Source organism: Homo sapiens, chromosome 1 (assembly GCF_000001405.40).
Source record: "Homo sapiens chromosome 1, GRCh38.p14 Primary Assembly".
Classification (NCBI taxonomy): domain Eukaryota; kingdom Metazoa; phylum Chordata; class Mammalia; order Primates; family Hominidae; genus Homo; species Homo sapiens.
This window is the reverse complement of record NC_000001.11, coordinates 241,979,504-242,048,539: the sequence shown is the minus strand read 5'-3', so window position 1 is coordinate 242,048,539 and position 69,036 is coordinate 241,979,504. Positions and strand designations below refer to the sequence as shown.

The 69,036-nt window shown below is 45.1% G+C and overlaps 1 protein-coding gene and 2 pseudogenes across 2 annotated transcripts, besides 3 other annotated features; 2 read left to right on the top strand and 1 right to left on the bottom strand.

Moving 5' to 3' along the window:
• RNU6-1139P (RNA, U6 small nuclear 1139, pseudogene) lies at positions 24,486-24,581 on the top strand (annotated as a pseudogene).
• Positions 39,026-39,527: an enhancer, noted in NCBI's record as "NANOG hESC enhancer chr1:242172315-242172816 (GRCh37/hg19 assembly coordinates)". NCBI's record gives its function as "activates a minimal SCP1, AML or CMV promoter by ChIP-STARR-seq in primed H9 embryonic stem cells {active_cell/tissue: H9 hESC(primed)}" and the evidence as "EXISTENCE:reporter gene assay evidence [ECO:0000049][PMID:30033119]".
• MAP1LC3C (microtubule associated protein 1 light chain 3 gamma) lies at positions 47,147-53,050 on the top strand. Of its 2 annotated transcripts, XM_005273139.4 has the most exons (5): positions 47,147-47,231; positions 49,514-49,589; positions 49,709-49,764; positions 49,920-50,026; positions 52,155-53,050. In XM_005273139.4, exons 2-5 carry the CDS (start codon positions 49,532-49,534, stop codon positions 52,375-52,377), a joined length of 444 nt encoding a protein of 147 aa, XP_005273196.1. In that variant the 5' UTR covers positions 47,147-47,231; positions 49,514-49,531; the 3' UTR covers positions 52,378-53,050. The 2 variants fall into 2 exon arrangements, with proteins under 2 accessions (XP_005273196.1, NP_001004343.1); NM_001004343.3 differs by lacking the exon at positions 47,147-47,231 and having other exon boundaries at positions 49,442-49,589.
• Positions 48,932-49,457: an enhancer, noted in NCBI's record as "H3K4me1 hESC enhancer chr1:242162385-242162910 (GRCh37/hg19 assembly coordinates)". NCBI's record gives its function as "activates a minimal SCP1, AML or CMV promoter by ChIP-STARR-seq in naive H9 embryonic stem cells {active_cell/tissue: H9 hESC(naive)}" and the evidence as "EXISTENCE:reporter gene assay evidence [ECO:0000049][PMID:30033119]".
• A 1,606-nt stretch (positions 53,051-54,656) lies between the features above and the next one.
• Positions 54,657-55,334, bottom strand: CFL1P4 (cofilin 1 pseudogene 4; annotated as a pseudogene).
• Positions 57,600-58,099: an enhancer, noted in NCBI's record as "H3K4me1 hESC enhancer chr1:242153743-242154242 (GRCh37/hg19 assembly coordinates)". NCBI's record gives its function as "activates a minimal SCP1, AML or CMV promoter by ChIP-STARR-seq in naive H9 embryonic stem cells {active_cell/tissue: H9 hESC(naive)}" and the evidence as "EXISTENCE:reporter gene assay evidence [ECO:0000049][PMID:30033119]".

Sequence of the window (69,036 nt, the reverse complement as noted above, 5' to 3'; positions counted from 1 at the left end):
CCCTTCAAAAAATTAATGAATCCAGGAGCTGGTTTTTTGAAAGGATCAACAAAATTGATAGACCGCTAGCAAGACTAATAAAGAAAAAAAGAGAGAAGAATCAAATAGACACAATAAAAAATGATAAAGGGGATATCACCACCGATCCCACAGAAATACAAACTACCATCAGAGAATACTACAAACACCTCTACGCAAATAAACTAGAAAATCTAGAAGAAATGGATACATTCCTCGACACATACACTCTCCCAAGACTAAACCAGGAAGAAGTTGAATCTCTGAATAGACCAATAACAGGAGCTGAAACTGTGGCAATAATCAATAGTTTACCAACCAAAAAGAGTCCAGGACCAGATGGATTCACAGCCGAATTCTACCAGAGGTACAAGGAGGAACTGGTACCATTCCTTCTGAAACTATTCCAATCAATAGAAAAAGAGGGAATCCTCCCTAACTCATTTTATGAGGCCAGCATCATTCTGATACCAAAGCTGGGCAGAGACACAACCAAAAAAGAGAATTTTAGACCAATATCCTTGATGAACATTGATGCAAAAATCCTCAATAAAATACTGGCAAACCAAATCCAGCAACACATCAAAAAGCTTGTCCACCATGATCAAGTGGGCTTCATCCCTGGGATGCAAGGCTGGTTCAATATACGCAAATCAATAAATGTAATCCAGCACATAAACAGAGCCAAAGACAAAAACCACGTGATTATCTCAATAGATGCAGAAAAAGCCTTTGACAAAATTCAACAACCCTTCATGCTAAAAACTCTCAATAAATTAGGTATTGATGGGACGTATTTCAAAATAATAAGAGCTATCTATGACAAACCCACAGCCAATATCATACTGAATGGGCAAAAACTGGAAGCATTCCCTTTGAAAACTGGCACAAGACAGGGATGCCCTCTCTCACCGCTCCTATTCAACATAGTGTTGGAAGTTCTGGCCAGGGCAATTAGGCAGGAAAATGAAATAAAGGGTATTCAGTTAGGAAAAGAGGAAGTCAAATTGTCCCTGTTTGCAGACGACATGATTGTATATCTAGAAAACCCCATTGTCTCAGCCCAAAATCTCCTTAAGCTGATAAGCAACTTCAGCAAAGTCTCAGGATACAAAATCAATGTACAAAAATCACAAGCATTCTTATACACCAACAACAGACAGAGAGCCAAATCATGAGTGAACTCCCATTCACAATTGCTTCAAAGAGAATAAAATACCTAGGAATCCAACTTACAAGGGATGTGAAGGACCTCTTCAAGGAGAACTACAAACCACTGCTCAAGGAAATAAAAGAGGATACAAACAAATGGAAGAACATTCCATGCTCATGGGTAGGAAGAATCAATATCATGAAAATGGCCATACTGCCCAAGGTAATTTACAGATTCAATGCCATCCCCGTCAAGCTACCAATGACTTTCTTCACAGAATTGGAAAAAACTACTTTAAAGTTCATATGGAACCAAAAAAGAGCCCGCATCGCGAAGTCAATCCTAAGCCAAAAGAACAAAGCTGGAGGCATCACACTACCTGACTTCAAACTATACTACAAGGCTACAGTAACCAAAACAGCATGGTACTGGTACCAAAACAGAGATATAGATCAATGGAACAGAACAGAGCCCTCAGAAATAACGTCGCATACCTACAACTATCTGATATTTGACAAACCTGAGAAAAACAAGCAATGGGGAAAGGATTCCCTATTTAATAAATGGTGCTGGGAAAACTGGCTAGCCATATGTAGAAAGCTGAAACTGGATCCCTTCCTTACACCTTATACAAAAATCAATTCAAGATGGATTAAAGATTTAAACGTTAGACCTAAAACCATAAAAACCCTAGAAGAAAACCTAGGCATTACCATTCAGGACATAGGCATGGGCAAGGACTTCATGTCCAAAACACCAAAAGCAATGGCAACAAAAGCCAAAATTGACAAATGGGATCTAATTAAACTCAAGAGCTTCTGCACAGCAAAAGAAACTACCATCAGAGTGAACAGGCAACCTACAAAATGGGAGAAAATTTTCGCAACCTACTCATCTGACAAAGGGCTAATATCCAGAATCTACAATGAACTCAAACAAATTTACAAGAAAAAAACAAACAACCCCATCAAAAAGTGGGCAAAGGACATGAACAGACACTTCTCAAAAGAAGATATTTATGCAGCCAAAAAACACATGAAAAAATGCTCATCAGCACTGGCCATCAGAGAAATGCAAATCAAAACCACTATGAGATACCATCTCACACCAGTTAGAATGGCAATCATTAAAAAGTCAGGAAACAACAGGTGCTGGAGAGGATGTGGAGAAATAGGAACACTTTTACACTGTTGGTGGGACTGTAAACTAGTTCAACCATTGTGGAAGTCAGTGTGGCGATTCCTCAGGGATCTAGAACTAGAAATACCATTTGACCCAGCCATCCCATTACTGGGTATATACCCAAATGACTATAAATCATGCTGCTATAAAGACACATGCACACGTATGTTTATTGCAGCATTATTCACAATAGCAAAGACTTGGAACCAACCCAAATGTCCAACAATGATAGACTGGATTAAGAAAATGTGGCACATATACACCATGGAATACTATGCAGCCATAAAAAATGATGAGTTCATCTCCTTTATAGGGACATGGATGAAATTGGAAATCATCATTCTCAGTAAACTATCGCAAGAACAAAAAACCAAACACCACATATTCTCACTCATAGGTGGGAATTGAACAATGAGATCACATGGACACAGGAAGGGGAATATCACACTCTGGGGACTGTTGTGGGGTGGGGGGAGGGGGAGGGATAGCATTGGGAGATATACCTAATGCTAGATGACGAGTTAGTGGGTGCAGCGCACCAGCATGGCACATGTATACATATGTAACTAACCTGCACAATGTGCACATGTACCCTAAAACTTAAAGTATAATAAAAAAAACAAAACAAACAAACAAACAAAAAATACAATCATGACTTCCTAATAATCCCCAAAGTCTTAACTCATTTCAGCCTTAACTCAAAAGTTGAAAGTCTCATCTAAGACAAAGCTAGTTTCTTCCTCCTATAAGCCTGTAAAACGAAAAACAAGTTAGGTACTTCCAAGATACAAAGGGAGTATAGGCATTGGATAAATACCCCTATTCTAAAAGGAAGCAATCAGCCAAAAGAAAGAGGCCACAGGACCCATGCAAGTCTGAAACCCAGAAGGGCAGTTATTGAATCGTAAGGCTCCAAAATAATTATTTTTTTCTCTATGTCCCATTTCCAGGATACACTAATGCCTTGGAAAGGTCCAACCTTGTGGATCTGCATGGTTCAGCCCCCACAGCTGTTCTCATGGGCTGGTATTGTGTGCCTCTGGTTTTTCTAGGTGCAGGGTGCAAGCTGTAGCTAGATCTACCATTCTGGGGTCTGGAGGACCGTGATTCTCTCCTCACAGATCTACTAGGCCATGCCCCAGTGGGAAGCCTGTGTGGGGACTCTAACCCCACATTTCTTCTCTGCATTGTTTTAGTAGAGGTTCTCCATGAGAGCTCCACCACTGCAGCATGCTTCTGCCTGGACACCCAGGCTTTTGCCTACATCCTTTGAATAAAGGTGGAGGCTCCCAAGTCTCAACTCTTGCATTTTGTACACCCAAAGGCCTAACACCACATGGAAGCTATCAAGGCTTATGGCTTGTACCCTCTGAAGCAGTGACTGGAGCTGTAACTTGGCCAATTTGACCTATACCTGGAGCTGGAGCAGTGGCCAGGATGCAGGGAGCCATGTCCCAAGGCTACCCAAGGCAGCAGGGTCCTGGGCCTGATCCCAGAAACTATTCTCTTCTTTTAGGCCTCAGGGCCTGTGATGGGGGGCTGCCTCTAGATTTCTAAAATGCCTTCAAGTCCTCTTTCCCATTGTCTTGGCTATCAACACTTGCTTTTGTTTAATTACACAAATATCTCTAACAAGTGGTTGTTCCACAGCCTGCTTAAGTTCCTCTCTTATAAAAGCTTTTTATTTTTCTGCCACATGGCTAGGCTGAAAAGTGTTCAAGCTTTTACACTATGGTTCCCTTGTAAATATAAGTTACAGCTTATTTTTTTGCTCTAAGATGTGAGCATAGTTGTTAGAAGCAGTCAGGCCACATCTCGAATGCTTTGCTGCTTAGACATTTCTTCCAACAGAAACCCTATATCACTCTCAAATTCAAACTTTTATGTATCCCTAGGGCATGAAAGCAATTCATCCAACCACTTTGCTAAGACATAACAGGCATGACCTTTGCTTCAGTCCCAATAAGTTTCTAATTTTCATCTGAGACCTCCTCAGCCCAGCCTTCACTATCCAGATCACTATCAGCATTTTGGTCACAGCTATTCAACCAGTCTCTAAGAAAATCTCAACTTTACCTCATTTTTCTATCTTCTTCTGAGCCCTAAAACTCTTTCAATCTCTGCCTGTTTACCCAATTACAAAGCTGATTCCACATTTTCATGTATTCTTATAACAATTTTCTACTCCTTGGTGACAATTTTCTGTATTAAGCCATTTTTGCATCACTATAAATACCTGAGGCTGGGCAATTTATTTTTATTTATTTATTTATTTATTTATTTTTGAGACAGAGTCTCGCTCTGTTGCCCAGGCTGGAGTACAGTGGCGCGATCTCGGCTCACTGCAAGCTCCGACTCCGGGGTTCACGCCATTCTCCTGCCTCAGCCTCCCAAGTAGCTGGGACTACAGGCGCCCGCCACCACACCCAGCTAATTTTTTGTATTTTTAATAGAGACGGGGTTTCACTGTGTTAGCCAGGATGGTCTCGATCTCCTGACCTCGTGATCCGCCCACCTCAGCCTCCCAAAGTGCTGGGATTACAGGTGTGAGCCACCACACCCCGCCGGTAATTTATTTTTAAAAAGGAGGTTTAACTGGCTCATGATTCTACAGGCTGTACAGAAGACACAGCACTGGCATATGCTTCTGGGGAGGCCTCTGGAAGTTTATAATCATGGCAAACGTTGAAGCAGAATCCTGCACATCACAGGGCAAAAAGCAGGAACACAAAACAGAGGGTCGAGTTGTTACACACTTTTAAATGGCCGGATCTTACAGGAACTCACTCATAAATGATTACAGCCATTTATGAGTAATCTACCCTGATGGTTACATCACCTTTCACCAGGCCCAACTCCAACATTGAGAATTACATTTCAATATGAGATTTGGAAGGGGACACACATTCAGACCCCATCAGAGGAGTCTTTATGTTTTTCCAAATATAGGATTATATCATCAGCAAGAAAAAAAGATAATTTGACTCATTTTCCAATTGGGATGCCCTTTATTACTTTCTCTTGTCTGATTGCTCCAGCTAGGACTTTCAGAATTATGTTAGATAACAGTGGTAAAAGTGGATATTCTTGTCATTTTCCAGATTTTCGAGGAAAGTCTTTTAGTTTTTCCCCACTCAGTATGATACTAGCTGTGGGTCTGTCATATATGACTTTTATTATGTTGAGGTATGTTTATTCCATACCCAGTTTTCAAAGGGTTTTTATTATAAAAGAATATTAAATTTTATCAAATTATTTTTAGTATAATTGAAATGATCATATGGATTTTGTCATTCATTCTGTTTATATAATGTATCACATTGATTGATTTGCATGTTGAACCATCCTTGCTTCCCTGGGATAAATCCCACTTGGTCATTATGAATTACCTATTTATGTATTGTTTAATTCAGTTTCCTAGGTTTTTTTGCAAATTTTTGCATCAATAGTCTCAGATATGGGCCTGTAGTTTGCCTTTTTAATGTGTCTTTGTCTGGTTTTGATATCAGGGTAATACTGGCCTCAAAGAATGAGTTTGGAAATGTTCCCTCCTCTATTTTTCAGTCTGGTCCTACAGACTTTTTTTATTAAGGCTTTAATTTTGTTACTTGTTATTGGTCTGTTCAGGTTTTAGATTTTTTCCTAGTTCAATCTTGGTAAGTTGTGTGTATCTAAGAATTCTTTTCCTCTAGGTTTTCTAATTTGTCGGCATACAATTGCTGATAGTAACCACTAATAATCCTTTGATTTTCTGAAGCATTACTTGTAATGTCTCCTTTTTCACCTCTGATTTTATGTATTTGTATCTTCTCTGTTTTTTAGTTAGCCTGTCTAAATATTTGTTAGTTGTTTTACTTTTCAAAACATCCACTTTTTGTTTCATTGATCTTTTGTATTTTTTTATTTCAACTTTATTTCTGCGCTAATCTTTATTATTTCTTTTCTTCTAATTTTGGGTTTGTTTTGGCCTTTTTATTCTAGTTAATTAAGATGTACTGTTAGGTTATTTGAAGTTTTTCTGTTTTTTTATGTAGGCAATTACAATTATACATTTTCATTTTATAATAGTACCTCTTTTACTATATTCTATAGGTTTTGCTATGCTTTGTTTCCATTATCATTTGTTTCAAGATATATTTCTATTTTCTTCTCAACTTTTTTATTGTACATCATATCCTCTACCCAGAGTCAGCCAAACTGTAAGGTTAAGGGCACAGTCCCTGAATTTCAAGTCCACCCAAGACTTCTGACCCAAACCGTAAGGAGTTAGAGTCTGCTAATTGTGCCTCTACCCTCCAGATTTATACATTGAAGCCCAAACACTTTCATGTGATTATATTAGAGATAGGGCATTTAAGGAGATAAGAAAGATTAAATGAGGTCATAAGGGTAAATTCTAGTCAGCTAATTGTTTGTTACCTGCCTGCAATGAGATTTGTAAAGAAATTGAGAGCAATCATTCAGAAACGTTCATAGAAATTTAATATTCTGGCTGGGCACGGAGGCTCACACCTGTAATCACAGCACTTTGGGAGGCTGAGATGGGAGGATCACGAGGTCAGGAGTTTGAGGCCAACCTGGCTAACATGTGAAACCTGTCTCTACTAAAAATACAAAAAATTAGCTGGGCGTGGTGGCAGATGCCTGTAATCCCAGCTACTTGGGAGGTTGAGACATGAGAATTGCTTGAACCCAGGAGGTGGAGGTTGCAGTGAGCCAATATGGCACCACGGCACTCCAGCTTGGGAGACAGAGCAAGACTTTGTCTCAAAAATAATAATAATAATAATAATAATAATAATAAATAAAGCCCCTTTTTCCTAAATTAAAAAAAGGGCACAGTAATCAAGACAGTGTGGTATTTGTGAAGAAACAGACAAAAACATCAATGAAACAGAATAGAGAGCTCAGAAATAGATCCACATAAATAAAGTTAACTAATCTTTAACAAAGGAGCAAAGGCAGTACAGTGGAGAACAGATTGTCTTTTCAACAAATGAAGCTGGAACAATGAACACCCACATGCAAAAGAAAAAAAAAAGAAAACAAAAGAATCTAGACACAGACCTACATTCTTTATAAAACTTAACTCAAAATGAATAATAGGCCTAATTGTAAAATGTAAAACCACAAAAATCCTAGAAGATAATATAGGAGAAAATCTAGATGGCCTTGGTGTTTGGTAACGACTTTTTTTTTTTTTTTTTTTTTTTGAGATGGAGTCTTGCTCTGTCGCCCAGGCTGGAGTGCAGTGATGTGATCTCCGCTCACTGCAACCTCCGCCTCCCGGGTTCAAGTGATTCTCCTGCCTCAGCTTCCCAAGTAGCTGGGATTACAGGCACGTGCCATCATGCCCTGCTAATTTTTCTATTTTTAGTAGAGACGAGGTTTCACCATGTTGGTCAGGCTGGTCTCGAACTCCTGACCTTGTGCTCTGTCTGCCTCGGCCTTCCAAAGTCCTGGGATTACAGGCATGAGCCACCATCCCTGGCCCTTGGTAACGACTTTTTAGACACAATACCAAAATCACAATTCATGAAAGAACTGATAAGCTATACTTTATTATTAAATCAAAATTTTTGCTTTGTGACAGACACTGTCAAGAGAATGAAAAGACAAGTCATAGACTAGAGAAAATATTTGCAAAAGACACATCTGGTAAAAGAATGTCATTCAAAGTATACAAAAAACCCTTAAAACTCAACAATAAGAAATCAGACAGGCGGGGCATGATGGCTTATGTCTGTAATCCCACCACGTTGGGAGGCTGAGGCAGGCGGATCACTTGAAGTCCACTCAAATTGGTGAAACCCCGTCTCTACTAAAAATATAAAAATTAGCCAGAGGTGGTGGCAGGCGCCTGAAATCCCAGCTACTTAGGAGGCTGAGGCATGAGAATTACTTGAACCCGGGAGGTGGAGGTTGCAGTGAGCCTAGATCACACCACTGCACTCCAGCCTGAGCAACAGAGTGAGACTGTCTCTGTCTCAAAAAAGAAGTCAGACAACCCAACTGAAAATCGTGTTGTTACTTTTCAGAAAAAAGAAACGTGCAGAAGACCTTAATAAACACCTCACCAAAGAAGATATACAGGTAGCAAAAAGCATCTGAAAAGATACTCCATATCATATGTCATCAGGGAAATGCAATTGAAAACAGCAATGAACTACCGCTACACACATCTGTTAAACTGACCAAAATCTGGAACAGTGGCAACACCAAATCCTGCGCAGAATGCGGGACAGCAGGAGCTCTCTCATTCATTGTTAGTGGGAATGCAAAATGGTTCAGCTACTTTGGAAGACAGTTTGGCTGTTTCTTAGAAAACTAAATATATTCTTACCATAGGATCCATCAATTGCACTCTTTGGCGTTTACGCAAAGGGTTTGAAAACTTATGTCCACACAACAACCAGCACACGGATGTTTAGAGCAGCTTTGTTCATAATTGCCAAAACTTGGAAACAATCAAGATGTTTTTCAGTAGGTGAATGAAAAAATAAACAGTGGTACACTCACTACTAAAAATAAATGAGTTATACATCCGTGAAAGACATGGAGAAATCCCCCTTTTTTTTTGAGACACAGTTTCACTCTTTTCGCCCGTGGAGAAATCTCTTTTTTTTTTTTTTTTTTTTGAGGTGGGGTCTCTCTGTGTCACCCAGGCTGGAGTGCCGTGGTGCCATCTCAGCTCACTGCAACCTCTGCCTCCTGGATTGAAGTGATTCCCGCACCTCAGCCTCCAGAGTAGCTGGGATTACAGGCATCCACCACCACACCCAGCTAATTTTTTTTTTTTTTTTGTATTTTAATAGAGACGGGGTTTCACCATGTTGGTCAGGCTGGTCTTGAACTCCTGACTTCAAGAGATCCGCCCCCCTCAACCTGCCAAAGTGCTGAGATTACAAATGTGAGCCACCGCACCCGGCCTCCATGGAGAAATCTTAAACTTACATTACAAAGTGAAATAAACAGTCTGAAAACGCTGTATACTGTATGATCCAACTACAAGACGTTCTGCGAAGAGCAAAACTATAGAAACAGTAAAAAAAAATCAGTAGTTGCCATGGATTGGGGGCAGAGAAGGATGAACAGGCCAAGCACAGAGGATTTTTAGGGCATTGAAGCTACTCTGTATAATACCATCATGGTGGGTACATGTCATTCTACATTTGTTAAAACCCATGGAACGTATACCACCAAGAATGAACCGTAATGTAAACTACGGACTTCAGATGACGATGATGTGTCCACGTAGGTTCATGGGTTATAACAAATGTACTACTCTGGTGGGGCACTTTGATAGTGGGGGAGATAATGCACGTGTGGGCGGGAGATACATGGGGAATCTCTGTATCTTCTGCTCAATATCGCCGTGATTCTAAATTTGTCTAAAAAATAAAGTATATTTTACAAAGTAAAAGGCACTGTGCTAAGAGATCTTCAGATATGGGCTGGACACAAATGTGGCAGGGAACTGACAGAGACAACATCATAAGGAGATCCTTGTTACTCAATGTGTGGAGTGTAGACCTGGGGACTTGTTAGAAATAAAGAAACTCAGGCTTCACCCCAGGCTACTAAATCAGAAATCCATGTTTAGGCTGGTCGTGGTGGCTGACGCCTGTAATCCCAGCACTTACACGGTAAGTGCTCAACTTTAGGAGGCCCAGGTAAGCAGACCACCTGAGGTCAGGAGTTCAAGACCAGCCTGGCCAACATGTCAAAATCCCGTCTCTACTAAAAATACAAAAATTAGCTGGGCATCTTGGCGGGAACCTGTAGTCCCAGCTACTCAGGAGGCTGAGGCAGGATAATCGCTTGAACCCGGGAGGCAGAGGTTGCAATGAGCCGAGATCTCACCACTGCACTCCAGCCTGGGCGACAGAGTGAGACGATGTCTCTCAAAAAAAAAAAAAGAAAAGAAAAGAAAAAGAAATCTCTGTTTAAACATCCCCAGGTGTAACAAATGTTACAGTTGGAGAAATAGCACCATGAAAGAATGCTCTTTGAAATTCCCAAACCTAGGATTTTGTGCGTGGATGGAAAAGACACTAGAAAAGGAGATTTGGATTAAATCAGAAGAAACGGTAGGGAATCATCAACTCATTTTTCCTGCCATTCCATGATAAGATTCTAAATTATTTTTCATTTGCATGTATCAGTGGGACTCTGCCATTAGCATAAAAATGCATTTTAATAAACAGTTTCCAAGAATTTATTTATCTCCCAGATAACCTGCTTATGATTCTCTGGAAAGCCTGATAGCAGGAGGTTCTATCTCTCAAGGATACAGATATTGATTGGACTTTCAAAGTCGTTCCACTAACAGGTTTCACTATCATTCATGGCTGAAAAACACATTCATACCTGAAAGAGCCCACATCAAACTGTCAACGTTGTGTACCTCTGAAAGCTGGGAATACAAAAGACAGAGAAGGGAAGAACATTTATTTTCCTTACGCACCTTTGTATTATTTGGCTTATTATAAGAAGTACATATGAGACCGGTCCCTACCACTTCCATACTCCTTAAAAAAACAAAAGCCCCACACCTGTAAGATGCTGGTTAAAGAGAAGAAAGTGCCCACTCTGCTCCTGTGACTTTTCGCATGACATTCTCCATCAGCAGCAACCCAAATTATTATTAGCTATTCTCATGGAAGATTTTTATCTCCACTGCTTAATGCTGTTCAACAGCTGTATACTTACAGTGACTAGAAGACAAATGAGAAAAGAAAGTCTGGTTGTCAGATATGACAAATTCCCACAAGGAATGCCTTTTCCTGTCCATCACCTCTACTCGTTTGGGGTTTGCTACACAGCATGCATGTAGGAAAGGGCATATCTGCTTTGCTATAGGTGCTACAGAAGGTTGAGTCTCCTAAGCATATTAATATTCAAGACTAGGGAAAAGAAGCCTAAAAATACCACTGCAACACATTATATGTCTTGCAAAGTATTTTCACATAGTTTATCTCAGTTGTTCTCATAGCAATCTACAGTGTGTATTTACAGGCAGATATTACTATTAGCATTAGCCTTACTGTTTTCCATATTAAGACCAAGTTAATTAAGAGGAAGAATGTGGGAATTTTTTTTTTTTTTTTGAGACAGAGTCTCGCTCTGTCACCCAGGCTGGAGTGCAGTGGTGCGATCCTGGCTCACTGCAACCTCCGCCTCCCTGGTTCAAGTGGTTCTCCTGCCTCAGCCTCCCAAGTAGCTGGGACTACAGGCGCATGCCACCATACCTGGCTAACTCTTTGTATTTTTAGTAGAGACGGGGTTTCACCATCTTAGCCAGGATGGTCTCAAACTCCTAACCTAGTGATCCACCTGCCTCAGCCTCCCAAAGTGCTGGGATTACAGGCAGAATGTGGGAATTTTATAACACTATTTACTCTTGAGTAAATCATATTCAAAAATATTCAGGTGTGAAATAATAAAAAAATATATATAATTTATCTCACTACAAAACAATCCCATGGTATAAAGTATAGAATAATTGCTTGGCTGGACATGGTGGCTCATGCCTATAAAGGCCATGGTGGGTGGATCACTTGAGGTCAGGAGTTTGAGACCAGCCTGAGCAACATAGCGAGATCCCAACTTAATAAACAACAACAACAACAAATTGCTCCTCTCAACTAAGCACATGCATATGTCAGACACTGCATATGTATTACTGCTAATCTTTACCAGCCAGGCAAACATTATTATCCCCATTTTAGAGATAAAGCAAGTGAGGTTCAGAGTGGTTCAACGCAGTGCCCATGGTTACAATTTGCAATGCTGGATTCAAATCCAGCTTTAACTTCCAAGCCCAAGCTTTGTCCTCTAAAACACGGCTTCCTACCATGACTCCTCTCACTACTAGAAGGATCTGGCACTGCAGGAGGATCCTCTACTAGAAGGATCTGGCACTGCAGGAGGAAACGTCTGTCCCAAATGCTGCTGCATCTCCATCCAGGCTTCAGTGAGATTGAACTATTTCCACCCTCCATTGTCAGAAATTTCATCCTTTGAACAGAACTATCAGATCTCTTTATCTTGTCAAGTTGCAAACAGCTGATACTGAATTCATTTCTTTCCAAACCACAAAACAGGTTCCCAAGGTGGAATTCACATTGAATCTTGAGGTTATACTACATTGATTGTTTTTCACTGCTAATAACTATCCATCCCCTACTCACTGAACTCTTGGCTGCATCAATATTCATTATATTATTTAAAGAAAAAATATTAGAGCAGAAACAATGTATGATGTCTTGCCTGATCACTAACAAAGATGGATGACACAAAGGTCAATACATTAGGGCTGGCAGACAAATGTTGAAATGCACTTGCTTCTGTACTTGGAGTCTTCCCTCTGTAGGGAAGACTAGGATCTGTATGCTACATCCAGGGAGTGGGTCAGCAAAGGAAACCTGTGCTTGGTGAAATACAGATTCTGAACTCTGCTGGTATTGATCAGTGCTGTTCCTGAAAATCCATTATTTAAGAAATGGGAAGTGAGTGAAAGAACTTCCTACCAGGCTGCCCCGACTTCACCCCACCCCCAAAAAATACCTGAAAGTAGAACCTGCAGGATTGATGAGCATTTATGAATTTTCTTTATTTGTGTATTTGTTTGTTTATGATGGTTTGGTTTTGGCGTGTTATTTTGTTTTTGTTTTGTTTTTAAAGAGGGTATCAGACAGGCACAGTGGTTCACACCTGGAATCCCAGCATTTTGAGAGGCTGAGGCTGGTGGATCACTTAAGGCCAGGAGTTTGAGACAAGCCTGGCCAACATAGTGAAACCCCATCTCTACTAAAAGTACAAAATTTAACCAGATGCGGTGGCAGGCGCCTGTACTGCCAGCTACTCAGGAGAGGCATGAAAATTGCTTGAACCTGGGAGGCTGAGGTTGCAGTGAGCTGAGACGGTGTCACTGCACTCCAGCCTGGGCAACAGAGCGAGACTCTGTCAAAAAAAATAAATAAATAAATAAAAATAAAGACAAGGTCTCGCTATGTTCCCTAAGCTGAAGAGCAGTGGCTATTTCACAGTGTTTGTGAATTTTAGACGGGAAATCTAGAAAACCCAAAATGTCAACCCAAATAATTTATGAGAAGAAGCATTACCCCACTGCAGGTAAGGAGTCAAGCATCACAGTGTGGTTATATAGGGAAGGATCCCATGAAATCATCAAAATGAAGCAACAGTACTGAAAATACTTGGGTTTGTGAAACAAAACTCTGACACAAAACAGGCATTCTGTCACAGTGGCAAGAGGATTGACCGTGGATCACCATTCTCCTTGGAAGCTCCCCTGGCTGGTTTTCAGCTGGGTGCCAAATGGTAAGTCAATTCTCTTTGAGCCCCAGTTACTTCATTGTACGGAGGAAACAAAGCATGGGTTACCTGGCATTGAGATCTTGTGAAAATCAAATGAGATGATGCATTTGAAAATTCTAAACAAATGTTATTTATCATAAACTTTAAAAAGGCACAGGGCCAGGAGGGTAGAAAAGTCGCATTCTTTATACAGATGGTGGATGTGAATTTTGCTCTTGATCATGACTTCAGGTGAATGGGGCTAAGGAATGCATTGATGCTGAGTCAGCAGCGGAGAGAGTCCAGAGTATTTAGCCTTTCTCAAAATTGTGCACGTACATGACAAATGTATTATTATTTTTATTATTATTATTTTGAGACGGAATTTCACTCTTGTCACCCAGGCTGGAGTGCAATGGTGCAATCTCGGCTCACAGCAACCTCCACCTCCCAGGTTCAAGTGATTCTCCTGCCTCAGCCTCGTGAGTAGTTGGGATTACAGGTGCATGCCACCATGCACAGCTCATTTTTTTGTATTTTTAGTAGAGACACGTTTTCACCACTTTCGTCAGGCTGGTCTTGAACTCCTGACCACGGGTAATCTGCCTGCATTGGCCTCCCAAAGTGCTGGGATTACAGGCATGAGCCACTGCACCCGGCTGAAGACAAATGTATTATATCAGTAGTTGGAGCCGAAATTTCCCTTGCAGGGCAGTGAACCACTTTTGTTTAGAAAAATACCTTTTTTTCCCTTTTTAAAAAAATTATTTATTTGTTTGTTTTTGTAGAGATGGGGGGGGGGGTCTCACTATGTTGCCCAGGCTGGTCTTGAACTCCTGGCCTCAAGGGATCCTCTGGCCTCAGCCTCCCAAATAATTGGGATCACAGGTGTGAGCCATGGTTCCCAGCCAGGAAAATACCTTAATAAGTAGCACAGAGGTGGGTGGAACCCTGATGACATGGTTCAGCAGAAGTGGAGGCAACAAAAGAGTGCGATAAACTTCTACACGTGGGAAATAAGCAGGAATTTGTGAGTGAGAAGGAGATCTGAGAGACGAGGGCTGAGGCGCACAGAAATTGGCAAGGGCCATGGTTTCAGAAATGGCTGAAGGATTTCCAAAGAGAAATAGCTAACAGTGCGTTTTCAGTTGTTTTTGTTGCTGTAATATAAATCTCTGCAGCCTTCAGTTTTCAGTAAATCACCTACACTCATAAAAGAATGTGCTGAGACAATCCAATTCTGTGAAGCTAGAGCCTAAAGCCAGAGGTGACCTTGAGAGCATAAGCCCTTGGGGAATCGAAGGGAGTCTTGGAGAGCACTTTGAAAGAGGTTGCATCAATTGGGCAAGATAAGGTGACCCCAGCTGACCCCTGAGTTATCACATGCTCCTCTCTCCAGCTCAAGTCAAAACCCTCTGTCATCACAGAGAGACTTTGAAATGCACTGAACAAAATGAAGAAAATGTAATCAAAGTGTTTTATGGACTGCATGCTCATGTACCCCCAAATTCCTATGTTGAAACCCTAACCCCGATGGGATGGTATTAGGAAGTGGGGGCTTTGGAAGATGATTAGGGTTAGATGAGGTTATGAGAGTAGAGCCCCCTTGGTTTGGAGAGATTAGAGCGCATGCCTTCTCTGTGTGCATGCACCAAGGAAGGCCACGTGGGGACATAACCAGAATGAGGACTCTCTCTGGAACCCAACCAGTCTGGCACCCTGACCTTGGTCTTCCAGCCTCTAATTTTTTTTTTTAATTGAAAGTTTGGGGGAGGAGGAGGAGGAATGAGGAGTTAAGGAAGATGTGCACATTTCTTTTTTCTTTGTTCGAGATGGAGTTTTGCTCTGTCACCCAGGCTGGAGTACAGTGGTGTGATCTTGGCTCACTGCAACCTCTGTCTCCTGGGTTCAAGCAATTCTCTTGCCTCGGCCTCACGAATAACTGGGATTACAGGCACCCAACACCATGTCTGGCTAATTTTTGTATTTTAGTAGAGACAAGATTTCACCATGTTGGCCAGGCTGGTCTTGAACTCCCAACCTCAGGTTGATCTGCCTGCCTCAGCCTCCCAAAGTGCTGGGATTATAGGCATGAGCCACTGCGCCCGGCCCGAGCCTCTAGAACTGTGAGAAATTCAATGTCTGTTGTGTAAACCACCCAGTTTAAGATCTTTGTTATAGCAGCCCAGACTGACTAAGACACAGAGCCAGAAAAAAAGTGAACCCCAAACAAGAGTTTAGGACAAAGTCGCTACATACTTCACAAGGTTGGATTAGGAGCAGTGCTGCAACCTCAATGATCCTGGGTGGTTAGACTGCACCTGTTCTCCACAGTACCATTTCAAACCTTTTCTGCTCTCCTAAAATTCTAAGCCCACCTCTTCATCTCACTCATGCCGAGGCCAATGCCCATCAGGGTACTGGACTCTGTCCATCGTCCTCGTGTGCCTTAAATGTTTGCCTCATCTCTCCTCTGTCTTCATCCTCTTCCTCTCCACTGACTCCGCCTTTGGCATTTAAACATACACAGATTCATTTCACTTCTCAACTCCATCTTCTGTCTATTGATTACCCTAGCGCATCTCTTCATTTTCCAGCCAAATTTGTAAAGACACCCTTCCTCACCATCCCCTAGCTTCTCAAGCCACTATAATGTGGCTTTCCAATCTTGGCCACTCCACTGAGACTGCTGGCACTGGTTTCACAAAACACCTCCCTTTTTAAGGCTTTATCTTACTTAAATTATTGTTGGCATCGACAAAATCCACTACTCTCTCCTTTGAAACACTCTGTTCTCTTGGTTTATCTTGCTTCCGATCCGCTACACAGGTGCCTGGATTTCTTCCTGGCGCTGTGGTTAATTCGTCTCAGGCTCCCTGCAAGCTGAACTTCCTTTCTCCTAAAGAGGTTGATGTTTCTCAGCGTTCTCCTCGGTGCTCTCCTCCCCTCACCACTCCCCTCCCACTTTGCCCACTCTCTCTAGGCAATATTATATACTGTACTCCCCTGGGTTCAACAATATTTCCAGACCTTCATATTCCACTTCCTTTTGAACATTTTCACTTGGATGTTCCATATTCACCTCAAACCTCCAAAAGTGAATTTCCCTCCCCATCCCTCATAACCTGCTCCTTCTCCTTGGCTCCCTTCCCCATCCCTGCTTAATTGTTGACTTGGAAATGTGCGTAGCAGCCGGGTGCGGTGGCTCACGCCTGTAATCCCGGCACTTTGAAAGGCAGAGGCGGATGGATCGCCTGAGGTCAGGAGCTCGAGACCAGCCTGGCCAACATGGTGAAACCCCATCTCTACTAAAGATACAAAAATCAGCCAGGCGTGGTGGCGCATGCCTGTAATCCCAGCTGTTTAGGAGGCTGAGGCAGGAGAATCGCTTGAGCCCTGGAGGCAGAGGTTGCAGTGAGCCAAGATCTCACCATTGCACTCCAGCCTGAGTGACAGAGCGAAACTCTGTCTAGGAAAAAAAAAAGAGAGAGAGAGAGAGAGAGAGAATAAATATGCATATCTGCCTCCACCCCTCATTCCTCCTCCTCCCCCAAACTTTTTTTTTTTTTTTGAGACGGAGTCTCGCTCTGTCGCCCAGGCTGGACTGCAGTGGCGCGATCTTGGCTCACTGCAAGCTCCGCCTCCCGGGTTCACGCCATTCTCCTGCCTCAGCCTCTTGAGTAGCTGAGACTACAGGCGCCCGCCACCACGCCCGGCTAATTTTTTGTATTTTTAGTAGAGACGGGGTTTCACCGTGTTAGCCAGGATGGTCTCGTCTCCTGACCTCATGATCCGCCCGCCTCGGCCTCCCAAAGTGCTGGGAGTACAGGCGTGAGCCACCGCGCCCGGCCCAAACTTCCAATCAGTCATTAAGTTCTATTGATCCTCCTATCTCAAATTACCTCAATCTCCTCACTTCTCTTCTTAACTACGTCTACAACCATAGTGTAATTCCACCATCATCCATCACCCAGATTATTCCAATACTTTCTTAACTGGCCCCATGCCCCTGGCCTTACCTTCAAATTAATTCTCCAGGGCCGGGCGCGGTGGCTCACGTCTGTAATCCCAGCACTTTGGGAGGCCGAGGCAGGCGGATCATGAGGTCAGGAGATCGACACCATCCTGGCTAACAGGGTGAAACCCCGTCTCTACTAAAAAATACAAAAAATTAGCCGGGCGAGGTGGCGGGCGCCTGTAGTCCCAGCTACTCGGGAGGCTGAGGCAGGAGAATGGTGCGAACCCAGGAGGCGGAGGCTGCAGTGAGCCGAGATTGCGCTACTGCACTCCAGCCTGGGCGACAGAGCGAGACTCTGTATCAAAAAAAAAAAAAAAAAATTAATTCTCCATACCACAGCCATTATGAACTTTTCTAAACAACTCCCTTGCTTAAAGCCTTCAGTGGTCCCTTAAGCTGCCCAGGAATAAATATTAGACCCTAACATGTCTTCCAAGTCCATTCCAGATCTGGCCTCTGCAGCCTCTCCTGTCTCTTCCTACTCCACTTCATTCTTTACCCATCAAATGTGTCTTATTCCTTCTTGGATCTCCATTACCAGGTTCATAGTCAGCCTATGACTAACACTACCAGGTCTGATCATGAGACACCCTTGATTCAATCCCTTCCTGCTCAGTCAGGCAAATGGACTTTAAGTGTATTGGTGTCCTGTGGCTGCTGTAACCAAGTACCACAAATTGAGTGGCTTAATCAACAAAAATGGATTCTCTCACAATTATGGAAGCCAGAAGTTCAAAATCAAGGTATTGGCAGGGTAAGTTCCTGCCAGAGCCGCAAAGGGTGATTCAGTTCCATGTCCCTCTCCTAGTTTTGGGGCATCACCAATGCTTGGTCTTCCTTGGCTTGTGGACACATAACCTCCATCTCTGCTTCTGTCTTCAGACAGGCTTTCCCCTACCTCTCTGTGCCTCCTTTCTCTTACAAGGACACCCTTCACTGGATTTATGGCCCTTCTAATCCAGGATGACCTCAGCTCAGGATCCTTACTTAATCGTATCTGTGACGATGTTTATTCCTGGGCAAGTTACTGAACCTAGGAAAATATAAAAAATAAAAAACATTTTAAAAATAAGGTCAGGTGTGGTAAATCATGCCTATAATCCCAGCACTTTGGGAGGCCAAGGTGGGTGGATGGGTTGAGCCCCGACTTCAAGACCAGCCTGGACAACGTGGAAAAACCCCATCTCTACAGAAAATAGAAAAATTAGCTGGGCATGGTGGCACACGCCTGTAGTCTCAGCTACTCGGGAGGCTGACGGAGGCTGAGGTGGGAGGATCACCTGAGCCTGGGGAGGTCGAGGCTGCAGTGAGCCATGATTGTGCCACTGCACTCCACCATGAGCAAGAGAGTGAGACTCTGTCTCAAAAACAAAAAATTTAAAAAAGAAATAAAATAAAAAAATAAAAGACGCTTATTGTAAATAAGATCACATTCTGAAGTTCTGGAGGGACATATCTTCTAGGGGTTACACCATCCAACCCACATTACAGGATGGTTTGGGGAAAATGTTTTATGCCCACATACCTCCTGAATGCCTTTACTCAGTATTTCTTGATGTCTAAAATTCTTAAAAATCTTTGTTAGTTTGGCGAAAATAGTCTTAATTTTAAAACTTGCATTTGTTTTATTGTTAATGAAGTTGCATATATTTTATTGCCTACTAACCATTTTATTCCATCTGTAAATTATCTTTTCATATGCTCGGCATTTTTAGAGAGTCTTAATATCTTTCTTATAAGTAAGTGCAGGATCTTTATATAGTAAAGCTATTAGTATTTGTGGCAATTTTCCATAGTTTGTAGTTTATCTCCCCTTTCTATTTTGTTTCTTCTACGAAAGATCTTAGAAATTATTCATGTTGGCTGGGGACAGTGGTTCACGCCTGTAATCCCAGCACTTTGGGAGCACTTTGGAAGGCTGAGGCAGGAGCATCACTTAAGCCCAGGAATTCAAGACTAGCCTGAGCAACAAAGTGAGACCCCATCTCTATTTATTAAATTAAAAAAAGAAATTATTCAGCCGGGCCCAGTGGCTCAAGCCTGTAATCTCAGCACTTTGGGAGGCCGAGGTGGGTGGATCACCTGAGATCAGGAGTTTGAGACCAGCCTGGCCAACATGGTGAAACCCTGTCTCTAATAAAAATACAAAAAATTAGCTGGACATGGTGGTGGGCACCTGTAATCCCAGCTACTCGGGAGGCTAAGGCAGGAGAATCACTTGAACCTGGGGGGAGGAGGTTACAGTGAGCCAAGATCGCGCCACTGTACTCCTGGGCGACAAGAGCAAAACTTGCCTCAAACAAACAAACAAACAAACCAAAACAAAAAAACCAGAAAATATAGAGGGATCATGTTAATACTGGACAGTGAGCTCAGAGGTCTCCTGATAGGCAGTAATCCATAAGCTAACTGCTCCAAAAGCTTTATATTTTTCTGTAATATGTTTTTGTGTTAGTATATTTTAGAAAACTTGGCCAAGTGTAAGTAAACAGCCAGTCCGGGCATGGTGGCTCATGCCTGTAATCCTACCATATTGGGAGGCTGAGATGGGAAGGTCACTTGCGGCCAGGAGTTTGAGACTGGCCTGGTCAATGTAGCAAGACCCCATCTCTATTTTATATTTTAAAAATATAAATAAATAAATGGCCATAAGACCCATTTCTGAAGCTGACAGTGAGATGATACTCTCAAGCTTGGGAGAATTAAAAATAAAATCTTACTCTAAAAATGCAATTTATTTATTTATTTATTATTTGAGACAGTCTTGGTCTGTCACGCAGGCTAGAATGCAGTGGTTCCATTTTGGCTCACTGCAACTTCTGCCTTCCGGTTTCAAGTGATTCTCCTCCTTCAGTCTCCTGAGTAGCTAGGATTATAGGTGTGCACCACCACGCCCAGTCAAGAAATGCAATTTATGGCAATCTTGCAGATCTTCCTATTTGTAAAAAATGTTTTACCAATCCTACCTATTGAGACCCTCAGACAGGCCACTGGGTCTTTTTTATAGATCTGAAAGGACCTGTTGTACTGTTGCTGCAATAGCCTAAAATACAGAGAACCATTGTGGTTAATAGCATGATATTGAGTGGCCCTTCAGGTGAACAAAATTCAATACTGGCTTTCACACTATTGAGACATGCAGACTTGGGCATGCCCCTTATTTTCTATGAGCTTTGGTTTATTTGTTTATAAGACAGAAGTCGTAACTTTCCTCCCGGTGGTGATGTGAAGATTAAATGAGATGATGGGCTAGGCAAAGTGGCTCACGTCTGTAATCTCAGCACTTTGGGAAGCCAAGGCGGGATGATCACTTGAACCTAGGAGTTCAAGACCAGCATGGGCAACATGGTGAGAGCCCGTTTCGACAAAAACAACAACAATGAAAACATGTATCTATAAAGGTAAATGAGATGATGTTTATGACAGCGCCTACATAGGTCATCAAGTTCAATAAATGTTAGTTCCTGTCCCCTTCCCCTCACTGGGGCCAGATGTACACACCAACATGAAGGGTTTATGATAGACGATCCCTTCCAACTCAGAAACTTTTAACATACAACTAAAATCAGTATTGGTAAGGCTGCAGGAGAAACATCGCAGAAGTTTATGTTGGGGCAACCTTTCTGGGCAGCTGCTGTATCAATGGGTTTAACATGCAAGTTCCTTTTGACCTAATGATTCAGTTCCACGAATTTAGCTGATGGAAATTATTTGGATTGCTAGTAAAAATTTATCAAAATGTTGATCACAGTGTTGTTTTTAATCAAGAGACTAAAAAAGCCACTCTGATCATAGAGTGATGATTAAATAAACTGTGGAATCTCTAGGCCACCTGTATAATAGATACTGTTTTAAAAAATATTATCAACATAGAAAAATCAGTCAGGCGTGGTGGCTCACGCCTGTAATCCCAACACTTTGGGAGGCTGAGGGGGGAGGATTGCTTGAGCCCAGGAGTTTGAAACGTTGTCTCTAGAAAAATTAGCTAGGCAGGGTGGCATGGGCCAAGTAGTCCCAACTACTTAGAGAGGCTGAGGTAAGAGGATTGCCTGAGCCCAGGAGGCCAAGGCTGCCGTGATCTCTGCTCCTGCCTCTGCACTCCAGCCAGGGTGACAGAGCAAGACTTTGTCTCAAAAAAATAAAAATTAAAAATAAATAGAATTTAAAAAAAGAAAAATATTCATAGCATACTGTTTATCAGAAACTAAAAGGAAATTAAATGTAATATATGCCTTGTGATCTTAGTTTTGTTACATTAAAATAAACATCTTTGTGCAGAGGCAAAAGATTACACACAAAAAACTCTAATGCTGGTTGTTTCTAGATAGTAGTTTGGATATTATTTCTTTTCTTTTTTTTTTTTTTGAGACAGAGTCTCGCTCTGTCACCCAGGCTGGAGTGCAGTGGGGCAATCTCAGCTCAGTGCAACCTCCACCGCCCGGGTTCAAGCGATTGTCCTGCCTCAACTTCCCAAGTAGCTGGGACTACAGGCGCCTGCCGCCACACCTGGCTAATTTTTGTATTTTTAGTAGAGATGGGTTTCACCATGTTGGTCAGGCTGGTCTTCAACTCCTGACCTCATGATCTGCCCGTCTCGGCCCCCACAAAGTGCTGGGATTACAGGCATGAGCCACCGCACCCACCTGGACATTATTTCTAAAAGGTTTTTTATGATAGACGTATATTGCTTTTGTGAAGAAGAAAGTCACAGGATCTATTTTTAAGTCTTTGCAAAAATGAAATGAAAAATTATTTCATAGTCATTAAGTGATACGTGACGTTAGTCTAGTCTTCTCCATTAAAGTAATCAGCGGTGTTCCGCAGGAACCCAAACCACTTAGGCAGAAGGTCTGATGCAACACTGGCGAGTTCCCGCGCTTCACAGCGGAAGAAGGAATTGTGTGGGCTTTGATCTATTAGTTCACTGTAGAAAATGCTGTGTTCCCTAGGGGATGTCTGGGCCGGAGAGAAAGGGACTGTGCTCTGGGGCAAAAGCCACCACAGTAGTGACCCTGCCTGGCCCCCACAATGGAAAAGTGCTTTCTGTAGTCTGAAATGAAAGGCGCCCCGTGCATCTCCCCTTAATGGGCTCTGAAAGCCCAGGCTTCGGGAGTTGACAGCATCCACAGCACTAACCTTAATAAACGGACACAGTCAGAGAAACTTAAGCTATCAATAGAGATTATGTGGGTGTTTTGGAGGCAACACAGGTGATGCCCACTCATCCAAGGGCAGCCAACCCCTCACAGTGCCTTGTGACATGCTGTTACCCATTTATTTGGGGTCCCAGAGCCTTATGCATGGAGCTGGTGTTAACTTCCTTCTCATTTTCACAGTTAACTCTCAAATTCCTGGATACTCCCAACGCTAATCTTGGAGACTTCTTTAATCCAATCAGCCCTTCAAGAGCCTATTCACAAGTTATTGTTCTAGAGCCTGAGAATAAAAAGATGAATAATAGGCTGGGCGCGGTAATCCTAGCACTTTGGGAGGCCAAGGCAGGCAGATCACCTGAGGTCGGGAGTTTGAGACCAGCCTGGCCAACATGGAGAAACCCCATCTCTGCTAAAAGAAATACAAAATTAGCCGGGCGTGGTGGCACATGCCTGTAATCATAGCTACTTGGGAGGCTGAGGCAGGAGAATCACTTGAACCCGGGAGGCGGAGGTTGTGGTGAGCTGAGATCGAGCCATTGCCCTCCAGCCTGGGCAACAAGAGCGAAACTTCATCTAAAAAAATAAATAAATAAAATATACTGTCCAGGGAAAGGACATTACACTGATTAATGCACATGAATCTTTGTTACCTGCCTGGTCTGATGTTGTGCAATTTACACATTGGTAATAGCTCATTTGGTCCTCATAACAATCTCAAGTTATTATTTTTCCCACACTGTGGATGAAAAAATGGAGACTGACCAGCCGGGTGCAGTGGCTCACGCCTGTAATCCCAACACTTTGGGAGGCCGAGGCAGGTGGATCACAAGATCAGGAGATCAAGACCATCCTGGCTAACACGGTGAAACCCCATCTCTACTAAAAAATACAAAAAGTTAGCCGGGTGTGGTGGCACATGCCTGTGGTCCCAACTACTTGGGAGGCTGAGGCAGGAGAATCACTTGAACCCAGGAGGCAGAGGTTGCAGTCAGCTGAGATCGTGCCACTGCACTCCATCCTGGGTGACAGAGTCAGACTCCATCTCAAAAAAAAATAAAGAAAAAGAAAATGGGCACTGACAAAGGTGAAGTTACTGCTCAAGATTATGCAGATAAGAGGTGGAGGAGGCAGTGTTGATAGTCAGGCTTATCTGACTTCTGCGTGTGACACTGGAGGAGGCAGCAAGGCAGCCTGCCAGAGAACTGCAAAGGCAGGGCTCCCCAAGACTTTAAGGAGCTTTGGGAAGTCCACTCAACTGAGAAATGAGGGAGAAGGGAGTTAAAGGAAATAAACTACATTTATTTACTATTTTATTTTTTATTATAGTCAGGTGCAGTGGCTTACACCTGTAATCCAACACTTTAGGAGGCCAAGGTGAGAGGATCGCTTGGGGCCAGGAGTTCAAGACCAGCTAGTCAACATAGCGAGACCCTGTCTCTACAAAAAGAAAAATTTTTTTAAAAATTAGCTGAGCATGGTGGTGAGTGTCTATAGTCCCTGCTACTCACGAACCTGAGGCAGAAGATTGCTTGAGCCCAAAAGTTTAAGGTTGCAGTGAGCTCTGATTGCACCACTGCACTCCAGCCTGGGCAGTAGAGCAAGACCCTGTCTCAAAAAAAGGAAAAGAAAATGCTATCACGTGCTCTCTTTGGCAGCACATATACTAAAATTGGAACGATACAGAGAAGATTAGTATGGCCCCACACAAGGATGACATGCAAATTCATGAAGCGTTATTCCTCAGAGAGCTAAAAGCAGAACTACCATCGACCCAGCAATCCCATTACTGGGTATATACCCAGAAGAATATAAGTCATTGTACCATAAAGACACGTGCATGCAAATGTTCACTGCAGCACTGTTCACAGCAGCAAAGACATGGAATCAACGTAAATGTCCATTAATGGCAGATGGATAAAGAAAATGTGGTGGCTGGGTACGGTGGCTCACGCCTGTAATTCCAGCACTTTAGGAGGCCGAGGCGGGCAGATCACCTGAGGTCAAGAGTTCGAGACCAGCCTGACCAACATGGAGAAACCCTGTCTCTACTAAAAAATACAAAATTAGCCAGGCCTGGTGGAACATACCTGTAATCCCAGCTACTCGGGAGGCTGAGGCAGAAGAATCGCTTGAACCCGGGAAGTGGAGATTGCTGTGAGCCAAGATCATGCCATTGCACTCCAGCCTGGGCACCAAGGGTGAAACTCCATCTCAAAAAAAAAAAAGAAAAGAAAAATGTGGTACAGATACACCATGGAATACTAGGCAGCCATTGAAAAGAATGAGATCATGTCTTTTGTGGAAATGTGGATGGAGCTGGTGGCTATTATCCTCAGCAAACTAGCGAAGAAACAGAAAACCAAATACTGCATGTTCTAGCTTATAAGTGGAGACTAAATGATAAGAACTTGTGAACAAACACAAAGAAGGAAACAATAGACATGGGGGTCTACTTGAGGGTGGAGAGTGGGAGGAGAGAGAGGAGCAGAAAAGATGACTATTGGGTACTGGGCTTAATCCCTGGATGATGAAAGAGTCTGTAGAACAACCTCCATGACACTCGTTTACCTATGCAACAAACCTTCACATGCACCCCCAAACCTAAAAATTAAAAAGAAATGTGGCTGAGCGCAGTGGCTCATGCCTGCAATCCTAGCACTTTGGGAGGCCGAGGCAGATGGATCACCTGAGGTCAGGAGTTCGAGACCAGCCTGGCCAACATGGAGAAACCCCGTCTCTACTAAAAATACAAAAATTAGCCAGGCGTGGTGGTGCACGCCTGTAATCCCAGCTGCTTGGGAGGCTGAGGCAGGAGAATCGCTTGAACCTGGAGGGGCGGAGGTTGTAGTGAGCCAAGATCACACCATTGCACTCCAGCCTGGGCAACAAGAGGGAAACTCCGTCTCAAAAAAACAAAAAAACAAAAAGAATGTAAAAACAGACGATATACCAAAAATAAAATGGCAAAAAAAAGAAATCGCTATCACAATCACCATGTATCTCCCACTGGCTAACCCTGTATTTGACATTTATTTGAGCAAAGTGCTGGAGAATGGAGATACAGTGAAGAGCAAGAAATGAAATTAACTGTAACAAGTGGTTATAAGAACTTAAAATCTTTTGTGTTTAACTTAGGTAGCTATGGTAGGCAGAATAATGGCCCCCAAAGATGTTCACATCCTAATCCCCAAAACTTGTCAATATGTTACATTATGTAGCAAGGGGGAGCTGGGGTCCTAGATGGAATTAGGAATGCTAATCTGGCCAGGCCTGGTAGCTCATGCTTGTAATTCCAGAATTTGGAAGGCTGAGGCAGGAGGATCACTGGAGCCCAGAGTTCGAGACCAGCCTGGGCAACATAGTGAGACCCCATCTCTAAAAATTAAAATAGGCTGGGTGCGGTGGCTCATGCCTGTAATCCCAGCACTTTGGGAGGCTGAGGCAGGTGGATCATAAGGTCAGGAGTTCCAGACCAGCCAGGTCAATAAGGTAAAACCCCGTCTCTACTAAAAGTACAAAAATTAGCCAGGCATGGTGGCAGGTGCCTGTAGTCCCAGCTACTTGGGAGGCTGAGGCAGGAGAATCGCTTGAACCTGGGAGGCGGAGGTTGCAGTGGGCCAAGATCACGCCACTGCACTCCAGCCTGGGTGACAGAGTGAGCCTCTGTCTCAATAAATAAAAAAATCAATGAGTGAATAAATAAAACAAAATAGAGGAATGCTAATCTGCTGACCTTAAAATAGGGAAATGATCCTGGATTATCTGGCTGTGCCTAATGTAATCACAAGGATTCTTAAATGACGAAGAATCATGAGAGTCAGCGAAGGGAATGAGGCCACAGAAGCAGAAGTCAGAGGCTGGAGTGATATGATTGCTGGTCTTGAAGATGAAAAGAGGCCACAAGCCAAGGAATGCAGACAGCCTCTGGAAACTGGAGATGACAAGAAAACAGACTTTCCAGCTGGGCGTGGTGGCTCACGCCTGTAATCCCAGCACTTTGGGAGGCCAAGGTGGGCAGATCACGAGGTCAGGAGTTCGAGACCAGCCTGACCAAAATGGTGAAACCCCGTCTCTACTAAAAATACAAAAACTAGCTGTGTGTGGTGGTACGCACCTGTAATCCCAGCTACTTAGGAGGCTGAGGCAGGAGAATCACTTGAACCTAGGACGCAGAGGTTGCAGTGAGCCAAGATCGTGCCACTGCCCTCCAGCCTGGGCGACAGAGTGAGACTCTGTCTCAAAAAAAAAGAAAAGAAAACAGACTTTCCCCTAGAGCCTCCCGAAGGGGCATAGCCCCACTGACACCTTGATTTTAGCCTGGTGGGGCTCATTGAGACTTCTGATCTCCGGAACTGTAAGAGAATGTGTGTTGTCTCAAGCTGCTAATTTGGGGTGATTTGTTACAGCAGCCATAGGACAATAGCACAGTGGGAGGTCGTGGAAATCTGCCATCAGGCAGTGACTCTTGAACTGAAATCTGATGGAATAGGAGGGAAGGGTCTGACACATTTCGCAGGTAAGGTTGGCACAGCTTGGCCGGGCACGGTGGCTCACACCTGTAATCCCAGCACTTTGGGAGGCCAAGGTGGGCAGATCACGAGATCAGGAGATGGAGACCATCCTGGCTAACACGGTGAAACCCCGTCTCTACTAAAAATACAAAAAATTAGCCGGGCACCGCCGTGGCTGGCACCTGTAGTCCCAGCTACTCGGGAGGCTGAGGCAGGAGAATGGCGTGAACCCGGGAGGCAGAGCTTGCAGTGAGCCGGGATTGCGCCACTGCACTCCAGCCTGGGCAACAGCGAGACTCCGTCTCAAAAAAAAAAAAAAAAAAAAAAAAAAGGTTGGCACAGCTGGAGGAGGCATGTCCTAGGAGAGAGGTGGGTGAGCTCTGTAGGTTTCCAAGCAGGCAGGGCCAGGTAGGCCACATTCAGTATATTGGTCCTCCTTTTTTTTTTTTTTCTAGAGACGGAGTCTTGTTGTGTTGCCCAGGCTGGTCTTGAAATCCTGGCCTCAAGTGATCCTCCTGCCTCAGCCTCCCACAGTGCCGTGATTACAGGAATGAGCTAGCACACCTGGACAATGCTTCTAAAAGCAACAGAGGCTGGGCATGGTGACACACACCTGTAATCCCAGCTACTCAGGAGAGTGAGGCAGGAGAGCCCAGGAATTCGAGATCAGTCTGGGCAACATAGCAAGACCTTATCTCAAAAAAAATTATTTTAATTTAAAAACAAAAGCAATGGGAATCCACTGAAGGACTTAATTTCGAGGATGGCATCAGCAAAATTTTGCTTAATAAAATCGTTAATTTCAGATTAATCCCTACCTCACTACACCTAATTTATCTCACACAGTTCTCAGAATGCAAATTAATATTAACCATAGACAATTAAAAAGGCAAACAGACTGGGAAAATGTCACATGATAAATTCCTAAGTCAACTACAAATTATTTGCACGTTATCCCCAGACATTGTCTCCTCCCATAAAAATGAGTAATTAAAAGTTGACACTAACACCAAGAAAAGTCTGGTTGATACTTTGTTTCAAATGGTTGAGATTAATGAATACAGTAACACAAGATTTGCTTTCATATTAAAATCGAGGTGAAATTTGGAACAACATAGGCCAGGAATTTTCTGTTGACCATCAAGTGTGGTGTGACATCTAGTGGCCAAATTACCAACTTTATTTCTTCCTTCCTGGCTTGATTTAAACATACTAGATACAATGTACCTTGAGGCCAATAAACATTGAGAAACCACTATGTGTTAAAAGTTAAATTGACTGTAGGGAGAGTCAAGTGAAAAATGTGTTGCCTCTGATTCTCTTGGAGCTTGCAGACTCAGTAGAAGGTGGAAAGACAAATATTTAGATATTCTTTTTTTTTTTTTTTTTTTTTAAGAGTCTCGCTCTGTCGCCCAGACTGGAGTGCAGTGTCACGATCTCGGCTCACTGCAACCTCCGCCTCCCAGGTTCACACCATTCTCCTGCCTGTACTAGCTGGGACTACAGGCTCCCACCACCATGCCCGACTAATTTTTTGTATTTTTAGTAGAGACGGGGTTTCACCGTGTTAGCCAGGATGATCTGATCTCTTGACCTTGGATCCACCCGCCTCAGCCTCCCAAAGTGCTGGGTTTTACAGGCGTGAGCCACTGCGCCCGGCCTCGTATTTAGATATTCTAATAGTGGGCAGATGATTGCAGTACTTGCTACGACTCTTTTTCCACCTTCTAGCAGGTGTTAGGCAACCAAATGGAAATGAGGGAGCCCTGGGCTGAAGATACAGATTTGAGATCCGTTAGTGAGCAGGTTACTGTTGAGACTTGAGTGTGGAGGATACACAGGAACGCTTAGCACTGTGACTGATACAGAACAGTTTCTCAACAAATATTCGCTACCATGAAAAAGCATCCAATCAAAAGTGTCAAATGCTGTGATTGCAAGAGGAGGACCCATGGGAGAGTTCCAAGTACTACTTGTATGGAAACGCCTGGGCTTGATAAAACAATAGTGTTAAACCGCAGATGCTAGCCAATACACATTGCATTACAGCTGAATTATGTAAACTTTTGGTGTTTCTAATATTCTAAATTGGGTGCCTTTGTGGAAATTGCTCATCTTCTCGGAGGTACCTGCCTAACTGGTTGAAAGACAAGAACACCACCACCTCTCAGAAATGCCGTGCAGATCAACTGAGACAATGTGTCAAGAACATTTGTAAGAGACCGGGCACAGTGGCTCATGCCTGTAATCCCAACAATTTGGGAGGCTGAAGGGGGCAGATCACTTGAAGTCAGGAGTTCAAGACCAGCCTAACCAACAGTGGCGAAACCTCGTCTCCACTGAAAACACAAAACAATTAGCCAGGTGTGGTGGCGCACGCCTGTAATCCCAGCTAATCAGGAGGCTGAGGTGGGAGGATCACTTGAACCCTGGAAGTGGAGGTTGCAGTGAGCCAAGATTATACCACTGCACTCAAAAAAAAAGGAGAAAGATTTTTAAGCCATAAACTACTATACTCACATGAAGTGTCTGTATTAAGTGAGCAGCCATGAGACTTATTGCACATAAAGGAAATGCTTAAATACATCAAATCATAACCCAAAATGAGGCTACACAGGAAAATCATCTCATTCAAATGTATCAACTTATCAAAAATGGCTTTTTAAACTCTTGTCAATTTTGAGTATTTCTTGCTGAATTTTTAATATATTTTGTAAGTTCAGGCCGGGTGCAGTGGCTCATGCCTATAATCCCAGCACTTTGGGAGGCCTAGTCAGGCAGATCACCTGCGGTCAGGAGTTCGAGACCAGGCTGGCCAACATGGTGAAACCTTGTTTCTACTAAAAATACAAAAAAAAAAAAATTAGCCAGGCATGGTGGCACATGCCTGTAATCTCAGCTACTCGGGAGGCTGACACAGAACAATCACTTGAACCCAGGAGGCAGAGGTTGCAGTGAGCTGAGACTACGCCACTGCACTCCAGCATGGGCGACAAAAAAAAAAAAAAAAAAAAAAAAGTTTGTGTTCTGGAAAAAATAGAAATAATATTTCAAATATTTTAAAAGAAATAAGAACTATCTAGAATTAATTCTATCACATGGAATACCAAATTTTAGGCTGGGAAATGTAATGGAAGTGTTTTATTTCATAACAGAATTTTTGCTTCGAATTTTTACCAATTTGGGGAGAAATTTTTTAAAGCATTAACTTTAACGTTTAGAATTTCATCTTCAGTAACTGAGAATGGAACATTCATGTCAATGCTGTTAAAACCACAGTCAGGAAATTTGTTCAATGTGATCATTTGTCACTTGGTCAATTTGCAGAGTTGGCTCTATTTGCAGTAACTCGATGTAGCCAACATGAGGAACAGCAGAGGGCAACAAAGAGTCAGTAGCCGGGTGGAGGGCGGGGGCACATTTTACCCATTGTGCGTATGTCCAAGCAGCAGTTTGGTCTTCGTGTACCTCAGTAGTAGTTTATTTTATTTATTTTATTTTATTTTATTTTATTTTATTTTATTTTATTTTATTTTATTATTTTATTTTATTTTTGGTAAGCGCATGGCCCCATCACATTTGAAGATAATTCAAATTTTTATTTTTTAAGTGTTTTTGTTTGTTTGTTTTATGACACAAAGTCTCACTCTGTCACCCAGGCTGGAGTGCAGTGCTGCGATCTCGGCTCACTGCAACCTCCGCCTCCTGGGTTCAAGCGATTCTCCTGCCTCAGCCTCCCAAGTAGCTGGGACTACAGGCGCCCGCCACCACGCCCGGCTAATTTTTTGTGTTTTTAGTAGAGATGGGGTTTCACCGTGTTAGCCAGGATGGTCTCGATCTCCTGACCTTATTATCTGCCCACCTTGGCCTCCCAAAGAGCTGGGATTACAGGCGTGAACCACCGTGCCTGGCCTATAATTCAAATTTTTAGTCTAATATATCAGTCCAGGCTGGGCACGGTGGCTCATGCCTATAATCCCAGCACTTTGGGAGGCCCAAATGGGTAGATCACCTGAGGTCAGGAGTTTGAGACCAGCCTGGCCAATATGGTGAAACCCTGTCTCTACTAAAAATACAAAAATTAGCCAGGCATGGTGGCACGTGCCTGTAGTCCCAGCTACTTGGGAGGCTGAGACAGGAGAATTGCTTGAACCAGGGAAGTGGAAATTGCAGTAAATCAAGATCGCACCACTGCACTCCAGCCTGGCAGGCAGAGCACTCTGTCTAAATATATATCCAAAGTAGATTGTGTTAGTAATTTTATTCACCAAAACACCAAAAATCCATATACCAAAGCCAAGACTTTAAAGAGAGAGATTTAAAGGTGGTCTGGCCACCCTTGGATGGTTTTAAGTACATGCTATTCCATGATTTGAATCATTCTGTAATACTCTCCACCCAGGAGAGGAACATTCCCAGCTGTGTAGCTGTGTTCTTGGCTTAAACAGAGCTTCTGAAGCTTGGAAACAAATAACCCAGTTGATGCACAATTGAGAACATAAACAGAGAAGAAATGATCCACTCATACCTTCCCAATGAGGGAAGAGGCTGTATCAAGCACATCTTTGCATATTGCACAATTCTCACTAATTGTTGGTTGAGAGTAAGCCAAATCCATTCATATTTACTGAGCCCATGAGCACATTCAAAGTTAAATATAAATGCACCTGGCAATGCCATAACTACAGAAGATATTTTAGGGTAAAAGATATTGCCTGGAATAAGATCCATGCAAGATTGAAAGGAAACACCAAGAGCATCTAAGATGCAAGGATAAAACTTCAAGGTTTGGAGGAGGAAATTGGAATGGGTGCTGATGGGGCAAGGAGGAGCTGGGATGGAGGGTTTGTTGTGCAGGATGAGACACAGTGTTGGAGGGATTGAGATCAGACCGTGAAGAGTCCTGCCTGGGATTTGCAGTTGACCCTAGGTGTGAGGAGTCATATTTAGGAGTTTTGTTTTTTCCTTAGATTTCTCTGTCCCTCAATTTCCTGTTTCGGGGGCAACAGCTATGTGTGATGAGCAGGGAGATTTATATAGGGATGGCCCAGACTGAGTAGATAGGACATATATCTCTGAATCTCTCCTCTTTACATCTAATCCTTTCCTTGTCGTAGAGAGAATCTTGGAGGCTCCCAGCAAACCGGACAAGGCCAAACAGGACACGCTGATGATGTCAATGACTGAAGAAAAACCCTTTTCTACCCAGGTGCGGTGACTCACACCTGTAATCCCAGCACTATGGGAGGCCAAGTCAAGAGAATCGCTTGAGCCTAGGAGTTCAAGGCCAGCCTGGGCAACATAGCAAGATGCTGTCTCTACAAAAATAAACGTAAAAAAAAAATAAACATTTTCCACAACCTCTCCTGCCTTCCCCTTTTTCTCCATTCCTAAGTTATCTTTCATTCCCCATATCATAGTCTGCAGGTTGAGAAACTCCTTGTTATTTTAGAAAGGGTACACAGGAACAGAAGAGAGTTAGACAGAGGCCAGGTTATGGGGGTCTTTGTCAACTGGAATAACAATATGATATCTAAAGTAACCAGCAGTGCTTTTATTTAAAAATAGTATTTATTTGGCCGGGTGCGGTGGCTCATGCCTGTAATCCCAGCACTCTGGGAGGCCGAGGCGGGCAGATCACGAGGTCAGGAGATGGAGACCATCCTGGCTAACACGGTGAAACCCCGTCTCTACTAAAAATACAAAAAATTAGCCGGGCATGGTGGTGGGTGCCTGTAGTTCCAGCTACTCCGGAGGCTGAGGCAGGAGAATGGCGTGAACCCGGGAGGCGGAGCTTCAGTGAGCCGAGATGGCGCCACCGCACTCCAGCCTGGGTGACAGAGCAAGACTCCGTCTCAAAAAAAAAAAAAAAAAAAAAAAAGCATTTATTTTACCACTAATGGTGAATGATATTGGGGTGGGGTCCATCAGAGATAAAAAGTTTCCTTTCAAAATAAATGTGCCATGTTAAAAAAAAAAATTAAGTAATTTAAGGCAAAACTTTTTTTTTTTTTTTCAGACGGAGTCTTGCTCTGTCACCCAGGCTGGAGTGCAGTGGCGCCATCTCGGCTCACTGTAAGCTCCGCCTCCCGGGTTCACACCATTCTCCTGCCTCAGCCTCCCAAGTAGCTGGGACTGCAGGCACCCACCACCACACCCGGCTAATTTTTTTATATATATATATTTAGTAGAGACGGGGTTTCGCCGTGTTAGCCAGGGTGGTCTCGATCTCCTGACCTCGTGATCCACCCGCCTCGGCCTCCCAAAGTGCTGGGATTACAGGCGTGAGCCACTGCGCCCAGCCAGGAAAAACTATTAATTAATAGTATTACAAGGCTACTGCAGATGCCCTTAGCATAATATAGAAATGATTGAAAGCCATGCCGTATTCCATTCAATCTGCAAATATCACCCAACCACATTCACTCCTTCTCAGGAATTAAATGACCTGCATGTGTTAAAAAAGGGCGGCCAGGCATAGTGGCTTACAGCTGTAACCCTAACACTTTGGGAGGCCGAGGTGGGTGGATCGCTTGCGCTCAGGGATTCGAGACCAGCCTGGGAAACATGGTAAAACCCTGTCTCTACCAAAAACACAAAAGTTGGCCGGGCGTGCTGGTGTGCAACTTTGGTCCCAATTACGTGGGAGGCTGAGTCGGGAGGATCACTGGAGCCTGGGAAGTTGAGGTTGCAGTGAGCTGTGATCATGCCACTGCAGTCCAGCCTGAGCAACAGAGCAAGACCCTGTCTGGGGAGAAAAAAAAAAAAAGCATTTTCCCTCTTTTTCAGTCCTCAGCAAGATTTGAGTGACAGTCCCTCCTTTGAGGCATACACCTTGCTTCCATCACACAGTCTCTGGTTTCACCCCATCTCATTAATTCACTTGTGTCTCATTGGCAGGCTCAGCCTCTTCTCTACCGTCTTTGATGATTAGAATTGCTCTAGGCTCCGACCTAGCTCCCCTCTTTTCTTACTAGATATTTTCTCCCCAGGCATCTCAGCAACACCCATGTCTTCAGCTCTCTTCAACATGAACTCCAGTTGCTTAAGCCATAAACTAAGAGTTATTTCATTCTATGCCGTTGATCTTCTTAAGCCAAACTTCCAACTTTTCTCCACTAAACAATGACAATAGCCCCACCTCCAGTCTATTCTCTGCAGTCCTACCCGAACACGTTTTTCAAACTGCAAATTGAATCCATTCTTCTCTGTTTAGGTGGTTTCAGTGGTTTGCATTGACTTTACAATAAAAATCACACTGTAGGGCCCCTGAGACTTCAGCCCCATTCCACATGGCTTTCCTCCTGGAGGTCCCAGCCACAGTGGCCTCCAGTACTTTCTTCTCTTCACTCTCTCTCTCTCTCTTTTTTTTTTTCCGCTTTAAGAGATGGGGCCTACATTGTCTAGGCTGGCTTTAAACTCCTGGGTTCAGGCAATCATCCCACCTTGGCCTCCTGAGTAGTTGAGACTACAGGCACATGCCAGCACATTGGCTTCTAGCACTTTCTTAAACAAACCATATCCCCTCTTTCCAAAGCTATTACCATTGCCTCAAATACTGCCCTACCCCCTCTTCCCACCTCATGCCATTGCCTTGCTTTGCCTGGTTAACACCATATGACCTCAAATATCATTTTAGGAAAACTTCCTTGACCTTCCTCTACATCAACTAAGTCAGGTTCCCTAAGAAATTCTCTCCCAGCACCACGGGCCCCTCTTCATCACATGTAGCACAGTTGAGTTCCTTTGGTCATTATCTGCTGCCCCACTCAGCTGTAGGCTCCCTGCTTGATGTAAGAGATGCTGTTGGGTTTTTTTTTTTTTTAAGACGGAGTTTCGCTCTTGTCACCCAGGCTGGAGTGCAATGTGCGATCTCGGCTCACTGCAACCTCTGCCCCCCAGGTTCAAGCAATTCTCCTGCCTCTGCCTCCCGAGTAGTCAGGATTACAGGTGCCTGCCACCATGCCCGGCTAATTTTTATATTTTTTTAGTAGAGATGGGGGTTTCACCATGTTGGCCAGGCTGGCCTCGAACTCCCAAACTCAGTGATCCACCCGCCTTGGCCTCCTAAAGTGCTGGTATTACAGGCATGAGCCACTGGGTCCGGCCTAGTTTTTACTTTTCTGTTGTATCCCTATAACATACTAGTACACCTATCACAAGTTAGATACGATAAATATTGGGGAATTAAGAATGAATGAATATTGTTGCCGGGAGCCGTGTCTCGCGTCTGTAATCCTTGGGAGGCCGAGGCAGGTGGATCACCTGAGGTCAGGAGTTTGAGACCAGCCTGGCCAACATGGCAAAACCCCATCTCTACTAAAAATACAAAAATTAGCTGGACGTGGTGGCACACACCTGTAATCCCAGCTACTTGGGGGGCTGCAGCAGGAGAATCGCTTGAACCCGGGCAGTGGAGGTTGCAGTGAGCCGAGATTGTGCCATTGCAATCCAGCCTGGATGACAGAGCAAGACTCTGTCTCAAAAAAAAAAAAAAAAAAGAATTAATATTGTTGTGAAGCCAAAATAATTGTCTCCATTTTTTTAAGAGATGAGACCTTGCTATGCTGCCCAGGCTGGACAATAACTTGTCTTCATTTTTACAGATAGAAAGCAGAAGTTCACTAGCAAGAAAGAAACTCCCAGAATCAGGGAGCTGAGACATGTCTGACTCAGCTTGCATTAAGGCTGTAGCCAAAGCTGATACATTCCCAGGGCTTCAGAGCAGCAGACTCTTGTGAGAGGTCACTGTTGCATCCTTCTCCAACCTCTAAAGGTGCTAGAAGTGGGTTTCCTAGTAGAGAACAGGACTAATGCCCAGTTTCCTCCAGGTCCAGGCAGATCCTGAGCACCACAGATGCTGAAAACAAGAAATGCCTCTGGCTCTTGAAAAAAGCAATTTGACAGCTGGCTACTTCTAGGAAAGCCTGCAGTCCTTCCCCAGCCAGCTTCCAGACTCCTTCACCCAACACATTAGATATTTTCCCCCCTTTTTCTACTTTCCTGTGTCTAAGGGATTACTAAGCCCTTAATGCCTCCTGATGTGAGTGCATCATTCCTCATCCTGGGTTGTGCTGTGGGAGTGGGACGCAAACACCTGCAAGGCTGAGTCACAGAGCGGGAGAAGCTGGGCTTTCTGGCAGTGGATGGCGGGAGCTGGGAAAAAGGCCGCAGCTCATTCCTTCTGGCAGGCAAGGACCTGGAAACAGCCTGTCCGGCCACAGTCTGGGCCACTTGGCCTTCATTTCCAGTGGTGTACCTGTGAGAAAAGTGGTTGGGAGCTGGGTTGTTTGTACTTTGGGGGAATCTTAGGCACATATTCTGTTTTAATAAGAAGTTGGGGGTCCATTCAGCATAAAGAATAGAGGTTTTGTGCATGTAGAGCACTAACCCTGGAGCTGCTAGGGGAATGTTTCAGGAACTATTTTCCTTATGATGGTGATGGTTCTATTTTAAGCCAACTTTAAAAATTCTAGAACAGAGGCCAGGTACGGTGGCTCATGCCTGTAATCCCAGCACTTTGGGAGGCCGAGGAGGGCGGATCACCTGAGGTCAGTAGTTCGGGACCAGCCTGGCCAACATGGTGAAACCCTGTCTCTACTAAAAATACAAAAATTAGCCGGGTGTGGTGGCAGGCACCTATAACCCCAGCTACTTGGGAGGCTGAGGCAGGAGAATTGCTTGAACCCAGGAGGCGGAGGTTGCAGTGAGCCGAGATCATGCCACTGCACTCCAGCCTGGGTGACAGAGCAAGACTACATCTCAAGAAATAATAATAATAAATAAAATAAATAAATAATAGAAATAAAAATAAATTCTAGAATGGAAAGCATTATGTCATAACGGGGTTCAGTGGCATAAAGTCATAGACTCAAATCTCACCAACTGAGTGATCTTGAGCAAATTATTTCAACTCTCTGAGTTTCAGGTGTCTTTTTCTTTTCCAGAAAGATTAAATAAGAAAGTGGAATAATCATATCTCAATACTTAACATGTGTATGTGCTCCATAAAGATTAGTTTCCACCCTTAGCCCAATGATTGTACATGATAAAATTCAACAAATGAAGATAATGACAATGATGGTGAAGACTGTGGGGGATACAGAGTTAGGATGCCCGGATGCCTTGCCCAGAACTGAAACACTGATCGCCCAGCTGTGGATGTGTCGGTGAACTAGGTGGTAAATGGTGGAAGGAAGTCACTGGCGGCTTGAGAATTAAAGAAAAAGTAATTATAAGGACTACAGAGTCACATAGCTATTACCGGGAGTTATTGATGCTTTCCAGAAAGTAAATGAAAGGCTGAAAATAATTAATTGTCAATTCTTTTTTTTTTTTTTTTTTTGAGACAGAGTCTCACTCAGTCACCCAGGCTGGAGTGCAGTGACATGGTATCACCTCACTGCAACCTCCTCCTCCTGGGCTCAAGTGATCCTCCTGCCTCAGCCTCCCAAGTAGGTGAGATTACAGACATGCACCACCACACCCATCTAATTTTTGTATTTTTAGTAGAGACGAGGTTTCACCATGTTGGCCAGGCTGGTCTCAAACTCCTGGCCTCATGTGATCCACCTGCCTCAGCTTCCCAAAGTGCTGGGATTACAGGCATGAGCCACCGCACCCAGCCCTGATCATCAATTCTTTAATTGATGACATCATATTGATCTAATCAATGACATTATGTTGATTTGATCAGATGAGCAAGGAGTAAGACGTCTTTTGGAAGCCTTGGTAAGACACATACACCCTAGAGGTAGGACGTGAAATCCTGAGGGCCTCCTTGGCTGAGACTCATATCCATTATCTATAGGGCAGAAAAAGCTAAGGATTAGGGCCAAAGCACAGTTACAGGAGTGATAGAACACCAAAGAAGGTTGAACTGTCAGTCTAGGCGTGTCTGCTATGCCAAGGTCAGGGCGCTGGTTGGGAAGTATTGGAACCTAAAATTTGGGATGGATAAATCTGGGTCAATGCACTTGAAAATCTGGAACCCCTTGAAAGACCTGGCCTGTTTTTGCTGGGGAAAGATTAGTACTTTTCCTACTTGCCTGAAGATTATGTGGACTCATTTGCCTTCCAAGACAACATATATCCCTGCTTAAGATAAGCCTCACCTCTTCTGCTGGCCATTATGCTAATAACTAGATTTAGGTTATGACATAACCCAGCTGCATAAATTGTGACCTCTAATTGGTTATTAGCATAATGGTCAGCAGGAGAGGTGGTGCCTGTCTTCCTCTCAAAGGAGATGCTGGATAGAGCCAATATGTACCCCCAGGACCCAGAAGAGAACATGAGGACCTGGATTCTGAATGCCCTGGATGGGAGGCAAAAGTGGGGTGGGAAGGCATGGAACATAAAGTAAGGTTAAGGGAGAAATTATGGATATAAGAGCATTTTCCTGGCCGGGTGTGGTGGCTCATGCCTGTAATCCTGGCACTTTGGGAGGCCGAGGAGAGTGGATCACCTGAGTTCAGGAGTTCAAGACCAGCCTGGGCAACATGATGAAACCCTGTCTCTACTAAAAATACAAAAAATTAGCCAGGCATGGTGGCGTGTGCCTGTAATCCCAGCTACTCAGGAGGCTGAGACAGGAGAATCACTTGAACTCGGGAGGCAGAGGTTGCATTGAGCTGAGATCACACCAGAGAGCTCCAGCCTGGGTGACAGAGCAAGACTCCATCTAAAAAAAAAAAAAAAGAGCATTTTCCCATTATATGGACTTTATATCCTGGCAAGGAATTTGGAAGATGCTGCGTTTATGCGAGGGTGGTTCTTGGAAGCTCAGCCAAGCAGCAGCTCCAATTGCAGCTGCTTCTGCCAGATGTAGAATATCTGCTGGCAAATATTAACATAGGCTCAGATGCATGGCATCTGGTTCTTTATCTTGCAAATGCATTCTTTTTCATCCCTATCAAAAAGAACTAAAAACAGTTTGCATTTGCTTGGGACAGATAATTATATGAATTAATGGACTTGCTCCAAAACCATGTTAATTCTCCCATCCTTTGTCATATTTTAGTCCAAAGAAAAATAGATTGTCTGGACAGCCCAAATAACATGGCGTTAATCCACTTTTTTAATGATCATTTGATCTAATCAGATGAGCAAGGAGTGAGAAGTCCATTGGAAGCCTTGGTAAGACACATGCACCCCAGAGGTGGGACATAAATTTTCCAGTGACTCAGGAGGCTGCAAAATCAGTGAAGCTTCAGAGATTCAGTGGTCCGTGCGTGCCAGAACATCCTCTCCAAAGTAATGAAAAAATTATTGCATTACACAACTTCTTTCTTTTTTCTTTTCTTTCTTTTTCTTTTTTTTTTTTTTTTTTTTTTGAGACAGAATCTTGCTCTGTTGCTCAGGCTGGAGTGCAGTGTCACAATCTCAGCTCACTGCAACCTCTGCCTCTGGGTTCAAGTGATTCCTCTGCCTCAGCCTCCCAAGTAGCTGAAACTATAGGCACACGCCACCACGCCTGGCTAATTTTTGTATTTTTAGTAGAGACAGGGTTTCACCATGTTGGCCAGGCTGGTCTTGAACTCCTGACCTCAGGTGATCCACCCTCCTCGGCTTCCCAAAGTGCTGGGATTACAGGTGTGAGCCACCACACCCGGCCACAAAGAAGAAAAGGCAATGCCTGATTGGCTTCTTTGGGTTCTAAAGATAGCCACATTTGAGAATTCTGCTTCAACTCATATTCTAGAGGACACAAAAGTTGCCAGCTTTAAGTTGGGCCAGAGTAGGGAAGAGTTCTGTTGAAAGCACCCCTGCCACTTGTACCCCATGACCAGGCAGACCTTATGGTACAGAGGTAGATATGGTGGGAAAAGACTCTGTGTGGGTCTATGGTCAACTTCAATCTACAAAACACAATGTAGCTCACTAGGGTTCAGAAACGTAGTTATGCCATTTGCAGCAGAGAACGACGTATCTTTCAAAAATTAGTTGACCATGAGCCATTTAGAGACAACGTGGCCAGAACTGGCTGTAATGAACTATATTTTCTCTGACTCGTGAAGTCATTAGAGGCAGCAACACATCCTAAAGTGGAAGTGGTGTTTGTAGGATCAGACATGTGCAAAGCCAAGGGCATGAGTAAACTGCATGATCAGGTGGCCCAGAGCCCCAGGAAATCTACCACTGTTGCACCCATATCCCTTCCTTTGTTCACTACTGGCCATTGTAGGGGAGGGTCGCTTGTGATCAACTGACAGAGGAAGAAAAAGGCTAAACTTAATTTACAGATGAGTAGCTTAGTTGGTGGTGCAAGCCAAAAATGGGCTGCACCTGCACCATGGGTAGCCCTGAGAGACAGTGTTGAGGGGAAATCCTCCCGCTGGGCAGAGCTTTGGGCAGCACATCCAGTGCTTCACTTGGGTACATACAGATTCATGGGCTCTGGCAAATGACTTGATAGTTGGTCAGAGGCTTAAAGAAGAAAAACTTGAAGATCAGGATAGAAAAAAAAAAAAGTCTGGAGAAGGGGCATAAGTATGGATCTGTAGACATAGACATGAAATGTAAACATCTATGTATCACACGTTCATGCCCCACAGAGAACATCCACATGGAGGAGGCACTACAATTTTTCTAGTTGACCGGTTGACTTTGGCCACCATCCCTTACTTCTCCCAAGACTGGAACAAGAAATGAATGAGGGATTATCCATGGTGGCAGGGATAGGGGTTATGCATGAGCTCAGCGGCATGGACCCCAACTCACCAGGCCTGATGTAGCTACACTGTTGCCAAATGTCCAATCAGCAGAGACCAGTGCTGAGGACTTGATATAGCACAATCCTCAAGGAGACAACTCAGTGGTAAGTAGACAAAGTTGGCCTCATTCTACCCCATGGAAGGGGTTGCAATTCATTTTGCATTTAATCAACATGTATTCTGGATATGAGTTTGCCTTTCCTGCTTGCTGGACTTCACAAGCAACATCACTCTGTAGCTGGGCATTTTTCCCTGTTAGCAATTTGCATGCAGATAAATCAATTCAACTTTTATAAGCATGTACTATGCGTCAGGCTCTGCGCTAGCTACTGGGGATGCACAGATGAAGTCTTGCCCTCAGTCATGTAATAGCTATTATGGACTTTTAAAAATCCTGCCTTGGGGTAGGATAGCAAGATTTCCGGTTCTAAAATCATTTCACAAGTTAACTAAGCAGATTTTGAGCTTAAATGACTTCATGATTCTGTGGCTCACTTGGGAATGGGAACCAGAATCATTTATTTTCTTTGATGGCCTGACTCTTAAATAAAATGTTTTTATCCCATGTTGATCAGATCAATAAGTATTACTGGTAAGTAGCATCTTTGTTTGTTTGTTTTTTGAGACAGAGTCTTGCTCTGTCACCCAGACTGGAGTGCAATAGCGCCATCTCAGCTCATTTCAACCTCTGCCTTCCAGCTTCAAGTGATTCTCCTGCCTCAGCCTCCCGAGTAGCTGGGACCACAGGCACATGCCCCCATGCCTGCCTAATTTTAAAATTTTTTTGTAGAGACAGGGTCTTGCTATGTTGCCCAGGCTGGTCTTGAACTCCTGGGCTCAAGCAATCCTTCTGCCTTGGCTTCCCAAAGTGCTGGGATTATAGGCGTTAGCCACCACGCCCAGCCAACCTCTTATTTTAGGTGTACACATTTCACTTCCATGTTGTTAGAGTTCCCAAACTTGTTTCTCCCTATATCAGAAAATGTAGGGAGAAAGGATGAATGACAGCAGTCACAGGAAGCAAACTTGATCTATCCCAGTCACTCCCTGAGCCCCAGACACCCACACTTGCTAAGAGGCAATCTTATTTTTAATCACATTGCAAAAGCTGAGTCACCTTAGGAAACTCCTCAGGAATGATTAAAATCATCCCAGAAAAGCATAGAGAACAAGGAGAGAATTGTGGGGGAACCAGGGCAAAGCCAACATCAAGAGTCAGAAAGGCCACTCGTGGCTCTCAAATCTATACATAGTAAGGGCTGGCTGTAGCGATGGTTGCAAGGACTGGTGATCCTTTCAGAACTTCATCTTAAAGCTCCATTTGCCTATCAAGTCTGTTGCATTTTCACAAGATTGCCTACTACAGATAAGAATGCTGACAAGTTTTGTGACCTTTTTTTTTTTTTTTTTTGAGATGGAGTCTGCTCTGTCACTCAGGCTGGAATGCAATGGCACGATCTCGGCTCACTGCAACCTCCACCTGCCGCATTCAAGCAATTCTCTTGCCTCAGCCTCCCAAGTAGCTGGGACTACAGGCATGTGCCACCATGCCTGGCTAATTTTTTGTATTTTCAGTAAAGAAGGGGTTTCACCATGCTGGGCAGGCTGGTTTCAAACTCCTGACCTCATGATCCACCTGCCTCAGCCTCCCAAAGTGTGCTGGGATTACAGGAGTGAGCCACCACTCCCGGCCTTTTTTTTTTTTGGAAGACATTTCGCTCTTGTTGCCCAGGCTGGAGTGCAATGGTATGATCTCGGCTCACCGCAACCTCCACCTCCCAGGTTCAAGCAATTCTCCTGCCTCAGCCTTCTGAGCAGCTGGGATTACAGGCATGCACCACCACGCCCGGCTAATTTTTGTATTTTTTGTAGAGATGGGTTTTCTCCATGTTGGTCAGGCTGGTCTCAAACTCCTGACCTCAGGTGATCCACCCACCTTAGCCTCCCAAAGTGCTGGGGTTACAGGCGTGAGCCACAGCACCTGGCCAGAAATGAGGACATATCTTAGTCACACATATCAGTTGTCCAATCTTGAGACTGGGTTGTCTTACAGGCCCTAAGGAGAAGTGGTCCTGCAAAGGAGGGAGAGGTAGCAGAAGAGGCCAAGAATAAAGGTCAGAGGACAGGGAGAAGAATCCAAAGAATGTGGTGTCTTGAAATCAGAGAGTTTTCAGAATGAGAAAAGAAAATGTTGGCTGGGTGTGGTGGCTCATGCCTATAAGTAATCCCAACACTTTGAGAGGCCAAGGTGGGAGGATCCCTTGAGGCCAGGAGGTCAAAACAAGCCTAGGAAACATAGCAAGGCCTTTTCTCTACAAAAAGTAAAAAAATTAAGCAAGTGTGGTGGTGCATGCCTGTGGTTCCAGTTACTTGGAAGGCTGAGGTAGAAGGATAGCTTGAGCCCAGGAGGTCGAGGCTGCAATGAGCCATGATTATGCCAAGGCACTCCAGTCTGGGCAACAGAGCGAGATCCTGTTACAAAAAAAAAGACAAAAGGAAAAAAGAAAATGGGCTGGATGCAGTGGCTCAGGCCTGTAATCCCAGTACTTTGGGAGGCCAAGGCAGGAGGATCACTCTCAAGCCCAGGAGTTCGAGACCAGCCTGGGCAACATAGTGAGACCCTTGTCTTAAAAAAAATTTTTTTTGAAAAGGAGAAAATGGCCAATTCCAAATGTTGAAGAATCGAAGATGAAATAATAAGATAACGACTAAAAAGAGTGCTTGTGCGTGTGATTGCTGACCTGCCAGGAGCACTGCATGAGTGTTGGGACAGACTCCAGATGGTAGGAGTTGAAGGATTGAAGAGGTGGTGAGCTAAGTGGAAAGAGCTGGGACAGCCCTTTCAAAAGGTTCCAGGAAGTACAAGCAGAGTGGGCTAGGCTCTGAGCTTCACGAGGCATGAGCGATGTGAGAGAACTCCCATTTATTGAGCTCCAACTGTGTCATCTCATACACATGAGTTTATCACATAGATTTCCTCATTCAATCATCTCACAACTCTATGAGACAACTGAAAACATATCCATTCTGCTAACAAATAATATGAATTTCAAAGAAGTTTGCTTTCTTTTTTGTGTGTGTTTTATTATTTATTTTTGAAATGGTGTCTTGCTCTGTTGCCCAGGCTGGAGTACAGTGGTGCGATCTCGGCTCACTGAAACCTCTGCCTCCTGGGTTCAAGGGATTCTTTTGCCTCAGCCTCCCAAGTAGCTGGGATTACAGGCCCCCACCACCATGCCGGCTAATTTTTATATTTTTAGTAAAGACAGGGTTTCACCTTGTTGGCCAGGCTGGCCTTGGACTCCTGATCTTAAGTGATCCACCCAATTCAGCCTCCCAAGTAGCTGGGATTACAGGCCCCCACCACCATGCCGGCTAATTTTTGTATTTTTAGTAAAGACGGGGTTTCACCTTGTTGGCCAGGCTGGCCTTGGACTCCTGATCTTCAGTGATCCACCCACCTCAGCCTCCCAAAGTGCTGGGATTATAGGCGTGAGACACCAAGCCAACCTATTAGCATTTGTAGTAGAGACAGGGGTCTCACTTTGTTGCCCAGATCAGTCTCAAACTCCTGTCTCAAAGCAATCTTCTCAGTTCAGCCTCCCAAAGTGCTGGGATTACAGGCATGAGCCACTGCACCCGGCCAGTTTTTTGTTTACTAAAATATTAGTAGACTGGACATGGTGGCCCATGCCTGTAATCCCAGCACTTTGGGAGGCTTAGGCAGGATTGCTTGAGCCCAGGAGTATGAGGCCAGCCTAGGCAACATAGGGAGACTCCATCTCTACAAATAATTTAAAAAATTAGCCAGGCACGGTGGTGTGAGCCTATGGTCTCAGCTACTTGGGAGGCTGAGCCAAGAGGATCACCTGAGCCCAGAAGGTTGATGCTGCAGTGAGCTGTGATCATTCCACTGCACTCCAGGCTGGGCAACAGAGTGAGACCCTGTCTCAAAAACACAAAACAAAACAAAAAAGAAATTAAAATATTGATAGACAGACCTCCTGATCCAGCGAGGGCACTCTTGCTCCAGCTGTTCGCCACAGGACTGTTCTTATTTCCTTCCCCATGGTCCATGTAGCATCCATAGTGTGTGGTTTTGGTCACCTCCCAGCCACCTAGGTCTCACTCCACTGCCAGAGGAGCACCAGCCAGGAGCACGATGCCATCAGACGACACACCAGACACTGCTCCCCTCAAAAGATGGCTTTCAACCCCCAAAAAAAGAAAAGAAAAAAAAACTGGCCGGGCACCATGGCTCATGCCTGTAAACCCAGCACTTTGGGAGGCCGAGGCTGGTGGATCACCTGAGGTCGGGAGTTCAAGACCAGCCTACCAACATGGAGAAACCCCGTCTCTACTAAAAATACAAAATTAGCTGGGCGTGGTGGCGCATGCCTGTAATACCAGCTACTTGGGAGGCTGAGGCAAGTGAATCGCTTGAACCTGGAAGGCGGAGGTTGCGGTGAACCGAGATCGTGCCATTGCACTCCAGCCTGGGCAACAAGAGCAAAACTCCGTCTCCCTCCGCCCCCTCCAAAAAAAAAAAAAGAAAAGAAAAGAAAAGGAAAAAACGATCCAGCCCATTCCTCTGCCTGAAAGATGATGCATTCTGGAAGTGTTGCTGCATTTTGTTTTTTCCCAGTGCTTCATTCTATTACCTCCTTCATCTCCATTCCATCTGAGAGGCAAGCCTGCTTGGACTAGATAGCAATCTCCATGCCTCAGCCCAGAAAGTCAAACGCAAGGCAGTTAAGAAGCATCTCAAAGCCCTTATAATCATTGACCAAACACCACAGCTGGGATTGATTTTCTCCTGGCCCCAACTGAGCACTGTTTCCTTCTACCTCTGCCTTCAGCATTCAGACCTCAATGCACATAAGGATTCTTCGGATTATAAAGATTTGGGGGAACCATGGCTTGGGGAAGTGACGGGAAGATACATACACTGAGGAACAGTGGCAGGCACTATGCTAGCTGCTTTACAGAAACCAGTTCATTTAAGCCTCACATAACTATTCTGAGTTACAGATTACCATAACCATTAAAAGCCGTATTTAGTAAAGTGAAGCCATGTATCCAAGATCAGAAATTAAGGTGCATAGGTGGGAGGGCCAGGCTTGGAACCAACTTTGCCTGGTCTTAGAGTCTGGGCTGCCCCTGGAGATTGGCCAATCTGGGTTGGATCCCGGCGCAGTTTGCATTCTGGCTGAATGATCTAGACCACAGCAGTGTGAGCATCCTGCCTGCCCTTCCCACATGCAAGGCAACTGGGAAAGTTTACATGAGATTGCAGATTTGAAAGGTACTTTAGCACAGAGCACTGCACACTTGCTCCTTACTATTCACACCTGACGGGATGCCTTCTTTTTTAAGACAGAGAAAGAGGACGAGGCCACTTATCTCTTCAATGATGCCATCATTTAATCTCTTGACATCTATTTCTTATCATTGAGCTAAAGCCCCAAGAGTCAGGCCCTTCAATTCACCAGCAAATGTACTATCTCCTTCTCCTTTGTCACATTTTGTTCATTTTAATACTCTTCACTGCTGAATGACTACAGAAAATCATGGCATACACTGCTAACAATAAAGGAAATGCAAGCCTTCTGGCCATGCAGTGTCTGAAGGGCTACCTGGATGGGCGTAAGTACCAGGAAGCAACTCCTGGCCGTGGGAACTGGAAGAGCTGTGTCTTGCCCTTCCTAGCCCTTTTGAGTCCAGGCAAGGGATTAATTTCTCAGGCCCTGTGATATTGAGAAATACATGTTTAGTTTTCATTCAATTTCCTGGAATACAAGTTCTAAAAATTCTTGGAATTTTCTTTTTTGTTTGTTTCTGTTTTTTGTTTTTGAGACGAAGTCTCACTCTGTTGCCCAGGCTGGAGTGCAGTGGTGCAATCTCGGCTCACTTCAACCTCCACCTCCTGGGTTCAAGTGATTCTCCTACCTCAGGATTCTGAGTAGCTGGGATTACAGGTACCCACCACCATGCCTGGCAAATTATTGTATTTATAGTGAAGACGGGGGTTTCACCATGATGGCCAAGTGGATCTTGAACTCCTGACCTCAGGTGATCTGCCCACCTCCGCCTCCTAAAGTACTGGGATTACAGGTGTGAGCCACTGCACCTGGTGGAATCCTTGGAATTTTCAAAGTGGTAAGTGTCTTTTTTTATTTTTATTTTTTTCTGAGGTGGAGTCTCGCTCCGTTGCCCAGGCTGGAGTGCAGTGGCACAATCTCAGCTTACTGCAAGCTCCACCTCCCAGGTTCAAGCCATTCTCCTACCTCAGTCTCCCTAGTAGCTGGGATTACAGGCACCCACCACAACGCCCAGCTAATTTTTTTGTATTTTAGTAGAGACAGGGTTTCATGATGTTGGCCAAGCTGGTCTCAAACTCCTGACCTCAAGTGATCCGCCCACCTTGGTCTCCCAAAGTGCTGGGATTACAGGCATGAGCCACCATGCCCGGCAATAAGTGTCTTTTTTTAGTTCATCAGTTGACTGACGGCTAGCAGTCCCTGGGTAGCTTTGGATGGGGGCTGGTCGCCAGAAAGACAAAGGTGAGATTAGAGGGTTGGAATTTTTAGCCCCACCTCCAGCCTCTGGGGAGGGTAGAGGGGTTGAAAGTTAAATTGATTACCAGTGGCCAATGGTTTAATCAATCTTGCTTACATAATGAAGCCTCCGTAAAAACCCAAAAGGCCTAGGTTCTGCTAGCTGAACACGTGGAGGTTCCTGGAGGGTGGTATGCCCTTCCCCCATACCTCGCTATGCATCTCTTCATCTGTACCCTTTGTGATATCCTCTGTAATAAGCCGGTAAAAGTGTTTCCCTGAGTTCTGTGAGTCATTCTAGCCAATTAATGAAACCCAAGGCGGGGGCTGTGGGAAGCCTGACTTATGTCCCATAGATCAGAAGCACAGGGAAAACAAGCTAGGGGCTGGGCGCAGTGGCTCACGCATGAGATCCCAGCTCTTTGGGAGGCCAAGGCAGGAGGATCACAAGGTCAGGAGTTTCAGACCAGCCTAGCCAACATGGCGAAACCCCCTCTCTACTAAAAACACACAAATTAGCCAGGCATGGTGTCATGTGCCTGTAATCCCAGCTACTCGGGAGAAATCGCTTGAACTCAGGAGGCAGAGATTGCAGTGAGCTGAGATCGTGCCACTACATTCCAGCCTGGGCAACAGAGCAAGACTCTGTTTCAAACAAGCAAAAAAACAACAAACACAACTTGGGGCTTGCAATCGGCATTGAAAGTGGGGGACAGTCTTGTGGGACAGAGCCCTCAGCCCGATCTGATGCTGTCTCCAGGTAGACAGTGTCAGAGTTGGATTGGAGGACACCTAGCTGGTGTCCACTGTAGAAGTGATTGCTCGGTGTATGGGGAACCCCCACCCACCCACACACACACACACACATCTAGTGTCAAAAGTGATCTGTGTTGTGAGAATATAGGAGAAATGGAGTTTGGTTTCCCCTATGTATGACCAGAGACCCAGTTTCTTAACTCTAAAAGCAAGATCTTGGGGACAATTGTCCTTCCTTCCTTCTTTTATCCCAGAGAAAACTAAGTGACAGAATATACTGGAGTGTAGTACTTGGACTTCCTTGTAACAACTCTGGGTTTTTTTTGTTTTGTTTTGTTTTGTTTTGAGATGAAGTTTCGCTCTTGTTGCCGAGGCTGGAGTGCAATGGTGTGACCTGAGCTCACTACAACCTCCGCATCCTGGGTTCAAGCGATTCTCTTGCCTCAGCCTCCTGAGTAGGTGGGATTACAGGTGCCAGCCACCACGTCCGGCTAATTTTTGTATTTTTAGTAGAGATGGGGTTTCAGCATGTTGGCCAGGTGATCCACCCGCCTCGGCCTCCCACGTGCTGGGATTACAGGCGTGGGCCACTGCACCCAGTGTACAGCTCTAGGTTTTAATCCATACCGCTTCTCTTACTTGCTGTGTGCCCTCGAGCAAATCACTTCACCTTTCTTAGTATAGGTTTCCTTCTGTGATAAAGGGCATGGACCATTGTGAGAACTACACAGCACACTTCAGGCTGAGGTGGATCCAGCTTGGACCCCCCCTTGCTACTGAAGGGCAAAAACATCCCAGCACAAGGCAGTTTTACCTCTCCACAGTCCGCTGCCCAGCCAATGATTTTATTACAAACCCTAATTTCTTTTGCAAAGAAACATCTTGAACTGGTCATGAACAAAGTGGCTTTCTCTGACCAGCAAGCAGGTGGCGATTCCATTTCCATCAGAACTGACCTCCTGCTGCCCAGGGAGGGGGAGTGGGGAGAGGGGAGGGAGAGGAGAGGCCTGATGTCACTCAGCCCTACATAAGGGCCTCCTTCAGGCTCCTGCAGGCAGTTTGGAAGCAGCTGGAGGAATGAGTTAGGTTCCCGGTTGCGGGACAGTTTTTTTTTCTTTTTTAAAACAGACACAGCTACTGAGTGCAATGCCGCCTCCACAGAAAATCCCAAGCGTCAGACCCTTCAAGCAGAGGAAAAGCTTGGGTAAATTTCTTGGGGTAGCTTTCTGGGTTATCTAAAGAGAGGAGCGGATCTGGCCTTCTCTTGATCTTTGCTTCTTTTCTTGATCTTTGCTTCTTCTCTTGTGCTTGAAATATTCACAGCAATCAGACAAGAGGAAGTTGCTGGAATCCGGGCAAAGTTCCCCAACAAAATCCCGGTAAGACACCACTGGACTTCCGCTGGGGGGCGTGGGGGTGGGGTTCCGATCCTGTTCTCTGAAAAACCAAGAGCAGCCAACAGCTTCCCTCTGTCTGTTCCAAGTTCCTAACACTCACGCTGAGTCACATTCTTAAGGACTGACACTCTTGACAGGTGGTAGTGGAGCGCTACCCCAGGGAGACGTTCCTGCCCCCGCTGGACAAAACCAAGTTCCTGGTCCCGCAGGAGCTGACCATGACCCAGTTCCTCAGCATCATCCGGTAGGTGGCGCAGAGCGTGCCCCGGAGGAAGGTGCGCTGGGTGCGCCGGGGCTGTTGGGCTTTCTTCGTTTGGCAGTTTTATTTTGGGGATGGGGGCACGTCAGGGGAAGAGAGGAAAGAGATTTTTTTGAAGTCACCTTTTAGATTCACTAGTACCCTGAAAAGATGCTCTTAGAATTACTCTATTTTAAACCCCGGGCGGAGTGGCTCATGCCTGTAATCCCAGCACTCTGGGAGGCTGAGGCAGGTGGATCGCAGAGGTCAGGAGTTTGAGACCAGCCTGGCCAACGTGGTGAAACCCTGTCTCTACTAAAAATACAAAAATTAGCTAGGCGTGGTGGCGGGTGCCTGTAATCCTAGCTACTTGGGAGGCTGAGGCAGGAGAATCGCTTGAACCTGGGAGGCGGAGGTTACAGTGAGCCGAGACTGTTCCACTGCACTCCTGGGCAACAAGAGTGAAACTCTGTCTCAAAAAAAAAAAAAAAAAAAAAAGAATTACTCTATTTTAAACAGGTAAGGAGAATCCCTCAGACAACGACAACAACAAAAAAGACCTGCCAACATTTCTAAGAATTTCCTAAAGTAGTTAGTCTTGGCTCTCAAGCTAGGCCGGGAGATCCTTTCTTTCAGATCTTGTGTGAAACCGAGTCTGCGCGTCCGTTGCAGAGACCAGCACCTTTTCCAAGTGTATGTGTGCCTAGGGGTGGGGACTTCTCCCCAAAGGAAACGTTCCCTGCTCAGAACACTGAGAGAGAAAAGCATCCCCCAAACACACTCCTCCCTTGGTTAAGCCAGAGGTACAGCAAAGAACAGGCAGCTATTCTTAAAGCATAAAGGACATCACTTGACACATGGATTCAGTAAAAAATGATTTGGGAGTAAAGTAAATATACCCGATGAGTAAGTTTTCAACAGGGTTGAAAAGTGCTTGGAAGCTGCATCGCTGTTGCAGCCTGTTTTTTTGAGAACACACGATGAATGAGTGTCTTTTTATTTTGCTTTATTTAGCTCTGTCGCCTAGGCTGGAGTGCAGTGGTGTGAACCTAGTTCACTGCAGCCTTGGCCTTCTGGGCTCAGGCGATCCTCCCATCTCAGCCTCCTGAGTAGCTGGGACTACAGGAAAGCACCACCGTGCCCGGCTAATTTTAAAAATGTTCTGTAGAGATGGGGGTCTCACGATGTTGCCCAGGCCTCTTTTTATTTTGTTTTACTGAGTTAAGAGCATTCTGATTTCCTCTCTCTAGGCAAACTTACATGTTAAAGTTAGTTCAGTGTGAATGGAAGATGGCCAAGGGAGAATGAAAGTTAGGATTAGGGCCAGGCGCAGTGGCTCACACTGTAATCCCAGCACTTTGGGAAGCCAAGGCAGGGCAGATTACCTGAGGTCAGGAGTTCAAGAGCAGCCTGGCCAACATGGCAAAACCCCGTCTCTACTAAAAATACAAAAATTACCCAGGTGTGGTGTTGCGTGCCTGTCATCCCAGCTACTTGGGAGGTTGAGGCAGGGGAATCAAAAAAAAAAAGTGAAATATCAGCGAGACTGTGCATCACCTTTGTACTTCTAGGGAAATAGCTTTAATTTCTTTTCTTTTTTTTTTTTTTTTGAGACGCAGTCTTGCTCTGTCACCAGGCTGGAGTACAGTGGCGCAATTTCGGCTCACTGCAACCTCCGCCTCCTGGTTCTCCTGCCTCAGCCTCCCGAGTAGCTGGGACTACAGGTTCACGCCACCACACCCAGCTAATTTTTGTATTTTTAGTACAGACCAGGTTTCACCATGTTGGCCAGGATGGCCTCGATTTCTTGACCTCGTGAGCTGCCTGCCTCAGCTTCCCAAAGTGCTGGGATTAGAGGTGTGAGCCACTGCATCCAGCCCAATAGCTTTAATTTCATAGCAAATGGAAGTTATTTGCTTAGCATTTTTGTGTTGTCATGTTTCCTCAACCTGTTTGTGTTGTCATATTTCATCCATGGAATGGCCTCACCCTTTTGACCCAAATGGGAAGCCTTGTAGTTCCTAAATCTCAGGGAAGAAGAAGGGAGCAATTCAGTCTTCTTGAGTGTCATGAGGCTGCAGATCCCTGGGCTGTCTCGCAGGCCATACCCTCACCACCCTCCTGCCCATCCCAGGAGCCGCATGGTCCTGAGAGCCACGGAAGCCTTTTACTTGCTGGTGAACAACAAGAGCCTGGTCAGCATGAGCGCAACCATGGCAGAGATCTACAGAGACTACAAGGATGAGGATGGCTTCGTGTACATGACCTACGCCTCCCAGGAGACATTTGGCTGCCTGGAGTCAGCAGCCCCCAGGGATGGGAGCAGCCTTGAGGACAGACCCTGCAATCCTCTCTAGCCCATGTCGGGAAGGATGTGTGCTCTGACAGACGTGTCAGATGCTGGCAGAAGGGATTGGTTTTCTCCTGTGTATACAGTGGAGGAGTCTGAGAAGCAGGGATGCCTGGGGTGATCAGCTCCAACCAGTGGCAGCAGAGTGGTGGCTCTTCCTAGTTTAGTTTTTGTGCTCCGTGTTCTTGTGTCCTTCTAAGAAAAATGTGGGCTGCTCTTGAAAGTTATATAATTATCATTTTTTTTTTTTTGAAACAGGGTCTTGCTCTATTGCCTAGGCTGGAGCACAGTGGCATGATCTTGGCTCACTGCAACCTCCGCCTCCTGGGTTCAAGTGATTCTTCTGCCTCCACCCCCCGAGTGGCTGGTATTACAAGCACATGCCACCACACCAGGCTAATTTTTGTATTTTTAGTAGAGACGGGGTTTCACCATGTTGGCCAGGCTGGTCTCGAACTCCTGACCTCAGGTGATCCACCCACCTCGGCCTCCCAAAGTGCTGGGATTACAGGCGTGAGCCACTGCATCCAGCCATATAACCGTATTCTAAATAAGAAATGGTTGGCTTGTGTGATGGTTTTGTGTAATGAGCTAGAGATAATATTTTAAGTGTCTTCTGTGGTATATGTGGGAGGGCCATTAAGGAGTGGGTTTCACTCCCTGCATGTGGGCAGGTGTCCCATCTAGGGCTCGGTACTAGAGAATCTCTGGCCTGTAGGCTGTCTCTGTGGAACCCAGTGAAGCCAGCGTGAACAATGGTAAGCTCATCTGGAGGTGCTCTTATCTGTGTCATTAGAGAGATTATTCGATTTCCCCAGCATTCACTCTATTTAGTTATTTTCTGTCATTCTCTTTTTGTCTTTCTATACCATACATATTTATGCCAAAGCTGTAACTTCTCAACATGAAGTCATTTAAACCATGTGCATGTTTACTATGTGCCAAGCTGTATTCTAAAATAAATATTCTTTATTTTAAAGGAGCTTTATTCTTTGGCTTCTTATCACAACTCTCTATGGCTAACTACTGTTACAGTTAACCCACACAATGGGTGGGTTTGATCGCTTGGTGGGTGACGGTCCAATGACTACTCCCAAGGAGGATTTAAAAAGGGGATTTTATTAATTCTAACACGTAAGGAGGACACTGGGGATAGTTCCCAAAGCAGTGCCTCCCTGAACAAAAGTGAATGCAGGGCATTTATTGGGCAGAGGTGGAGTCAAGGAGTACAGGCGCAGTCACCGGCCATGCTTCCACATATGTTGCCTGTGTATAAAATAGTGAATAAGCTTCTCCCTAGGAGGAGATTTTTTTTCCCCCATTAATGAGCTTTCTATTATTATCTTTTTTTTTTTTTTTTTGAGACAGAGTCTCGCTCTGTCACCCAGGCTGCAGTGCAGTGGTGCTATCTCAGCTCACTGCAACCTCCGCCTCCTGGCTTCAAGCGATTCTCCTGCCTCAGCTTCCCCAGTAGCTGGGATTACAGGCATGCGCCACCACGCCCAGCTAATTTTGTATTTTTTGTAGAGTTTTTGTATTTTTAGTAGAGTTTCTCCATGTTGGTCAGGCTGGTCTCGAACTCCTGACCTCGGGTGATCTGCCCACCTCGGCCTCCCAAAGTGCTAGGATTACAGGCATGAGCCACTGCACCCGGGTTTTTTTTTTTTTTTTTTAATCGTAGGTTTCTTACTGGTCCTGCTTCCATGAGTGGCTGTGACCAGGGGAAAAGGAAGAGGAACCTGTCGGCACAGGGAGGGGTCATCTTCACAACATTCCATTTAAACACAGAACTAGACAAGCACAGAGTCACTATTGTGGTTAGAAGTTGGCAGCATGGGGCCGGGCGCAGTGGCTCATCCCTGTAATCCTAGCGCTTTGGGAGGCTGAGGTGGGCAGATTGCCTGAACTCAGGAGTTCAAGACCAGCCTGGGCAACACGGTGAAACCCCATCTCTACTTAAATACAAAAAATTAGCCGGGCATGACAGTGCACACCTGTAGTCCCAGCTACTGGGGAGGCTGAAGCAGGAAAATTGCTTGAACCCAGGAGGTGGAGGTTGCAGTGAGCTGTGATCACGTCACTGCACTCCAGCCTGGGCAACAGAGTGAGACTCTGTCTCAAAAAAAAAAAAAAAAAAAAAAAATAGTTGGCAGCATGGGAAGGGGAAGGAACAGGTGGGGAGTGCGGGTGTTGTTAAAAAAAATACAGTCTCCCTCACAACTCGGGTGCCTGGGGGGAACTTGATCTGCTTCAACCCGAGAGGAATCAGAAGATCCAAAGCAGTCTGGGAAGGCCAGAACCGTCAGGGATGGAGGGAGAAGGAAAATCCACGGTGGGAGGTCTGTTTGGCAACTGGGCTGAAGGGATTGCCCTCCCCCTACTGGGGTCCCTCCAGCCCCTCCGGTCTGGTAGGAAGGGGGCAGCCTGCAACCCCTGAGGGCAGAGGTGGGGCTGCCAGATGCTCCAGGCAGGGAGCCAGAAAGGGCTCACAAAGGCTTGCCCTCCAGGGGGATGAAGGCACTGCCCCCCACCTTCTCTGCCAGGGTGCAGCGGTCCTTGACCTCCTCGTAGCAGTTTGCTTGTAATTCTTGCTTGATCCCTGTCAGCTTCTTCTTGATGGCATTTTTGGAGCTGGCATAGATCATTTTGCTCGTAAGGGGTGCCCATTCAGTGGCCCAGAAGATAAACACCAGGTCCTCCTTCTTGCTCTCCTTGGTCTCATAGATTGTGTCGTAGAGGGCACAGTGGCAGTTCTTATCTGGCAGCATCTTGACAAAGGCGGTGTAGGGGTCATGGATGGTCTGGCCCACGTCACCCACCAGGATCTCATTGCCTTCCCCCAGGATGATGTTCTTGTCCTCACTCAGGCAGAAGAGCACCGTCTTCTGTGCCTCTTCACCTTCTCTGGCGTCAAAGACTTACACACCTTCATGTCGTTGAACACCTTGATGACACCATCAGAGATGACTGAACCTTTTTTTTGTTTGTTTTTGAGATAGGGTCTCACTCTGTCTCCCAGGCTGGAGTGCAGTAGTGCAATCTCGGCTCACTGCAACCTCCACCTCCCGGCTCAAGCGATTCTCCTGACTCAGCCTCCAGAGTAGCTGGGACTATGGAGGTGTGCACCACCATGCCCAGTCAATTTTTTAAATTTTTTGTTGATACGGAGTCTCACTATGTTACCCAGGCTGGTCTCAAACTCCTAGGCTCAAGTGATCCACCCATCTTAGCCTCCTAAAGTGCTAGGATTACAGGCATGAGTCACCGCACAGGCCAGGGAGGGGATTTTTAGTGTGGTAATGAAGAGAGTTCTCCAAAGTTCAGCTCCAACTCAGGCATCTCTGGATCCAGCTGGTTTTTGTGTTTTCCTGGGGTTGAGCTTCTTCCTGGTACTTTTGGAAACAAGAACTTAAGGTGCAGCAGGTCACAAGTGGATATGTTTTCACAGTGCTTGCCCAACAAACTAGCGACCCTGGATTCTATTACTGTCATTTTACAGATAAGGAAACTGAGGCCTAGAAAGATCAAGAATATTTTCCATTTTCACATAACATAGTCTCATCAGGACTTCAGGTTGGGGAGCCACATTTACAAGCCATGCTGCTAGCTTTCTGCTGGGCTCCCTACCTAAGTTGAAGTGACTTTACTTGACAAGGACGGGAAACTTGAGCTACAGTGTTGAGTGACACTAACACAACCTACAGAGGGGACAGGAGGTACAGTAGAGCTCCATGAATGCATTAACCATAGGGTATTTCAAGGCCGGGCGTTGTCACTCACACCTGTAATCCCAGCATTTTGGGAGGCCAAGGCAGGTGGATTGCTTGAGCTCAGGAGTTTGAGACCAGCCTGAGCAACATGGCAAAACCCCGTTTCTACAAAAAATACAAACATTAGCTGGATGGTGGTGTGCACACCTGTAGTTCCAGCTACATGGCTGAGGCAGGAGGATCGCTTGAGCCTAAGAGACAGAGGTTGTGGTAAACTGAGATCTCGCCACTGCGCTCCAGCCTGGGTGACAAAATGAGACCCTGTCTCAAAAACAAAACATAGGGTGTTTCATTCATCAACAGTGCAACAAGAACAAGTGCTTGGAGAGTATGGTCACAGGAGATACTGCAGCCTCAAATTCCTGGGTTTGTGAACTGGGTTTTGAAGTGTGGATGAGAGTTTATTTAGGAAGGAGTTTTATTGATTTTCAGCAAACATTTATTGAGCATTTACTGACTATCTACTAGCACTATTTTGGGTCCTGAAAATACCTCATTGAACAAGGTAGACAAGGTCCTGGCCCTCATGGAGCCCAGTTTAATGCTAGCAAGGGAAGGAAGATAGCACTCAGATATTTATAAGTACAATAAAAAAGAAGAAAAAAACTCAGTGATTGGCAGATGGAATGCATTTTCCAGGTGATCAGAGGGAGAATAATTTTCACTTGGGCCAGAATGATGGAACGGAGCCAGTGGTGGAGACGGAACACACCAGGCAGAGGAAGGCATGATTGAGAAAAGGGTCCTACTGTCTAAGAGTTTTACAAGCAGGATTCCAGGGTGGCTGCAGCCAGTGACAGGGAGAAAGAACTAGGCAGGTCTTCGGGGCCCTGTAAATTTTGTTAAGGTATTTGGACTTGTATAAAAGACAAATGATGGAAAGAGGAAGCATTCTAATGGGAGAGAGAGAGTTTGTTTTGTTTCGTTTTGTTTTTATTGAGGCAGAGTCTTGCTTGCTCTGTCAACCAGGCTGGAGTGCAGTGGCATAATCTTGGCTCACTGCAACCTCTACCTCCCAGGTTCAAGCTATTCTCATGCCTCAACCTCCCGAGTAGCTGGAATTACAAATGTGTACCACCACACCTGGCTGATTTTTGTATTTTTAGTAGAGATGGGGTTTAACCATGTTGTCCAGGCTGGTCTTGAACTCCTGGCTTCAAGGGATTCACCCGTCTCAGCCTCCCAGAGTGCTGGGATTATAGGGCATAAGCCACCGTGCCCCGCTGAGAGAGAGCATTTGTTCAAGAAGCTGGAACTCAGAGAAGATGTGAGCTCCCTAAAGTCCCTCAAAAGTGCTGGGCCTGGCAGATCTCCTGGGCTCACTCCTTCCGGGGCCTGCTGTTTCCTCCTCTGGGCTGCTTTCCCCACTCCCAGGTGGCTGCTCACCCTCTCTCCTGCCTGTGGCTGTCCTTGCCCTCCCTGGCTTGTCTGCTGTAGTCAGTTCCTCTAATATGTCCTTCAAGTCATCTGTGCCATATGCCAACTAAAAACCCTGACTCCTAGGTTCCTTCTCCAGACATACTCTTACTGCTTAGCCTGGTTCAATGAGTATTCTTCCCAAATAAATCTACTTTCTGGAGTGATTTTTTTTTTTTGAGGTGGAGTCTTGTTCTGTTTTTTATGCTCATGGAGTCTGTGGTAAGGGGATTTCAGAAAACGTACACGGTGACAGCTTGTCTATGCTCCACGGTGCCCGGGGACTCAGCCAGAAACACCTGAAGGCTGGGAGTGACTTAAATCGCTGGGAGCTGAGGGCACAGTGGCTCACGCCTGTAATCCCAGCACTTTGGGAGGCCAAGGTGGGCAGATCATGAGGTCAGGAGATCGAGACCATCCTGGCTAACACGGTGAAACCCCGTCTCTACTAAAAATACAAAAAATTAGCTGGGCGTAGTGGCAGGCGCCTGTATTCTCAGCTACTTGGGAGGCTGAGGCAGGAGGATTGCTTGAACCCGGGAGGCGGAGTTTTCAGTAAGCCGAGATCGCACCACTGCGCTCCAGCCTGGGCGACAGAGCGAGACATCTCAGGAAAAAAAAAAAAAAAAAAATGGCTGGGAGCTGAAATCATCCAAAGGCTTCTTCATTCGCAAGTCCAGCCCCTGGGCTGGGATGACTCAAGGTTGGGGCCAGCTGGGATTGAAGACTGGAGTGACTCCAAGTGGCCTCTCAGCAGGTGGCTGGGTTCCAGGAGGGAGCATGCTCGGGAGGAGTGGCCAGAGAGCACGTGACCCAAAAACCAGGACAGATGCTGATCTGTGCGTAAGGGATGGATTTCAATTGTTTTTAGTCTGGATTTTTTTTTTTTAAGCATCTACTCAGGTACTTAAAATTAATCAGTGATGTATTCTGTGAAGTATTACTTTTCTTTAGGCGTTTCATCATTTTCTATTGATTGTTGTAGTTGAATGATTAATTATGTGTCATATATATTAAAAAGAATTGCTCCATTTATTTTGACCTTGTTTATAGAAATTTTCTCATGTAGTTGTTTTTATTTTATTTTACTTTTTTTTGAGACGGAGTCTCGCTCTGTCGCCCAGGCTGGAGTGCAGTGGTGTGATCTCGGCTCACTGCAGCCTTCTGCCTCCCGGGTTCAATCAATTCTCCTGCCTCAGTCTCCTGAGTAGCTGGGATTACAGGCATGCGCCACCATGCCCGGCTAATTTTTGTATTTTTAGTAGAGACGGGGTTTCACCATGTTGGCCAGGCTGATCTTGAACTCCTGATGTCATGATCCACCCGCCTTGGCCTCCCAACCAGGTTTCATCTTTTTCCAAATGCCTAACCAATTTTTCATGCACATTTACTGAATAACCTCTCCATGGGTGTTTGAAAGTGCTGTGATTGTGTGTCTATGTCTTAGCACCATGGTTACACCAAGGAAACTGCTTCAGAACATGGACTGTAACATGTTTTTTCATTCCTCAGTGCTCCCAGAAATGCTAAGTACATCTTAGGTAGTTAATTAATGCTTTGCGATAAATTAGAGCACCTGCAGTGTCAACTTCAGAGGGAGAAAATAGAACTACTTATATTGAATTTCGGTGGTGTGAGTGACTGCTTTTAGTCACTGGGTCAAGCTGGGAAACCATTATATTTTTTGCGGGCAGTTGGTTTGTTGCAATGTATTAGTCACTCTCTCCCCAACCCCTAAAATAAACGGGGGCCAGCTGCTTATGTCACTGCTAACATGGGATCTACAGCTGGCCCCAGATTCACTTCAGTGCCTAGACTGGAGGTCAGCAAACTACTGCCCATGGGCCATTTGCTTTTGGGTCTATTTTTATAAATAAAGTATTACTGGCATGCAGCCAGACCCACTGGGTAATTATTGCCTCTGGCTGCTTTTGTGCTACAGTGACAGCGTTGAGTACTTGCCACAGAGACCATAAAATCTGCAAAGCCTAAGATATTTACTATCTGACCTTTTACAGAAAAAGTTTGCTGACCTCTGTTCTAGGTTTACAGTAATAGTTCTATCAAGATATCCTGGGGAATAAATCACAATAGAAAGGGTCTTTTAGGGCTGGGCGCAGTGATTCATGCCTGTAATCCCAGCACTTTGGGAGGCTGAGGCCGGTGGATCACCTGAGGTCAGGAGTTCGAGATGAGCCTGGCCAACATGGCAAAACTCTGTCTCTACTAAAAATACAAAAATTAACCGGGCATGGTGACGCGTGCCTGTAATCTCAGCTACTTGGAAGCTGAGGCAGGAACAATCACTTGAACCTGGGAGGTGGAGGTTGCAGTGAGCTGAGATCGTGCCACTGCACTCCAGCCTGGGTGACAGAGCGAGATTCTGTCTCGAAAGAAAGAAAGAGAGAGAGAGAGAAAGGAGGGAGGGAGGGAGGAAGGAAAGAAAGAAAGAAAGGGTCTTTTTGTTGTTGTTTTGGTCTCGCATGAGATAAGAAGAAAAGCATTGCCAAGTCTACTTGGCTGGCTGATTTCTGTCCTGCCAAGCCCTTGCCTGGAAGAGTTAATGCAGGCAGAGTTCTTCACAACTCAAAAGGCCTTCTTAGTCTCACAAGTCTCTTCAATATCCCCTCACCTTTCCTTTGCTGCTAAACTACATACAGGAGGGTCTTTTATGTAGGTGTTATTTTTGGGGTTTTTTTGTGTGGTTTTTGTTTGTTTGTTTGTTTGTTTTGACACGGACACGGAGTCTCGCTCTGTCGCCCAGGCTGGAGTGTAGTGGCGCGATCTCAGCTCACTGCAAGCTCCGCCTCCCGGGTTCACGCCATTCTCCTGCCTCAGCCTCCCGAGTAGCTGGGACTACAGGTGCCCACCACCAAGCCTAGCTAATTTTTTGTATTTTTTAGTAGAGGCGGGGTTTCACTGTGTTAGCCAGGATGGTCTCGATCTCCTGACCTCGTGATCCACCTGCCTCGGCCTCCTAAAGTGCTAGGATTACAGGCGTGAGCCACCATGCCCGGCTGTAGGTGGTTTTTTATAAGTTGATGTGTCAGTTATGTTGGCTGTGTTGTATTTAATCTTTTTTTTTTTCTTTTTTGAGACAGGGTCTCAGTCACACTGTCGCCCAGGCTGCAGTGCAGTGGTGGGATCAAAGCTCCCTGCTGGGCCTCCCAAAGTGCCAGGATTACAGGCATGAGCCACTGCACCTGGCGGGAGGTTTTTTATTTTTTATATTTTTATGTAAAAAAAATTCTTTTAGAGCCAGAGTCTCTGTCGCCCAGGTTGGAATGCAGTGGCACAATCTCGGCTCACTGCAACCTCTGCTTCCTGGGTTCAAGTGATTCTCATGCCTCAGCCTCCTGAGTAGCTTGGATTACAGGCACGCACCACCACACCCAGCTAATTTTTTGTATTTTTAGTAGAGACAGGGTTTCACCATGCTGGTCAGGCTAGTCTCAAACTCCTGAGCTCAGGCAATCCGCCCACCTCGGGCTCCCGAAGTGCTAGGATTACAGGCATCAGCCACCACACCTTGCCTGTATGGGAGATTTCTAAGTGTGTATTGTTTTCTTCCACAAACAAAAGAAGCTAGTTCAGGCCGGGCCCAGTGGCTCACACCTGTAATCGCAGCACTTTGGGAGGCCAACGATGGCCGATTACTTGAGGTCAGGAGTTCGAGACCAGCCTAGCCAACATGGTGAAACCTGTCTCTACCAAAAATACAAAAATTAGCCAGGCATGGTGATGCATACCTGTAATCCCAGCTACTTGGGAGCCTGAGGCAGGAGAATCGCTTGAACCCTGGAGGGTGGAGGTTGCAGTGAGCCGAGATCGTGCCACTGCACTCCAGCCTGGGCAACAGAGTGAGACCTGGCCACCAAAAAAAAAAAAAAACTAGTTCACACTTATTTTTCGGCAAACTCCAGGTTAGAAGACCTGAGCTTCTCGCAGAAGGTGAACCCAAGTTATCATCTAGGACAGAGTCTCCCAACTTCTGTGCAATTGACATTTGGGAAAATAATTCTTTGTTATGGGAGGCTGCCGTGTGCATTGTAAGATGTTCAGCAGCATCCCTCCCTGGCCTCTATTTACTAGATGCCAATAGCACTGCTCCCCCCATAGGATACCAAAAATGTTCCTAGATGTTGCCAGATGTTGGAGGAGGGCAAATTGCCCCCGGCTGAGAACCACTGGTCTAGACTTCACTCTAGACCCTGAGGGTGGTCTATAGACTAGCAGCATCAACATCACCTGATATGAAGTTAAAAATGCAGAATCTCAGGTTCTTCCAAACTACTGAATCAAAATCTGCAACTTATCAAGCTGCCCAGGCGATTGCTAATGTGCATAGGAATTCTGAATCTGAAGAATATGATTCCTGTGCACATTAGGGATCACCTGGGGAGCTTGATCAATTGCAGATTTTGTGTTCGAAAAGCGCAGGGCCGAACAGTGTTGGGTGGTAACACTGTGGCTGCTTTCTCCTCCTGCCCGCTGGAAAAAGGCCATCATTATGCTGCATCTATATTCATCCTGATTCCGGTTCAAACACAAGACAACATATTGAGCACATTCCTTGGCCCAATACTGCATTTAGAGACAGCATAGTGTCCTGGGAAGTGCTGGAGCTTTGTCATCAGACAGACCTGGGTTCAAAAGGAGGGTCTGCCCTGCCTTGCCCTGTCCTGGGGGATCATTTAATCCCTGCTCCAGGTTCTTCATCTGAAAACCCCTAGTCGAGGCTTCAGAATAGAAAGTCCTTCAGAACAGCCCATCATGAAGAGATTGGTACACTTTTAGCTTCAAAGTTTTCGTATCATTTATATGTTCCTCACAAGCGATGAGATCTCAACCGCACCAAGTTTCCAACCAACAGGACTGTACTACCTGGAATAGCTTCCTCTGTCAGGAAAGCTCCAGCTAGTTCAGAAGTGTCTCCTTCGACCTTTAAGTCAATGCCGACAAAAACCAGCAGGTGGCAACAGCTTGGCTTCTTTGAGTTTGGAAATGGCCAAGCAGTTTGTGGTCAATAAAAATAAATTCTCCCCAACTAATTAATTAATTCTCCCCAATTAATTAATTTTTTTTAGACGGAGTCTCGCTGTGTTGACCAGGCTGGAGTGCAGTGGCGCCATCTCGGCTCACGGCAACCTCTGCCTCCTGGGTTCAAGTGATTCTCCTGCCTCAGCCTCCCAAGTAGCAGGAATTACAGGCATGCACCACTACGCCTAGCTAATTTTTGCATTTTTAGTAGAGACAGGTTTCATCATGTTGGCCAGGCTGGTTTCCAACTCCTGACCTCAAATGATCCACCCGCCTTGGCATCCCAAAGTGCTGAGATTACAGGCGTGAGCCACTGCGCCAGGCCTCATTTTATTTTTATATGCCACTTTTACCAAAAGATAAACACTGCCTGAAAATCTAGAAAACATAGCCACCACCATGCCACTGATACACCAAGCTATGGTATTAGAATGCCTTGTCAGTTCCAGAATCAGATTAACACCTCAACTCATCAGTGTAGACTCCTGAATCAACGGGAAATAAGAATCTAAAAGTGGGCGGGGTGGGTGGTGGGGGTGGTCCAGGTTCTTCCTTCAATTGATCTTGGTTCCAGAGTAACTTAAGTCCGGGCACGGTGGCTCATGCGTGTAATCCCAGCACTTTGGGAGGCTGAGGCAGATGGATCACTGGATGTCAGGAGTTCAAGACCAGTCTGGCCAACATGGTGAAACCCTGTTTCTACTAAAACTACAAAATAAAAAAGTAGCTGGGGCTGGATGCAGTGGCTCACGCCTATAATCCTTGCACTTTGGGAGGCCGAGGCGGGCAGATCACCTGAGGTTGGAAGTTCGAGACTGGCCTGACCAACATGGAGAAACCCTGTCTCTACTAAAAATACAAAATTAGCTGGGCGTGGTGGCACATGCCTGTAATCCCAGCTACTCAGGAGGCTGAGGCAGGAGAATCACTTGAACCCAGGAGGCAGAGGTTGCAGTGAGCCGAGATCACGCCACTGCACTCCAGCCTGGGCGACAAGAGCGAAACTCCGTCTCAAAGGAAAAGTAACTTGGTATTTAGAGAAGGATACAGGCTGGGCATGGTGACTCATGCCTGTAATCACAGCACTTTGGGAGGCAGAGGCAGGAGGATTGCTTGAGGCTAGGAGTTTGAGGCCAGCCTGGGCAACATAGTGAGACCCCATCTCTAAAGAAAAAAAAATTATTTAAAAAAATTTTTTAAAGGAGAGGGATGCTCTCAATAGGAGACAGAAGGTTTTCAATTACTGAAAACGACCAGCCCCAATTGTAAAACAAAATGGACAGTGTCTTGTGGATTTAAATGACACGGTCTTCTAAGTGCCATATTTTCTGGGAACAGCCCCTTGCTTTGGCCCTCAAAGATGTTGCAATGGCTTTGCATGCCACATCCTAACATTTCACGAGCTGGCCCTACTCAGTGGCTCATTCAGTCTGGCCCACAGCCTGCTTCTCCAGCGTTTTGACGTCACTGCTCACAGTGCTTCCTCTTTTGCCTAGAGTGTGCTCCCTCTAGGGATGAGCTCCTTCCACTCATTTTTCAAGGTTCAAGGCAATATCTTGGCTTGGTTATGTGCTCCTTCCATTTGACTCAGTATTTATTTAGGATCTACAATGGCCCTAGAACTCTTAGTCAATATTCACTAAGTCCTTGAAAGAGTTTATGCATGTATGTTTACATGTATGTATTTTTAGAGATGGGGGCTGGGCGTGGTGGCCCAAGCCTGTAATCCCAGCACTTTGGGAGGCCGAAGCAGGTGGATCACTTGAGGTCATGGGTTTGGGACCAGCCTGGCCAACATGGTGAAACCCTGCCTCTACTAAAAATACGAAAATTAGCCAGGTGTGGTGGCACATGCCTGTAGTCCCAGCTATATAGGAGGCTGAGGCAGGAGAATTGCTTGAACCCGGGAGGCAGAGGTTGCAGCGAGCCGATATTGTGCCATTGCACTCCAGCCTGGGTGACAGAGCGAGACTCAGTCTCAAAAAACAAAAAGACAGAGATGGGGGCCTCACTTTGTTGCCCAGGCTGGTCTTGAACTCCTGGGCTCAAGAGATCCTTCTGCCTCAGCCTCCCAAAGTACTGAGATTATAGGCATGAGCCTCCATTCCTGGCCTCGCAAATATTTATTAATACTATTATTCTCAATTTTAAAGACAAAAAACCTGACATTTAAAAAAATCAAGTAATTTTCCTAGAGGCACAAAATCAGTAATCCTGCCGATCAGATTCAGACTTGTATCATCTTTGTGCCAAATACCATGTGGGCCAGACACCAAAAAAGATTATTTGTTGTTTGTCTGAAATTTAAATTGAACTAGGGTGTCCTGTATTTTTACTTTTTAAATCTGGCAACTCTGCGCGTGCCCAAGCATGGGCTGTGGATGGCCCCGTCCCTTAGGAGTCTAACTCTTCATTACACAAATTTTTAAACAAATGAAATTGCTGGGCGAGGTGGCTTGCACCTGTCGTCCCAGCATTTTGGGAGGCTAAAGCGGATGGATCACTTGAGGTCAGGAGTTCAAGACCAGCCTGGCCAACATGGCGAAAGCCCACCTCTACTAAAAATACAAAAATTAGCTGGGCTGGTGGCAGACACCTGTAATCCCAGCTGCTCGGGAGGCTGAGGCACAAGAATCACTTGAACCTGGGAGGCAGAGGTTGCAGTGAGCGGAGATTGCACCATTGCCCTCTAGCCTGGGCAACAGAGTGAGACTCTGTCTCAAAAAACCAAACCAAACAAAACAAAACAAACAAACAAACAAAAAATGAAAATATACACCTAACTTTTGGGTCCTTATTTAAATTTCAGATAAACAGCAAATAATCATTATAACACAGTAAACAGGCTGGGCGTGGTGGCTCACGCCTGTAATCTCAGCACTTAGGGAGGCTGAGGTGGGCAGATCACTTGAGGCCTGGAGTTCAAGACCAGCCTGGCCAACATGATGAAACCCCATCTCTACTAAAAATACAAAAATTAGTCAGGCACGGTGGCTCGTGCCTGTAATCCCAGCTACTTGGGAGACTGAGGCAGGATAATTGCTTGAACCTGAGAGACGGAGGATGCAGTGAGCTGGGATCACACCACTGCACTGTAGCCTGGGTGACAGAGAGAGACTCTGTCTCAAAACAAAAACAAAAACAAAAACAAAAGATAGTAAACATATTTTTCTTGACTTCTTCATGTCTACTTTTCCAAACAGATTCTTGTTTATATGCAGATAACAAGGAGCTTGCTAAAATAGAAAAACACAGGTGAAGAAATCAAAAAACAATGCAGATGTCATAACTCATAGACCAAGACTTGGGATCAAAGCTCCTTCAGACAACAAACGCAAAACAGATATTTAGAGCATGAAATTAGAACAATTAAAGGAGCAAAGTAATGATGAAGAACTATGTTTTTGGTGATAACATGCTCAGATTTTCTGAGCCAGTTCTGAAGATCTTTCAGAAAAAGTGGCTTTCAGGTTGGAACCTGAATAAATTACCCATGCAAGTGTGGGGTGGGGCAAGCGTGTGGCTCCGAGACTGGAGGGGTGTGGGTGTAGTGAAGTAGAAGAGGACAGAGATGCCCTTCCGCCCTTCCTTTTTTTTTGAGACTGAGTCTCACTCCGCTCACTCTGTCACCCAGGCTGGACTGCAGTGGCATGATCTCTGCTCACTGCAACCTCTGCCTCCTGGGTTCAAGCAATTATCTGCCTCAGCCTTCTGAGCAGCTGGGATTACAGGCACCTGCCACAATGCCAGGCTAATTTTTTGTATTTTTAGTAGAGACGGGGTTTCACCATCTTGGCCAGGCTGGTCTTGAACTCTTGACCTCGTGATCCACCCGCCTTGGCTTCCCAAAGTGCTGGGATTACAGGCGTGAGCCACCGGCCTGACCCGCCGCCCCGCCCCCCACCCGCTTTTTTTTTTTCAGGACTAATTACGTTATAATTGGGTATTTGGTAAACTCCAAAGCCCTTCTTTAAGAGAAGTCAAATCTCAGAGCATAAAGCTTTTGCACAAATGTAAAGAGATTTTCTTTTTTTTGAATTTTTTTCTTTTGAGACAGGGTCTTGCTCTGTTGCCCAGGCTGGAGTGCAGTCGTACGATCTCAGCTCACTGCAACCTCCACCTCCCGGATTCAAGTGGTTCTCCTGTCTCAGCCTCCCAAGTAGCTGGAATTACAGAAGTGCACCATCACACCTGGCTGATTTTTGTATTTTTATTATAGTTGAGATGGGGTTTCGCCATGTTGGCCAGGCTAGTTTTGAACTCCTGGACTCATGTGATCCGCCTGCCTCGGCTGCCCAAAGTACTGGGATTACAGGCATGAGCCACCATTCCTGGCCCTCTATCTGGTTTACCTTTCCAATTTTTTTTTTATATTTTTATTTTTTGAGGTGGAGTTTTGCTCTTGTTGCCCAGGTTGGAGTGCAGTGGCATGATCTTGGCTCACTGCAACCTCCGCCTCCCGGGTTCAAGCGATTCTCTTGTCTCAGCCTCCTGAGTAACTGGGATTACAGGCACCCGTCACCACACCCAGCTAATTTTTTTTGTTTTTAGTAGAAATGGGGTTTCATCATGTTGGCCAGGCTGGACTCAAACTCCTGACTTAAGGTGATCCACCCACCTCGGCCCCCCAAAGTGCAGGGATTACAGGCGTGAGCCACTGCACCCGACCTCTGGTTTACTTTTAACATAAAGTTTTTAGTCCTTAAGGGCAAAGGATGGAAGAATACACAATTTTACCCCTTACTGTGTGATCCCCAACATGGATAACAAAGCAGGTTGAGTTTAAGTGGAAATCAGAAGCATGTCTCTTTGGCCTGGCATGGTGGCTTGCGCCTGTAATCCTAGCACTTTGGGAGGCCGAGGCAGGTGGATCACCTGAGGTAAGGAGTTCAAGGCCAACCTGGCCAACATGGTGAAACTCCGTCTGTACTAAAAATATAAAAATTAGCCAGTTGTCCTGGCGCATGCCTGTAATCTCAGCTACTCTGGAGGCTGAGGCACAAGAATCGCTTGAACATGGGAGGCGGAGGTTGCGGTGAGACGAGATTACACCACTGCACTCCAGCTTGGGCGACAGAGCGAGACTCCGTCTCAAAATATAAATAAAAAATAAAAGTAAGTAAACACTACTCTCCTGTTCTTGAAACACTTTTTCTTTTGTCTTTTAAGAGATGGGGTTTTGTGCTGTTGCCCAGTCGGGTCTTGAACTCTTGGGCTCAAGCGATCCTCTCACCTCAGCTTCCCAAAGTGCCAGGATTCCAGGTGTGAGCTACCATGCTCGGCCAAAACTCTTTTATGATTCCCAGTTGTGTGCTGGATAATTACTAGCATCCATGGTACGTTATGTGAGGTCCTCAATGAACTACCTGTCTGGCCTCATTTCTTGGGACTCTACTTCTAATGCCAAAGCTACAGACAGATTTTATTTGTGTTTAAGGACTATCCTCAAGTTCATCTGGCACCTTGTGTCTGTAGCATGTTTTAGTGACTGCTGCTTCTTCATGTGGCTTTGCTTTTCTTTTTTTGTACTTAACATTCTTCAGAGGCTGGCCATGGTGGCGCACGTCTGTAATCTCAGCACTTTGGGAGGCTGAGGTGGAAGGATTGCTTGAGTTCAGGAGCTGGAGACCAGCCTGGACAACATATGGAGACCTTGTCTCAATTTAAAAAAAAATTCCTCAGATGAAACCCTGAGAATTCCTGTTCTAACTAGCCCTCTTCCAAGGACATTCCCAATGAGCCTAAGAAAATCAACTCCCTGCCCCATATTTGCTCTGTAGAGAAATAGGTAAACACCAGCTGGGCATATCTGGCAACACTTTCAGCAATAAAATCAACTTTGGGTTGTGAAAACCAGATTTATTTATTTGGATATGGGACAGGATGGGCCTTTGGAAATTTTTCTAAACCTCAGTGCCATTTTTAGCATCTTTTAGAGATGCAAAATAATTTAACTTGGTGGCACAGAAATGGATTCTACGTGGCAGAGCCTGGGATGACTGATTTCCCTCTGTGGAACTGGCCTGTATTTGGGGTGCAGCTGACAGCTGCCGCACCTCAGCAAGCACTGAGAATTCAAACCAGCTTTGCCCAGAGCAGAGGTCCACAAACTTTTTCTGGAAAGGGCAAAATCATAAATATTTTAGACTCAAAGTTGTCTGCCACCACTCACCGACTCTGCCATTGTAGTTCAAAAGCAGCCAGAGACAATAAGTAAATAAATGGCTGTAGGATAAAATTATCTTTATGGATACCGAAATTTGGATTTAAACTTTTTCACATGTCCTGAAATGTAATTTTTCTTTTGTTTTTTCCCAATCATTTGAAAATGCAAAAAGCATTCTTAAAGAGCTGTACAGAAATATATAATAGGGTGGATTTGGCCCCTGGGCCACAGTTTGCTGACCTCGGCTGGATCAATGGCTCTGAGACATCAGCAC

Bases quoted from the DNA above. Each gene is read 5' to 3' on its own strand.
- MAP1LC3C (XM_005273139.4), top strand. From the start codon at position 49,532: ATGCCGCCTCCACAGAAAATCCCAAGCGTCAGACCCTTCAAGCAGAGG. The intron at 49,765-49,919 runs GTAAGACACCAC...CACTCTTGACAG, and splicing joins AGTTCCCCAACAAAATCCCG to GTGGTAGTGGAGCGCTACCC. The intron at 50,027-52,154 runs GTAGGTGGCGCA...TGCCCATCCCAG, and splicing joins CAGTTCCTCAGCATCATCCG to GAGCCGCATGGTCCTGAGAG.